The following is a 72089-nucleotide window of genomic DNA, read 5'->3' as shown; positions in this document are numbered from 1 at the left end:
CATGTCTTTCACTTTGGCAGCCAGGCTGCCCTCCACTTTTCCAGCTTATTTTTACTCCCTTTGACCAGCTGCAAAGCAGCTTTCACCCTAGCTTTTGACTGTCATCACACAGCTGCCCACGCAGCTATTTCTTTTTCGTCACAGACAGCCCACCTGTCTCTCCGCAAGTCTATCTTTATTTTCTGCCATTCTTTTTGTTCCACTATTATTCCCCCGTGTCTCATGCCTTGGATTCTCCTTTTTCTTCTTATTTTTCCACTGCCCAAAGGCAGCTTCCCTTATTTTATTCTTTCACGTTTTGCTGTCTCTTGGATCCCTTTTTTTCCATTTGTTCCAGCTGCAAAGGCAGCTTCTTTATGTTTCTTTTCTTTACTCACCAACTGCAAAACACTTCAATTTTAGATATATCATATAATTTCTAATGCCATATAATTTCTAATGCATACCTAATAAATTTAGCCTAACTTCCATGACCTATAATCCGTGACATAATTCTACCAATAACCCATGACAAAATGAGAACGACTAAAGCAATTTTCGATGAATTTATTATTTAAAACTCATTTGTGCCATTTTTATTTTCTTTGCATAAACAAATCCTATAAACACAAAAATAACGTAAATAGCTCAAAATATAAGGAACTAACTAAGAAAAGACGAGTGAATTTGAAGTAAAAATATATATAAATATGATCCGATCAACAACTTAAGTTAATGGGCTTTGACGTTCGAAGCCCATTGGGCCTAAACGTCCAAAACTATCCCGAGGTCTTTAACGAACTTATTCGTTTGATTAATTAACATATTAATTAATCCTTGCCATAAATAATTAAACCATTTAATTATTCTTACTCATCTCCATTGTTTCTTCAATCTCCACCTTACACGGTGTACGATCCATTAGGTTCCTTTTAGCGAGGCAGTGGGCGATTCAAACTCTTTCAAATCGATTGTGAATTGAAACTTACTTTCAATTCTCCCTTTAGTGATTATACACGTTTAGGGCTTCCACAAACCAAGAGTGACACCTAGCAGCATATCATGGTTACCCAAGCTAATCAGAAGAGGTGGAGAACCTATTCAGTTTAGGATTACAAATGCAATACGGTCTTTCTCTAATACAATACTCTTGACCACATTGTTTGGTTTGATAGTTTATTTATTCATGTCTACTATCCAATGTGATTCGTGTGCTTATATGATTACCTTGAATGTGATTTAGAACGACTTTTCTAAATCTCATTCATACTCTGGCCAGAGGTTCTAAATCATATCATAGAGTATTCTCCCTCAAACAGTTTGAAGGTTAGAGATCCCTTGTTGCGCATTCACTTGCCTCCATGGCTAAGTGGCTTAACCCCAACGATGCCGTGGACACTCCAATGGAATGACGTTTGACATAATCAAAGATCAAGGACTTAACCACAAGACAACGACGATGCCTCAGGTCAAAGGACTACTTTGCATTATCCCAACCATGAGTTCTCATGTGACATGAATATGAGAACTCATCGTTGATCGTGTTCAGTGAACTCATTCTCTATTGAGCACCTACGTACTTGTCTTGATGTCACACACACCAATGACTCGAGACTAGTCACTCTCCCTGAGAGAAGATACAGCACGTACTGATCTTAACGGACTGTCAATGCCCAATTGGCAATCCTATGATCAGGAACGTTTAGGATGTGTCTACGAAAGAATGGTCTCATGAATCTAACTTCTTTAGATCGCATTCTCCCAATCACATATTCCTTGGACTTTATCGTTTAAGCATATAACATTTATATGAGACGGCTCAAACAATACTCTTTGCCCTTTATAGTTAAACTAGATTAGTTTAACATGCGAAATGTCCGTAAAGTATCATCATATGATTGGTTTTAGGGCACATTTCCAACAATCTCCCACTTGCACTAGAGCCAATCAACTTGGTCATCAGTGATGATACCTCTTCTGTAGTCATTTCATAAATGGCTGAATAGTAGGCCTAGACAATGGATATCTATATGTTATCCATAGAAGCAACCTTGAGAATAACGACGTCACCATTATACATGATTCTCAATCATGTGGTTCAGTCTCTCATTTGTTTTCGGACCTTGATGAGACCTTGATTCCCTGGCTTGAGCTATCGCCCCATTAGTGTCATACACTTTCGGTTGGAACCGAATAGAGAGTTCATAAATGAACTTTCCCATCCAAACAACATTGTTGTAAACTTCTATATGGCAATATATTTTGCATTCATAATGGAACACACTAAGTCATTACTTTAATGTTTCCATCCAAATATCTCTTTAGTCATAATAAAGAGATATTTGTTTATCTCTTCATTCATAATGAAGAAACATCCAATGATGGATTAGATTCATAATCTAATACATTTACGCTTCCATTACGTTACTCTAATTCTTCCTCGATCTTTGAGGAATTTATCCTTTAGTATTTCTTAAATACTTAAGGACTCATTTGACAGTTGTCATGGTTCTGATCCTGGGCTTGCACTGATATCGTCTTGCACCTTTCTAGGTACAACTTATATCAATGTTTTTCATACAATATGAAATACCTAAATCAGCTTTCTGCGTATGCATAAAGGGTTCTATTTACGCATTATTTCTTTGGGAGTCAAAGAGTACGTTCTCTTTGAGAAGAGCAACTCCTTAGTCTTACTAGAGTTGTCCATTTGATTGAAGTTCATCATCATATGAGAAACTTCCTATCATCTTTTGTCTATTATTAGAGATTGATATAATCAAATTATATCCTAAAATCTATCAATATAGATTTCCATCCCATGTATATAGACTATGTCTCCCATATACATTTTATCTTCATATAATGTTTTAAAGTCATAACTTTAACGAAGAAGTATTCTTTTTATTTCCAAAATTAATATATCATATATATTTAAATTTTAGGAACATGATTAACTCCCATATACATTCTATCTTCATATAATGTATTAAAGTCATAACTTTAATGAAGAAGTATTCATTTCATTTCCAAAAATTAATATATCATATATATTTAAATTTTAGGAACATGATTAACTCCCACTAATCTTTTGTAAACCTAGTAAACAAAAGATTCATTTACATCTTTATGAGAAATCAAACGATTTGATCCTTTTTCTCATAAGATGCTTATAGCTCCCACTAGCTTGCTAAGATTCATGATGGTTGGATCTCTACAACTTATATGTCTTGTGATTCATAGTTTTAGACATATATATTATCAAGACTACCTTAATAATGGTTTCGAAAACCCATATAATGTCCAAACATTGAATCAAAATTTAGTTGTAGCTAGCAATCTTCGAATTAATTGAAACCTAGACTATCTCAAAGATGGTTTCTTCTAAAGTCAACCATTCTCTTTGATTGTAGTCACCTTAAGCTACCAATTAGCTTATGAAGGTTTCATTATTTCGGGTCAAATGGTACTTTACCATTTCCTTGAGTATATATCATATATACACTCAATGTAGTCATAAGGATTTTCATTCTTATTTCTTTCGAATTAAGAGGTGTAACTCTATGACATAGTCATAAAGTTCAAACCATTCAACTGAGACGGTTTATAAACCCTTCTCGACTACCTTGGAGCTTTTGGTATAGGAACTAGGTTGTTTATATTTGTTGATTACTTTCTTGTCTCTCAAAGAACCCATTCTTTGAGTTCTATCTCTCGTTCATTTGCTTTTAGGCAAATCACTTTGTAGGATTACAATGAACTACCCAACAAAACAACATTTGTTAATTGGTTTATAGAAGCGATATCCAAAAGTTAATTTAAGGATATCCCACAAGATTGTTATCAAACAAATATTGCTTATTAGCTCACAACCCCAAATCTTAACATGCTTGAGATTTGTCTTTCTTTCCAACTACATCTTATGGAGTCATGTAAAATTTGGAAGATCTTCTAATTGACAATCATATTGTTTTAGAAGTATATATCCTATATATGGGTAATAGATAACATCTAACGAACTAAATCTTATTCGAGTTCGTTCTTCTCCTTAATGGAGAAATTTATTATCTTATGATGCTTCTTTCCTTGATATCTTTCAAGGAGACTCATCTAAAGTGTTTCTTTTCCTTGGATCAAATCTAAGGAGGTAAATACTTTAGACGTCTTACTCATCAACTTACATTTCTTGAATTCTTTGAAAACTTTTGCAAAGTATTCGGACTTGTGTTTATTCAAAATAAACTATAGTCCAACCGAGAGTGATCTTCGGTGAATGTCATACAACATGAGTAGTATTATGTTTGTGGACAAGTGCCACTAACATCTAAGTGAATTAACCTCAACAACTTTGTGATTCTTTCTTCTTTCCAAAAGAATAAAGATTCGAATATTTCGCCTCTATACAATTTTAATAAGAAGGTATTGGATCCGGATCTAACAATCCAAAGCATCCATCTTTCACCAACTCGTAACTTATGTTTTAGAGATATCACAACTTAGTTGGGATTAGTCACTACCTTGCAACCTTTTGGGTTTTAAGCATCATTATATTCTAAACAGTTAACACCACCATATTATCTCTACTATAGAGACAATCAATTAGATTACCATAATCCAATCATTGATTAATAAAGAACAATGTTTTGTCAAACAAAACATTTATCCATTTCTACTATAGTGACGGAATTAAATTCCTTAAAATTGGAATGTAAAGACAATCTTTGGTTTTTCCAATTTCTTTGGTAGTTCATATGAGGAAGTAAGTACTATCTGCTTTCACAAAGATCTATATTTTATTCACGTTCCGAATGTGAAGCACCTTTTCCTTCTCTCATATATCTTCTACTTCTTATTAGTCACACTTTTACAACGATTGTAAAACATAGTTGCTAATACAGAATCAAGCATTCAAGTAGAAGAACCAACTGTTTTGAACTATTCAAGAACAATTTACAACACCTTCGAAAGGTGTGTTCTTGACACTTGCAAGACATTTCTTGCAAATACCCCTTCCAATGTACATCCTTTCATAAAGAAAGTTTGTTCCCTTGGAGTTAATTCTTATCTTCTTCATTTGACTTTCACCTTTGACTACATTAGTCATGGTCCCTAAACTCCCACTATCTCTCTTGAAACTTATTTCAATTGTGTTATACACATCAAACAATTTGGAGAGCATGTGGTTTATTGTTCACTACATAGTTTACAATAAACTTATTGAACTATAAGGATAGGGAAACAAAGGTGAAGTCCTTGCCTAGTTTCCGTCTCGTTAAGTGGTTTATCACTTCAACACTCAATGATTCAAAATCATCATAAGTCCATGTTGATGGACTATTTTTGTCAACCAACCATTATGTTCTAAACATAATTACAAACTTTCAAGAGTTGTTCAAGGCAACTCTCATTTCTTCATACAACAATTTGTAAGTGAAGAATCATGGCACATAAAGTGTCCATGCCTTTGTGCTTTCTTCTAAAGTTCCTTGTTCATGTAACAAAGAAACAAGCACTAATGTTTGCATTGATTAAGGGTTGTTCAAAACAACTCTTATTTCTTTATACAACATTTTGTAATTGAAGAATTATGACATTAAAAGTGTTGTCCTCTTTATGATAGACTTTATCTAACATATTCTTCTAATGATACTTTATCAATAGGAAGATTGTGAGGATGAGACTACTTAGGTACATTTACAAGCCATTAAAGACAATCTATGGTTTTGTAGTACCAAGTCCGGAAACTAAAGCTTTCGGCTTTTATTTGTCAAGTGTTGGATAGCGTTTGCAAATATATTGGTAAACAAATACATAACGAATTTAAATTGATTGATTTTAAGCTATTGGATTCGGGTCTTTAAATCAAATAGCACCACCCACTATTTTTGGCAAATTCCATATCCCTCATTGGAATCCGAGAGTTTTTGGATGAAACTCTTAGTACGGTATGGGAGACTCACTACTACCAAGCCCACCTCACAATGATATGATATTGGCTAGCATTAATAATAATGAGAGAATACACTTACTCATTTGCATCTCTTGCAAGTACCCATCTTATTTGGCCTCTAGAGAATGTAACCTCACAATGATATGATATTGGCTCCATTGCACTTAGTTAAGTCATTCCCACCATGCTTAGTTCATGAAGGGGTTCAAGAATAGCCTCACAATGATATGATATTGGCCATCCTCGTTGCCTACACTCACCTCATCAAGTATGTATATAGACTCCTCCTGAGTATAAGCATGCACTTTGCACTCCCCCATGATAGGGTGAAGGCGGTGTACAAGTCATAAACGATTGGAGCCTACCACGGTGGAAGGCCACGAAAAAGTGTTCAAAGCACTCTCACACTTATCAACTTAATAATGGTTTGGTTGAGGGTTTTAGGTCTCATCACAAATAAACATACATTTTAATCTCTATTAAAACAATTTTGGTCCTATTACAACTATTGGTCCATATGATTGTTTTTAGTTGTATATAATACTCCCACTATGCTTATAAAACGTTTTTAAAGCAAGAGTATATGATACTACTAACATAAACTTTGCATTCATTTGATGGACTATATAGTTGCCTTAGGGCCTTAGGATGACTATGAACCTTTGTTTAGATTCAACACGAGCCTTGTGTTGAATCTCGGTCTAGGGATGGTGATTGATTTTAGTTACGCGTTTAATCACATTAAGGCGTGTTGTCTTAGGGGCGTTGGACCCAACTACTTCATTTTCATGCATATCAAATAAAGCAAGAAAGAAGTACTTCAAAGTAAAGGTGAGCTTATGCTCATTACAACATTTGCATAAAACAAATTACCTTAAAGTAAAGAAGGGCTTATGCCCTTTTACAACATTTGATCAAATCAAATTACAACCAAAATCTAATCTACACATTCCCATGGTTCAAACAAATTTGAAACGGCCTTTCACATAGCTCAATTATATTAGGCTTAGGTTCATAATCATCCTTTAATTAATTAACACTTTAACTAATTAAATTGAATGCAACATTTTCATTTGGTTTTTGTATCCATAAAATTGATTTAAATGGAGCTAAACAAAATGAAAATCCAATTCTCATTTAAAGAGACAAAACAATTTTGTTCTCTACCTAATTTGGGCCAATATGCAATAACCACAACTTTTGGGCCATAAAGCAATTAACCTCAACTTTTGGGCTATATTGCAAAACTTTTGGGGTCACTTTGTAAAGACACAAAAGTCCACTACTTCATGTAATTACACTAGAACCCAAAATTTAATCAATGCAAAAACTTCATTAAAGGAGCAAAACAATTTGTCCTTTAGCGTTTTTGGACCTAAACGTAAAAACGTAAACTTTTGGGCCAAAGTGCAAATACACAAAAGTATCAAAACTTTATGTAATTGCATAAAAGGCCCCAAAAGTACCCCCACTAGGGGGTGGCCGGTTTTGGAAGAAGAAATGGAGTGATGTGTGTGTTGATTTGTGAGTTTTGACATAAAGCATGCAAGTGATGCAAGTGGTGTGTGTGAAAGGGAATTAATCCTTTCACACCCACCATAATATCTCTTACACCATTTAAACAAATATCTAAAACATTTAAACATTTGAAAATCATAAAACATAAACTTTATGAAATAAATCAAAACTTTGAATCAAAACACAAACCTTTTTGTTCTTGGCAAAAATGTCAAGAACAATGAAGAACACTCATGAAAAAACTCAAAATTTTAAATGAACATTTTTCACCCAAAAACATTAAAAAAACATTCAAACTTTAGGGAAATAACATCTAACCAAACTAGGGTACATAGGGGTTCCAAAAGTCACTTGAAAACACTTTTAACAAGTCAAACAAGAACCCAAAAATCCACCCTTTGGATTTGGCCGAAAATCCCCAAAGTCATGGCACCAAATTTTAGCTCCAATATTCATGCTCATATGAACTACATCTACAACATTTGAGATGGCAAATTTTCAAACAAAATTTACATTCGAAGGAGCAAGAATAAAGCTTGTAACAATTACAACTTTTAAATCACAAACTATGAACTACAAAACACAAAAGGATTCACCAACTACTAGACCTAGGCTCTGATACCACTTGAAGGAAGATTTTGTGAAAACATGTTCATTTAAGCAACATCTATAAGCATGCAATTAACAATTAAAGGCGGAATCATGCTTGCATGCACTTAAAAACAAAACATCAACCAAGAAATTCAAAGCCTAGTAGATTGGTGAACCAAGACTCAACTCAAATCAAAGTGAGTATACCTTTGTAGATTCCTCTTTGCATAAGCAAAGGCTAATCACCCAAAGAGAGGGCCTTCATTCCTTGCATATTAAATCCATGGATTTGGATGGAAGAATAGGATTCTCCAAGTTCCCAAAATAGAGAACCTCTAAGTATCTTCACCAAGGTTAGATTGGAGAAGAAATGAGTGACCTTGGAGTAGTGGGATTGCTAGATGCACCCTCCAAGGGGCCGGCCTCTTTAGAGAGAAATGGAGAGACATGTTCTCTCCAATTTTCTCCAAAACAAAACCCTTTTTTGAATTTTGGCCCTAAAGTCATATTTATACCTTTATTCATTTTAGTGGCAAACTTGTAAATAAGTCCAAGTTCACTACCCTTAACCATATGGCCGGCCTTAGGGTGTTGTTTGGGCTTTTGGGCTTTTGTGAATTAAGTTTTCATACAACTTAAGTCAATGGGCTTTGACGTTCGAAGCCCATTGGGCCTAAACGTCCAAAACTATCCCGAGGTCTTTAACGAACTTATTCGTTTGATTAATTAACATATTAATTAATCCTTGCCATAAATAATTAAACCATTTAATTATTCTTTTCCTCCCTGGAATCCAAAATTGAATAGTCCTTATTCCTTGATGATTTGGAGTCCTAATTCTCCTTCTACTCACCCTAGCCGTGCCTTACACTCTCCCTATAAATATAAAGTGCCGCAGCATTCAGAAACCACCCACCATTCACCATAATTTCGCACCATACACACTCATATACATACATCCCTTTAGTGCTGCATCTGTGCAAGGAAGGAGAAGAAGGAGCCACCTGGAGCCGTGCTTGCCATACAAGATGTTGGATTGTTGGAGCATTTCTAGGTGTATTCTATCTTTGTTTTCAATGTTTAAATTTAATTGTCTTTGTTTAATTGCGAACATGAGGAACTAATTTCTTTATAGTTGGAGGTGAATTGGAAGCCCTGATTATAAGTTTTATATGAATTGATTACATCTAGTTATTGTTTCTTAAGTCTTGAATGTGATTTCCTTATCTGAGTTATTAAAACTTATTTATGTATGTAGATTGAGGATCGACACTTAATTCGCATGTATGAATTTGATGCTAGAGTATAAGGGAGTTTCACCTAATCGTTATAAACTTATATTCACAAGTAGTGGAAGTCACTAGTCATGATTGTGCTAAGTAAATCCTTGGCAGGATATCATGCTTTTCATAGTTACGAATGCTTCGTCAATGCTTATGGTTTTCAAAGAACTTAATGACCTTTGATATGTCTTTCTATCATCCTTTTCATAGTTAGGGAACTTGATAAGAATAATTTGGTTGCGATGCGTATTCCATCCAATTCAATGAATTAAGGAAAATCTGATGGTTAATTTGTGCTATCACGGTTAACTTGGGGTGTTGTCATTCATAATCTAAAAGAATAATAACTAGAAATTGGTTTGTATGCATATGTCATGTGTGGAGAAGGACCCTCTAACTAGGCTTCCACCCTTTTCAATTCACCAAATTCGTTTTTTATAAAGTGTTTTATGCAAAGTTTCTGTTTTAAGTTTTAAATTCGTCAAAAACAATCCCCCTTTCATTAAGTCTTGTTAGTTGAGTCATAATCTGTTTTCTTTTAATCTTTTGAGGCAAGTTAAGTTTATTTTCGTCAAAATCACTTGTTAGGTCTAGAATTGAGTCTTTTTTATTGTTTGTTGCTGTTTTGAGTCATTTAAGTCAGTTTTAAGTTTATACAGTCTAGTTTAGTGTTTTTGAATCTTATTTGTGTTGATTAGCATCCCTAGTTAATCCCTGGTCTAGAACAATCCCTACTTGATTAATACTTCAATTACATGTTTAATAGGGTTTAATTTGTGTGTCAAGTGATGGGAAATTGAACTAGCACTCAAATTAAACCCTCTTATTGACAATTGTAGTAAAGATATAAGTAGGGATCGTTCTAGGCCGAGGATTAGGAGGGATCACTAATCTACTTAAATTGACTCAAAAACACTAAACTAGGCTTGAAAACACTTAACTAGACTCAAAGAACTCAAAACAAACTAAAAAGACTAAAAATAGCACAAAACAATCAAATAGACTCAAACTAGACACTGGAGGGTGAATTGGACGAAAATTGATTTTAACTTGACTCAAAACACTTAAAAACACAAATTGGACATATTCTAACTAACTTGACACAACAAAGTAAAAGGGATTTGGTTTTTGACGAATTTAAAGTAAAGACAAGTAAATTAAAAAATTAAGCAAATTTAGCACGAATTTGGGGGAAAATATGGGTGATTAGCTAGCTAGAGGGTTCTTCTCCACACATGACACACTTGCAATTTTCTAGTAAACCATGAACCTCAACACCCCAGATTAACTGTGAACAGCACTAATTAACCCTTAGATTTTCCTTAGGTCATTGAATTGGATGGACAACGCATCGACAACCAAATTATTCTTCAATAGTTCCCTACATGAACAACATAATAGAGATACAATCAAAGATCATTAAGCTTTGTGAAAATCATAAGCATTGACAAGGCATTCGTAACTATGACAGCATGATACTCTTGCCAAGAATTCACTTAACACGATTGTGAATAGCAACCTCCATCACTTGTGAATATAAGTTCATAACTATTAGGTGAAATTCCCTGAGATTCTAGCATTAAATCCCTGCATGCAAACTGAAGGGAAATCTATGAGATTCATGAATGGGATTTCTAAATGACTATCATGCATATACAAATCAAATTTAATATACGAAAGCAGCGGAAGCATTTATAACAAATTAACAAAGCTATAGTCATGCAAATCCCCTTCAAGGTTCATAGGTTTATATATAATGCATCAAATAAAATTTTAGAGAAAAGAACAAAGTGAAGGTTTAGTCTTATACCTCTTGATCTAGACTTGAGACCAAGGATGGACCACCTCCAAGCCCTTTGTTCCTTGAACTCCTTGAGCCTAGCTTCCCTCCTTGCCTCCTCCACTTTGATAGAATGAGTGCTCCTAGGTTCTCTTCAAGTTTCCAAAGTAGGAAACCTCTAAAGATCCTCACCCACTAGAGTAGTGAGAAGGATGAAGGAATAACCAAAGGGTGAAAGATATGTTAGTAAAATCACCCCAAGGTGGCCGGCCTTTGTGTAGTTATTGGAGAGATATTCTTTTGCCTCTTTGTTGTTTTTAACCACACAAAAACCCTAATGAACAATATCACTATAAAGTTCCTTATATAGACATAAGAAACCTAGCCAACAACTTGACTAAATATCTCACCCTTTCCACACCTAAAATGGCCGGCCCTCTTTGTGTTGTTTGGGCTTTGGGCTTTCATTTATTTCAAGTCATCCAATGCTTGAATAAAAGCCCAATGGGCCCAATTAAACCCGAACGTTTCTTTAAGCCCAAAACGATCTTTATTGCTTTTATGATTTCTTTAGACTTTTTAAATTAATCACAACACTTAATTAATCCAATTAATTATTTCCATCATCCATTAGTTACTCACTACAATAGTGTATTGGTGAACAATCTTTTAGGTTCTAATTAGCAAGGCAGTGAGGTGATTGGCATCAATCCAATTGATTATATTTAATTCAATCACTTAGTGAATTAAAACTTCATTTTAATTCACCTTTCTTCTTTGACGACTACATTTAATCATCTAGAAGAACTCACAAGCTATGAGTGACATCTAACCATATGTCATAGCTACCCAAGCTAATGTAAAAGTTTATTCGGAGAACCTATTCAGTTGGAATTACAATGTAATTTAATCCTTCTCTAAAACAATACTCTCAATCACATTACTAGGGTATGGATATATTATGTCAAACCCCTAATGTGATTATTCCTTCTTATACGATTCAATTGAGTCGTATAGGAACGCTTTCCTTTATTACGCTCGATACTTCGGCCGAAGATTCCCGAATCATATCTTAGAGTATTCTTCCTCTCTTATCGAGGATTAGAGATTCCTTGTTGCGCATACACTTGCCTTCATGACTAAGTGGCTTAACCCCAACTATGCCGTTGACATTCTGATCAAAGATCAAGTACTTAACCACAAGACAACGACGATGCCTCAGGTCAAAGGACTACTTACATTATTCCAACCATTAGAGTTACTTGCTTGACATGTGAGTAGACCTCCATGCAAGTACTCTCGTTCGATTGTGTTCAGTGAACTCATTCCCTTAATGAGCACCTACATACTTGCCTTAGTGTCACAACATGAATGGGATGAGACTTTCCATCCTTCCAATTGAAGCGGACACAGTATGTACCGGTCTTCGCATTGTCAGTATCCCTCCGACAATCCAATGACCAGGAACCTTTTTGGACATTTGGTTATGTGAAGAAGGTCTCTGTAGTCTAACATCATTAGATTACTTCTTCAATCGATCCATTGTCCATGGATACACTATTTAGGACATATATCGTTTATAGAGATAGTCCTAATTAGTATCTTTGCCATTTGATGTATAAGAGTCATCCATACATCGATTCAATTGTCTTGAATGGTTTCTTCCAAAGATTGACTTTCAGGGCATATTTCCAACACAAACTAAGTGTGCAACCTTAATCAACAGAAAAGAATAAGTTATGAATCAAATAGTTAAGTAAATTGCATTCATGATTCATGAAATCATTATGGAAGTAATCAATTCATATTACAAATATGTTCATGGCTTTGAATTTCTACTAGCTAAAACTGAAGGAAATTTTGTGAAAAACATGTTCATTTGAGCAACATCTATAGCATGCAATTAACAAATTAAAGGTGGAATCATGCTTGCATGCACTCAAAACAAAACATTACCCATTAAATTCAAAGCCTAGTAGTTAGGTGAACCAAGACTCAACTCAAAACAAAGTGAGTTGACAAATTATACCTTTGTTGATTCCTCTTTGCATAAGCAAAGGATAATCACCCAAGAGATAGGGCCTTCATTCCTTGCTTCTAAGTCTCCACACCAAGGTAAGATGTGAAGAAGAGATGAGTAACCTTGGAGGAGAAAGATTACTAGCTAATCCCTCCAAGGGTGGGCGGCCTCTTTAGAGAGAAATGAGAGCTTTGTGTTCTCTCTAATTTCCTCAAAAACCCTAAATGAATTTTGGCTATAAAGTCATATTTATACCTTTATTCATTGGAGTGGCAAACTTGTAATTAAAGCAAGTTCACTACCCTTCCTCTAAATGGCTGGCCATAGGGTTTTATTGGGCTTATTGGGCCTTTGTGAATTAAGTTGTCGTACAACTTAAGTCAATGGGCTTGACGTTCGAAGCCCGTTGGGCCTTGAGGCCCAAAACTAACCCGTGGTCATTTAACGAACTTTATTCGTTTGATTAATTAACATATTAATTAATACTTGCCATAAATAATTAAACCATTTAATTATTCTTACTCATCTCCTTTGTTTCTTCAATCTCTACCTTACATGGTGTACGATCCATTAGGTTCCTTTTAGCAAGGCAGTGGGCGATTAGAACTCTTTCAAATCGATTGTGAATTGAAACTTACTTTCAATTCTCCCTTTAGTGTTTATACACGTTTAGGGCTTCCACAAATCATGAGTGACACCTAGCAGTATGTCATGGTTACCCAAGCTAATCAGAAGAGGTGGAGAACCTATTCAGTTTAGGATTACAATGCAATACGGTTTTTCTCTAATACAATACTCTTGATCACATTGTTTGGTTTGATACTTTATTCATGTCTACTATCCAATGTGATTCATTTACTTATATGATTACTTTGAATCTGATTTGGAACGACTTCCTAAATCACATTCATACTCTGGCCAGAGATTTTTAATCATATCATAGAGTATTCTCCCTCAAACGGTTTGAAGGTTAGAGATCCCTTGTTGCGCATTCACTTGCCTCCATGGCTAAGTGGCTTAACCCCAACTATGCCGTGGACACCCGCGAATGGAGTGACTTTGATATAATCAAAGATCCAGGACCTAACCATAAGACAACTATGATGCCTCAGGTCAAAGGACTACTTTGCATTATCCCAACCATGAGTTCTCATGTGACATGAGTATGAGAACTCTTCGTTGATCGTGTTCAGTGAACTCATTCCTTATTGAGCACCTACATACTTGTCTTGGTGTCAGTCACACCAATGACTCGAGACCAGTCACTCTCAGTAAGAGAAGACATAGCACATACTGTTCTTAATGGACTGTCAATGCCCAATTGGCAATCCTATGATCAGGAACGTTTAGGATATGTATATGAAAGAGAATGGTCTCATGAATCTAACTTCTTTAGATCGCATTCTCCCAATCACATATTCCTTGGACTTATCGTTTAAGCGTATAACATTTATATGAGACGGCTCAAACAATAATCTTTGCCCTTTATATTTAAACTACATTAGTTTAACATGTGAAATGTCCGTAAAGTATCATCATATGATTGGTTTTAGGGAAAATTTCCAACAAAAACGAGTTTAGCTCCTCATGTTTGCAACTAAACAAAGACAATTAAATATAAACATTGAAACAACGGATAAAATACACCTAGAAACGCTCAAACAATCCAATGTCTTGAATAGCAAGCACGGATCCAGGGGTTTCCTCTCCTATCTCCTTGCAAAGCTGCGGCACAATGGGATGAATGTGTATGAGGGATGTATGGGACGAATTTGCGATGGAAGGTGGGTCGTTTCTGAGGGCTGAGGCACTTATTGTTGGAAATGTGCCCTAAAACCAATCATATGATGATACTTTACGGACATTTCGCATGTTAAACTAATCTAGTTTAACTATAAAGGGCAAAGATTATTGTTTGAGCCGTCTCATATAAATGTTATATGCTTAAACGATAAAGTCGAAGGAATATATGATTGGGAGAATGCGATCTAAAGAAGTTAGATTCATTAGACCATTCTTTCGTAGACACATCCTAAACGTTCCTGATCATAGGATTGCCAATTGGGCATTGACAGTCCGTTAAGATCAGTACGTGCTGTATCTTCTCTCAGGGAGAGTGACTAGTCTCGAGTCATCGGTGTGTGTGACATCAAGACAAGTACGTAGGTGCTCAATAGAGAATGAGTTCACTGAACACGATCAATGATGAGTTCTCATATTCATGTCACATGAGAACTCATGGTTGGGATAATGCAAAGTAGTCCTTTGACCTGAGGCATCGTCGTTGTCTTGTGGTTAAGTCCTTGATCTTTGATTATGTCAAACGTCATTCCATTGGAGTGTCCACGGCATCGTTGGGGTTAAGCCACTTAGCCATAGAGGCAAGTGAATGCGCAACAAGGGATCTCTAACCTTCAAACTGTTTGAGGGAGAATACTCTATGATATGATTTAGAACCTCTGGCCAGAGTATGAATGAGATTTAGAAAAGTTGTTCTAAATCACATTCAAGGTAATCATATAAGCACACGAATCACATTGGATAGTAGACATGAATAAATAAACTATCAAACCAAACAATGTGGTCAAGAGTATTGTATTAGAGAAAGACCGTATTGCATTTGTAATCCTAAACTGAATAGGTTCTCCACCTCTTCTGATTAGCTTGGGTAACCATGATATGCTGCTAGGTGTCACTCTTGGTTTGTGGAAGCCCTAAACGTGTATAATCACTAAAGGGAGAATTGAAAGTAAGTTTCAATTCACAATCGATTTGAAAGAGTTTGAATCGCCCACTGCCTCGCTAAAAGGAACCTAATGGATCGTACACCGTGTAAGGTGGAGATTGAAGAAACAATGGAGATGAGTAAACATTGTTCTTTATAGCTGGAAATATGATTTCTAGAAGGCTGGTGCGGCACATTCTTAGGATGAGTGATAAGGCTTCTAGAACCATGTTTTTAGGTGATCTAATATGAAATTAAGTCCTCCTTGCAGTTAGAATTAAGGTAGGATTGGATTAGGATAGGATAGGATAAGATAAGATAAGATAAGGTTAGTTTGGATAAGATAAGGTCATATAAGGTTTTGGATAATGTTCATTCTTTTTAGCTGATTCCTTATCTTCTTTTGTCTTGAATTTATTTTCTTCATCTCTTCAACATATTCCTAGCATCTTGAAATTCAAAAACGTTCATCCACCGTGCTCCATTCATATGTTATCCATTCTTGGCTCAAAACTGCTCCAAAATGCTCCAAAATGCACTTTCTTGCCCACTTTGTCATTTGGACCTACAAACACACTATAATAAGTAAGAACTAACAACATAAATGCAAGAAAATAAGCTAACTAAGTCGCATAAATATGCTCTTATCAAATTCCCCCACACTTAGCTTTTGCTAGTCCTCGAGCAAAACGAAACAAACAAAACATAAACTAGACCTTCCAACATTCACCTCAGGGATTTCCAATGAAACATGACATGTTAAAAATAACTACTCCGACATATTTTAGTTATCCTTACCCTCAAGCGCATACTTAATCACAGTCACCACTCATTAGATCGCATGTAATCAATTTAAAACATCATTTTGATGTAGTAACACGCCTTAGAGAATTCCCTCAATTCCTCAGCGGAATACTCTCTATTTTCACACAGATTTTCTGACTACACTCCCTATACTAGGTATATGTGAGAAGATTGATGTAAACATGTAAAGTAGCCACTTGAGAGGAGCATATTTATGCGACTTAGTTAGCTTGTTCTTGTTCATTTATGTTGTTATTTCTTAGTCAATTTTGTATTTGAAGCTATTTTCGTGTGTTTGTAGGTCCTAATAACAAAGTTGGCAAGAAAGTGCATTTTGGAGCAATTTTAGGTTGAAGTGGATTGCATGCATATGGAGCAAGTTGGATGGACGTTTTTGGTGTTTTAAAAAGGGTTTCAACATATGCAAAAATCTGAATAATGAAGTTGAAGTGTGGAAGTGTGCAGATACATACTCTTAAGGAACAATTTGAAAGGAAAAGAAGTGAAATATGCCATTTGTTGGATTGCTTTACAAGTTGTGTTCACATTTCCAGCAACTACAAACATAATTGCAAGCTGAAATGATGCATAGCATGTGTGTGAAAGTATCTAACAGCAGGTGCATGTGTGAAGAGGTGTAAAGTGGCTAAAAGTTGGTGTTTGCAAGATGAAATGATGCAAAACATGTGTGTGAAAGTTGTCTAACGGCTAGGACATGTGGAAGTGAGCTAGAACACAAGGCAAAGAGTGCAGAAATCCACCCATGCCGTGCACATTCATTGTCCCCTCCATCATTTCAGATTTCATGCACCATTTCATCACTTTAACCTCCACTCCATGCACTCATTGCTGCACCATTCCTTGTCCCCTCCATCATATCAGATTTCATGCACCATTTCATCACTTTAACCTCCACTCCATGCACTCATTGCTGCACCATTCATTGTCCCCTCCATCATTTCAGATTTCATGCACCATTTCATCACTTTAACCTCCACTCCATGCACTCATTGCTGCACCATTCCATGTCCCCTTCAATGAATCATTTCAGCACCACTCCATTGAATCATTGCTGCACACACCACTCCATTTACCTCCCATGCCGTGCATCATTACTTCACTTTCACCTTTGAATCATTTCAGAACCACTTCATTGAATCATTGCTGCACATACCACTCCATTTTCTCCTACAAATGCCATGCACTTCCTCTATAAAATGAGTGGTGTGTAACAACCATATGGCAGATTTTGTTAGAGCATTCACCACCATTTCAACACAACCTTCATCCAAACACATCCATTCATCTTCACATCCATTCCTCCATACAAACAAACCTTCAAACACTCACCAACACCTTGTGTTGTAGCAAAGGAAGGGAAGGAAAGTGCTTGGAAGTGCTTGCTGTCCAACTTGGATCGTTGGAGCGTTTAGGTGTTTTCTTTCTTTTGTTTCCAATGTTTAAATTCATTTTCTTCCATTTTGTTGTGAACATGAGTGGCTAAACCCCTCTTGGCTAGGAGTGATTTCAAAGCCATAATTACGTGTGCAATATGATTTGGTAAATTCCAGTTATGAGTTCTTGAATCGTGAATGCAATTGGCTTAACTATTTAATTGATAACTTATTTGTATTTGTTGATTAAGGGCCGACACTTAATTGGCATGCATAAATCCGTTGCTAGAATATAAGAAAGTTTCACATAATTGTTACAAACTTATATTTACAAGTAGTGGAGGTCGCTTATAAACGATCGCATTAAGTTTAATTCCTAGTATGAGTGACATGATGTCATAGTTGCAAGTGCTTTGTCAATGCTTATGATTTTCATTCAATGTAATGATCTTTGATCGTATCTCTATTATGATGTCATGTAGGGAACTTTTGAAGAATACTTTGGGTTGTCGAATGATGTCATCCAATCCAATAAAACAAGGAAAATCTGAGGGTTAACTAGTGATGTCACGGTTAATTTGGGGCATTGTCGTTCATAATTCAATGAAGTAGTAACTGGAAATCGAGTCGTTTGTATACATGTCATGTGTGGAGGAAAAGCCTCTAGCTATTCGTTGAGATTTATACCTTTGTAGATTCCTCTTTGCATAAGCAAAGGCTAATCACCCAAAGAGAGGGCCTTCATTCCTTGCTTCTTAAATCTATGGATTTGGATGGAAGAATAGGATTCTCCAAGTTCCCAAAATAGAGAACCTCTAAGTTTCTACACCAAGGTTAGATTGGAGAAGAAATGAGTGACCCTGGAGGAGTTGGATTGCTAGCTAATCCCTCCAAGGGGGCCGGCCTCTTTAGAGAGAAAGGGAGAGACATGTTCTCTCCAATTTTCTCCAAAAGAAACCCTGAATGAATTTTGGCTATAAAGTCACATTTATACCTTAATTCATTGGAGTGGCAAACTTGTAAATAAGTCCAAAACTCACTCCATCTCTAAATGGCCGGCCATTGGGTTTCATTGGGCTTTTAGGGCCTTTGTGAATTATTAGTCATTAAGTTGTCATACAACTTAAGTCAATGGGCTTGACGTTCAAAGCCCATTGGGCCTTGAGGCCCAAAACTAACCCGTGGTCTTTTAACGAACTTATTCGTTTGATTAATTAACATATTAATTAATCATTGCCATAAATAATTAAACCATTTAATTATTCTTACTCATCTCCGTTGTTTCTTCAATCTTTACCTTACACGGTGTACGATCCATTAGGTTCCTTTTAGCGAGGCAGTGGACGATTAGAACTCTTTCAAACCGATTGTGAATTGAAACTTACTTTCAATTCTCCCTTTAGTGATTATACACATTTAGGGCTTCCATAAATCATGAGTGACACCTAGCAGCATATCATGGTTACCCAAGCTAATCAGAAGAGGTGGAGAACCTATTCAGGTTAGGATTACAAATGCAATACGGTCTTTCTCTAATACAATACTCTTGACCACATTGTTTGGTTTGATAGTTTATTCATGTCTACTATCCAATGTGATTCGTTTACTTATATGATTACCTTGAATGTGATTTGGAACGCCTTCCTAAATCTCATTCATACTCTGATCAGAGATTTTCAATCATATCATAGAGTATTCTCCCCCAAACGGTTTGAAGGTTAGAGATCCCTTGTTGCGCATTCAATTGCCTCCATGGCTAAGTGGCTTAACCCCAACGATGCCGTGGACACCCGCGGATGGGGTGACTTTGACATAATCAAAGATCAAGGACTTAACCATAAGACAACTGTGATGCCTCAGGTCAAAGGACTACTTTGCATTATCCCAACCATGAGTTCTCATGTGACATGAATATGAGAACTCTTCGTTGATCGTGTTCAGTGAACTCATTCTCTATTGAGCACCTACGTACTTGTCTTGATGTCACACACACCAATGACTCGAGACTAGTCACTCTCCCTAAGAGAAGACATAACACGTACTGATCTTAACGGACTGTCAATGCCCAATTGGCAATCCTATGATCAGGAACGTTTAGGATGTGTCTACGAAAGAATGGTCTCATGAATTTAACTTCTTTAGATTGCATTCTCCCAATCACATATTCCTTGGACTTATCGTTTAAGCATATAACATTTATATGAGACGGCTCAAACAATAATCTTTGCCCTTTATATTTAAACTACATTAGTTTAACTTTGTGAAATGTCCGTAAAGTATCATCAGATGATTGGTTTTAGGGCACATTTCCAACAGACATCGTATCATCGTGAGGTGGGCTTGGTAATAGTGAGCCTCCCATAACCCGCTAGGAGCTTTCATTGAAATCTCCCGGATTCCATCTTGAGGGATATGGAATTTGCCAAAAATGGTGGGTGGTGTCATTCGGTTTAAAGACCCGAATTGTTTGACTTAATCAACAATCAAACTAATTATATTTTTGTTTATGTATTTAGATATGGTTGGAAGCACACTCACGAAAATACTCGACAAACATTGCCTAGAGGGGCACAATTTCCCATCATGGTATCATAATGTCAAGATTCTCCTAACATTGGAGAAGATTGTTTACGTGCTAGACAAGGCCCCACCTCACATACCTCTCGGCCCTGTGGCCACTGAGGATGAACGTGCTAAGTATGACAAGCACGTTGAGGATGATACACAAGCCAAGTGCTATCTGTTGGCTTCCATGAATGAGGAGCTACAGAGACAGCACGAGGGCATGGACAGTGCATCTTCCATCATACTCCATCTTACGGAGTTATATGGTGAAGGGACGCGCAACGGTCGCTTTAGCACTGTTAGTGAACTTGTGAAGACCAAAATGGTCAAGAGGGCTCCAGTGCATCAACATGTACTGAAGATGATAGGACTCATTGAACAATTGGAGAACCTAGGTACTCCACTTGACGGGGAATTGGCCCAGGACTTCATATTGGCTTCTCTTTCTGATTCATTCTCGCAGTTCGTAATGAACTACAATATGAATAAGATGGATAGTACTCTCTCTGAGTTACTAAACATGTTAGTAACTGCCGAGAAGACTATGAAGAAAGAGAACGTTGTAGGGACTGCTGCAGTAGCCTACAACAAGCCATCCTCTTCCAAGGCCAAGCCGCAAGGCAAAGGCAAAGGGAAGGAGAAGAAGTCTCCCACTCCTAAGCCGCAAGGAGGAGTGAGGAAAAAGAAGGCAAATGAACCCAAGGGGACTTGCCATCACTGTGGAAAGGAGGGGCATTGGAAGAGGAATTGCAGGTTATACCTTGCAACTCTTAAGGACAAGCCACAAGGTATGGTTTATGTTCTTATTGTCAATTCTAATTGTTAGATCTTCTAAAATTTATATTTGATATAAAGGGCTAATCACTTGTATAATTGTATATAGGTGGAGGAGCCAAGTAGAAGAGGAACAAGCAAAGAAAAGCGTGGAGAAGGGTTCGGCCACCATGTTTTTGCTTACTACTTAGGAAGTTTGTTAGGCATTTAAAGATAGTCTTTAAACTTTCTTATTTTGTTAAGAACTTATAATGTGGCTTCATATGATGGAAGACCACTATTAGTGACTACATGAAGGTATATAATTAGTCTCTAAATGTATAGAGCTAATTCTTTTTGTATTAAACGTTATGAATGTTTGAATTATCATATCAATGTAATGTGATGAATGCCTTCTAATATATTATTTCCTTAAAGTAGTGTTATGAATTGAATATTGTCTTGTTGTATCCTAGTTGAGATACAAGATTTATATCACCTATTGTAATGTGATGACCAAACTTTAGACTTATCAATTATGGATAGATCTCACATGTAGGACATAAAAGGATACAATGAATCTTTAGATTTGGTTCCAATTGTCTACCTATGAGTTCTATAAGAATTGACAAAGATCTAGAGATTCCTTTCTTGAAGAAAAGGAAGATCACATTATAATGATATAAGTAATAAGAAAAACGTTTCTTATATGGTTATCACTTAAACCACAATAATCAAGATCACTCTTGATTCAATTAGTAGTTTTGAACAACTAATTGGGCATTCTTTAAATTGTTTTAAAATGTCAATTGTGTTAGTGATTAAACCAAGAAAGAAGTGTCTACATCTATAAAATGTTTAAAGACTTTAGTCACTTAATAACAAGACATTAACTTAGTGAAGATTGAAACAAACGAGCTTGAAAGGTTTTAAGGCTACTACACAATGTCCTCTACCCGTATACTCCACATTTATACATTTTGAATGTATGAAGTGATTTCTCATTAAAGTCATGAAAAATAGTGGGAGGTGTGAAAATGGATATAAACTTAAATATGATTGGTTTATAGTTGTCTAAAGAATAATAGTACTTGACTATTATTAAGAGTTTGTAATTTTAATTGTTAAAGGACTCAAGCTCTTCAAACGTTAAAATTCTATGTTGTTTAACATTCTAAAGAATAGTCTTTGAATGTTGGTTTCGTCAACCTAACATAAAATGGTTATATGTTGGGAGTTGTCCATCATTCTCTTTTATGAGAACAAGCTAATAACAAAGCCCATGGACAAATTTGATGAAACAAAAGGGAATAGTTTCAAAATGAGTCACAACATATAGTTTAACAACAAGACAATCCAAAATCAACATCTTTTGTAACTACAACTCTCTATGTAGTTTTGATAAAGAATTATATCAACCACCTAGAAGGAATGGTTGAGTTTCTATATCCTTAGTAGGAGCCATGCTTCCACTAAAGACTTGGATAATTCTTATATGACTACATTAAAGGTCTTAGTATGACTAAAACTTGGAGTATGGTGTATGACACCGTATAATTAAATGAATAGACTTGACAAAGCAAGTCACACATTTCAAAAGGAATTACTTGAGAAGGAATTCTTTTGTATATGATTCGTTTAAATAACTTGTGTTAGCTAGAGTTGTTGATAGTCTCAAAATAGTTGAGACATCATCAATAAGCTAATGGATCTTAATGATTGTCAATAGATCCAAGACAAGTTAGTGGGAGCAATATGCATTCAAATCAAGAAAATATAATTGTTAAGTTTTTGAATGAATGCTAAGTTACAACAAGGCCAGTGGGAGTGATGTCATAATTTGAGCAACAAGATATGAATAAAGTCTATTTGATAGACTTGATAGAACATAGATGTTACTCGAAAATTGACAAAACATGACACGGTCAATTTTAAAGTATAGACTTGAAATTGGACTTATTGATATAGCAAGGCTATCTCAAGGATGTTATTTGGGGAAATTAAATCTCAAATGTTGAAGATTTAAGAAAGCATTTTCTTATATGATAGAAAAATCACTTTCGTAACCCTTATAATGAATGTGTCACAAAATCACAAAAGGGACACATGTATGGACTTGTGAGTAGATATCCAAAAGTGAAGAACCACAGGGGTTGCCACTTTAAGATATTACTATATCCCAGGATCAGAACCAAAGCAACTGATAGAGTATTATTGCCTTTAAGAAAGGAACATCAGAGTAGGACTCTGGAAGCGTGCATTCACTTAGGTTATTAACCAAAGTGAAAATAACCCATTTTAACAAATGGAACTTCATAATGGATGAAGTACTAATCATATGAATGTATTGTAAGTATTGTACTACAATGGTCTCAAGGTTGGAGCAAAGTTTGTATAAAGTATACAAACGAAATATATGACGATATATTGTTTTAGAAACTGCTTCAAAATGTGTTTTGGATGGAAGGGGTTCTTTTAGAACCAATGATTGAATCCAAACCATAAGGTCGTTAGTAGGACACTACGACGTAATGGGGCGATAGCTCAAGCCATGGAATCAAGGTCTCATCAAAGTATTCGAACACAAGAAAGAGACATCATCAAATGTTTTGGAAACATTTGATAAGTGAATCCCTTTTAAATAAAAAGGATTAATACATAACCAAGTTAACCTACGAGCATAAGCTCTCTCAACTAGCATGTATAAGATACACTAGTGACTGACTTTAGTGCAAGTGGGAGATTGTTGGAAATATGCCCTGAAAGTCAATGTTTGGAAGAAACCTTTCAGGACAATAAATGGATGTATAGATGACTCTTGTACATCAAATGGCAAAGATACTATTTAGGACTATCTATATAAACGATATATGTCCTAAATGATGAATCCATGGACAATGGATCGATTGAAGAAGTAATCTAATGATGTTAGACTACAGAGACCTTCTTCACATAACCATCATGTCCAAAAGGTTCCTGGTCATAGGATTGTCGGAGGGATACTGACAATGCATAGACCGGTACGTACTATGTCCGCTTCAATTAGAAGGATGGAAAGTCTCATCCCATTCGTGTAGTGACACTAAGACAAGTATGTAGGTGCTCATTAAGGGAATGAGTTCACTGAACACAATCGAACGAGCGTACTTGCATGGAGGTCTACTCACATGTCAAGCAAGTAACTCTAATAGTTGGAATAATGTAAGTAGTCCTTTGACCTGAGGCATCATCGTTGTCTTGTGGTTAAGTACTTGATCTTTGATTATATCAAAGTCACTCCATCTGCGGGTGTCCACGGCATAGTCGAGGTTAAGCCACTTAGTCATGAAGGCCAGTGAATGCATAACAAGGAATCTCTAATCTTCGTTAAGAGATGATGAATACTCTAAGATATGATTCTGGAATCTTCGGCCGAAGTATCGAGCGTAATAAAGGAAAGCGTTCCTATACGACTCAATTGAATCATATAAGAAGGAATAATCACATTAGGGGTTCGACATAATATATCCATACCCTAGTGATGTGATTGAGAGTATTGTTTTAGAGAATGATCGAATTACATTGTAATTCCAACTAAATAGGTTCTCCGAACAACTTCTACATTAGCTTGGGTAGCCATGATATATGGTTAGATGTCACTCATGGCTTGTGAGTTCTTCTAGATGATTAAATGTAGTCGTCAAAGAAGAAGGTGAATTAAAAGTAAGTTTTAATTCACTAAGTGATTGGATTAAATATAATCAATTGGATTAGTGTCAATCACCTCACTGCCTTGCTAATTAGAACCTAAAACGATTGTTCACCAATACACTCTTGTAATGAGTAACTAATGGATGATGGAAATAATTAATTGGATTAATTAAGTGTTGTGATTAATTAGAATGTCTAAAGAAATCATAAAAGCGATATAAGATCGTTTTGGGCTTAAAGAAACGTTCGGGGTTTAATTGGGCCCATTGGGCCTAAACCCATTGGGCTTTTATTCAAGCATTGGATGACTTGAAATAAATAAAAGCCCAAAGCCCAAACAACACAAAGGGGGCCGGCCAAAGGAGGGAGAGAAAGGTCAAATGTTGACTTGTTTCTTTTTGGCTATAAAAGGAACTTTATAGCAAATGTTTCATTAGGGTTTTTTGAAGTGTCAAAAGAACAAAAGAGAAAAAGAAAAATATCTCTCTAACACTCAAAGGGCCGGCCACCATAGGGGGATTTTAGCTAATCATCTTTTCACCCCTTTGGTTATTCCTTCATCCTTCTCACTACACTAGTGGGTGAGGATCTTTAGAGGTTTTCAATTTTTGAAACTTGAAGAGAACCTAGGAGCACTCATACTAAACAAAGTGGAGGAGGCAAGGAAGGAGGCTAGGCTCAAGGAGTTCAAGGAGCAAAGGGCTTGGAGGTGGTCCATCCTTGGTCTAAGATCTAGATCAAGAGGTATAAAACTACTCCTAAACTTTGTTCTTAAATAAATTTGTTTTTGATGCATCTTACATAAACCTATGCATCTTGAAGGGGATTTACATGACTAGAGCTTTGATATTATTTGATAACATGCTTCCGTTGCTTTCGTATATAAATTTTGAATTGTATATGCATGTTAGTCACTAGAAATCCCACATGAAATCTCATAATTTCCCTTCACTTTCACCCTCTTCATTCACCCTAATTTCATATCAATTAGTTTGTTTTCTGCAAGTTACTTAGTTTTAGTTTTAAATTCGTCAAAACAACCCCCCGTTAATATTTTGAGTCAAGTTAAGTTTAGAATTCGTCTAAATCACTCTTTAGTTCCTGTTTTGAGTCAATTTGTTTGTTTTGTGATGTTTGGAGTCATTCTGGTTAGTTTTGTGTTTTTGAGTTAAATTTGTGTAGATTAGCATTCTTCATAATTCCCGGCCTAGAACGATCCCTACTTACACATACTAAAACTATCAAAAAGAGGGTTTAAGTTTGTGTGCTATTTTATATCACATCAAGGAGTGTGCACTCTCGACTAGGCTCACAGACAATCATACATTCACGGTTGAGACCACACTTCGATAGTCAACATGAACAACCTTCCAAGCGAAATGTTCATTTCGTCCACCTCACATCGGAGTAGGCAGCACGAAGGATAGAGAGAAGCAGTCACTCAATCCAGCTCAAGCTTAACCAACAGCCTGCAAAGAATTCCCTCGCCTGCTAAGAATGAACTACATGCACCGCAGTCGTGGTATAAACCAGCCGAGCACGTAAAAGAGTAGCCTAGTGATAGGAGCATATTTATGCGCCTTAGTTAGTTAGTTCTTATGCATTTATGTTGTGTTTTCTTAGTTAAGTTAGTCTTTTAAGCTATTTTCATGTGTTTTCAGGTTTTAGAGACAAAGTGAGCAAAAGGATGCAATTTGGAGCATTTTGGAGCAAAATTGGGCTAAAATGGAGTTCATGCACATAAAGCACAAGGGATGGACGAATTTGAGGAATTGGTGAAGCTAGGAAGGCGTTTCAAAGTTGAAGAATTGAAGATACAAAGTTTCTTAGTTGAAGAAGGAAATGACTTGAATGAAGGATTCCTAAATGAATTGGGATTCCTAATCACTAAAGGAGTCCTAATTGAAGATGGATTCCTAGATATATGAAGTTTCCTACTCAAGCAAGGTTTCCTACATGAAGAAGAAGAATTAAAGCCAAAGAATCAGCTCAAGATAAGGAGTATTATCCAAAACCTCATCCATAACCTTATCTTAGCTTATCTTATCCAATCAAACCTTATCCTATCCTATCTTATCCTTATCCTAAACTATCCACATTCCAGCCACTTAGGAGGGTTTCTAATTAGATTAGGATGCTTAAAATGGGATTTCTAGATGACCTTATCTTATCCTATCAAGATGACACCTAAGAACCTTTCTAGAAGCCTAAAAATCTGCCTTGCATTATCCTTCTAGAACCCTAGATCATTGCCGCACCTAATTCCTATTTCCCTTGGGATTTTTGGTTTCTAGAAGCCTTATCTTTTCACACTCTTTCTGCTGCACATTATCTCCCAATCCCTTTGGGTTTTTGGCTTGTTTTCCTTATAGGATTGGATGTTATTATCCTATGCAATTTAGGCCTTTAAAACCTTGTCCTTTGCTACCAAGGAATGTGAATTTTCAGCCTATAAATACAAGGCCTTGCCGCACCTATTCATTCACCACCCTCTACCAGATTTTCACTACACCATTCACCATTCATACCTCTTGTGCCGTGAGTTTGCAAGGAGAAGAAGGAAGACAACTTGGAGCCGTGCATGCCATTCAAGGAGCTTGGATTGTGGAGCGTTTCTAGGTGTTTTCTATCTTTATGTCAATGTTTAAATTTATTTGTCTTTGTGTATTTGCGAACATGAGGAACTAATTTCTTTATAGTTAGAGGGGAATTCAAAGCCATGATCATATGTTTTATATGACTTGATTTCTTCCAATTATGATTTCATGAATCGTGAATGTGGTTTACTTATCTATTTGATTGATAACATGTTTATGTATGTTGATTGAGGGTCGACACTTAGTTTGCATGCATGAATTTGATGCTAGAGTATAAGGGAATTTCACCTAATCGTTATTAACTTATATTCATAAGTAGTAAAAGTCGCTAGTCACGATTGTGTTAAGTGAATCCTAGGCAAGAGTAACATGCGTATCCCATAGTTATGAATGCCTCGTCAATGCTTATGATTTCCATTGAACTTAATGATCTTTGATATGTGTCTCTATCATGCGTATTCCATAGTTAGGGTCCTTGATAAGAATAATTTGGTTGTAATGCGTATCCCATTCAATTCAATGAATCTAGGGAAATCTGAGAGTTAATTGGTCAATCTAGTTAATTTGGGGCATTGTCATTCATGGTTCGTTGAAAGAGTAATTGGAGATCGAGTCGTATGCATATGTTTCATGTGTGGAGAAGGAACCTTCTAACTAGCCTTTCCCCATTCTATTTCATCAAAATCGTTTTCATTAAAGTTTGTTTTTAAAGTTTTTGTTTTAAAAGTTAAATTCGTCCAAAATCAATCCCCATTTACTTAGTTGAGTCATAGTAGTTAGAAATCACTTTAGTTTATGTTTTTAAGTGTCTTAGGTCAAGATAAAACCAATTTTCGTCCAAGATTGAGTCTAGTGTTCAAAACTGCCCAGATTGTGGTTTTAAGGCAGTTTTGAGTGTTTTTGGGCTGTTTTGAGTCTTTTGGTTTGTTTTGGTGTTTTAAAGTTTAGTTTTGCATTCTTTGAGTTTAGTTTAGTGTTTTAAACTTGTTTTTACGTATTTGAGTCTGTTTTCAAGTGATTTTGCAATCCCTCCTAATCCCCGGTTTAGAACGATCACTACTTACATACTTTGCTACAATTGATAAAAAGAGGGTTAATTTGAGTGTCAACATAATTTTCACATCACCTAGACCAGTTAGTCACGACGGGGGGCAGCCAAGAGCTCCGTTACCCCCAACAAAGGTAAATTCAAGAAGAAGTAGAAAGGCTTCTGACTGAGCGATTGAGCGATTTCCAACGCAACAAGGTCGTTAACGAGGCACTACGATGGGACATGACCAACATAAACAGGTCACCCTTGACGGATGAGATCGAGCAGGTAGAGCCTCCATGCAAGTTCAGCATGCCACAGTTTACATCTTTCAAAGGGGATGGAAACTTGGAGAGACACTTACAGCACTACTGAAGTGCAATGATCCTCTATCGAAACAACGACGATCTCATGTGCAAGATAGTCACCACTACTCTAGAAGGCGAGGCGCAAGATTGGTTCTACATCCTATTGCCACAATCCATCCGGAGTTTCGAAGAATTTTCTTTGGTTTTTATCAAAGAATATTCGTCCTATCGCTCGATCAAGAAAAAATCCGAACACTTGTTCAACGTAAAAAAGAACCCAAGGGAGTCGTTTCACGACTAAGTGAAGAGGTTTAAAGCAGAGAAGGTAAAGATAATCAGAGGCAACGACTCGATAGCTAAAGCAGCCTTCCAAAAAGTACTTCCAGAAGACCACCCGCTGTTCGGAAAATTGATCATGAAAGAAGATTTAACTCTGGCAGACTCTTTTGCTCTGACAGATAAGCATGCATTTGGGATGAGGATTGCTGATCCAGATGTAAAGACATGAAAGAGAACCTGACATCACCTTCCTACTATCCAAATCGGAAATAGCGGATGACCTATTCGCATGTTTGATGGTATTTGAAGCACCAATAAGCTCTAGCATTATACGAGAAGAATTGGGGGCCCGACTACTTGTATTCCAAATTCAAAAGCTAAACTTTGGTGACAATTGTTGCAATCCGGAAGCTCATGTTTTACCTTCAAACATACGCAATCATTCTCATGACGCACTATTCCCCCCAATCTAGACACGTGACAATAAAGGCGTAGATATTGACGGATGCAAAGTTTCCTGAGAAACACAACAACTCGGCCCAAAGGGTGCGCCAAGGGCAGATGAACATTAGAATGACACACTTGGAAGCAAGTTTTGTCCTCATCACCCCAAAAGATTCTACATAGGAGCAATAGGTACCAACAGTTGAACACCACCTCTTACTACATAACACATGGCCCTAGCCGACCCTTGCTTCATAATTCAACTCTAAAGTGGCCTAATACCAGCAATTAAGCATCTCCTGCTGCGTGTAACATGGCCCCAACTCCACAGCTCCCTGCCATGCATTCATAACGCAACAGGGTAAATCAATGACGGCTCCACGGCTCCCTGCTGCGCCTTTATACCTAAACTAGGCAACGTAACAGAGCAAACCAACGACCTCCCAGAGGTAGTTGAGCAGGCCCTAGCCTTGTCTGCTCCACCCGATGGAGATTTCCGGCATTTGCATGTCGACGGCACATCCAACTACAAAGGTTTGGGAGCAGGCATGGTCCTTGTCACCCCAGATGGTTCGATGCCTAAGTAGGCGATCACTCTAAGCTTCAAAGCATCCAACAACGAAGCAGAGTACGATGCCCTACTAGTAGGCCTACGAATGACAAAAGACTTGGCGGTGAAAAAGCTCGCAATTCATTTTGATTCCCTAGTAATTACTAGCCAGACTGCTTGAGGCATTTCAAACTTACACCCTCACTCAAGTTCCATGGGTAATACGCTCATATGGACGCATTTGGCACCTAGGCTCTGCCATTGACCACCAACTCAAAGGCTTTATTCTGGTGAAGTATATAAACAAAATAAGCATATAGGCGGAGCCATCAATCGAGGTGTCATAGGTTAGTACAACTCCAAACTAGCAAGATTCCATTATAGACTACCTGGTTAATGGCACACTTGATGTGAAAATTATGTTGACACTCAAATTAACCCTCTTTTTATCAATTGTAGCAAAGTATGTAAATAGGGATCGTTATAAACCGGGGATTAGGAGGGATTGCAAAATCACTTGAAAACTGACTCAAATACGTAAAAACAAGTTTAAAACACTAAACTAGACTCAAAGAATGCAAAACTAAACTTTAAAACACCAAAACAAACCAAAAAACTCAAAACAGCCCAGAAACACTCAAAACTGCCTTAAAACCACAATCTGGGCAGTTTTGAACACTAGACACAAACTTGGACGAAAATTGGTTTTAACTTGACCTAAGACACTTAAAAACACAAACTAAAGTGATTTCTAACTACTATGACTCAACCAAGTAAAGGGGGATTGATTTTGGACGAATTTAACTTTGAAAACAGAAACTTTGAAAACAAACTTTGACAAAAATGGTTTGATGAAACTTAAGATGGTGAAAGGCTAGTTAGAGGGCTTCTTCTCCACACATGAAACATATGCATACGACTCGATTTCCAGTTACTCTTTCAACAAACCATGAATGACAATGCCCCAAATTAACTAGAGTGCACCAATTAATTCTCAGATTTCCTTAGATTCATTGAATTGAATGGAATACACATTACAACCAAATTATTCTTATCAAGGACCCTAACTATGGAATACGCATGACAGAGACACATATCAAAGATCATTAAGTTCAATGGAAATCATAAGCATTGACGAGGCATTCATAACTATGGGATACGCATGTTACTCTTGCCAAGGATTTACTTAACACAATCGTGACTAGCGACTTTTACTACTTATGAATATAAGTTAATAACGATTAGGTGAAATTCCCTTATACTCTAGCATCAAATTCATGCATGCGACTTAAGTATGCATCCTTAATTAACATACATAAACATGTTATCAATCAAATAGATAAGTAAACCACATTCACGATTCATGAAATCATAACTGGAGGTAATCAAGTCATATTAAACATATGATCATGGCTTTGAATTCCCCTCTAACTATAAAGAAATTAGTTCCTCATGTTCGCAAATAAACAAAGATAAATAAATTTAAACATTGACATAAAGATAGAAAACACCTAGAATCGCTCCGACAATCCAACGTCTTGAATGGCATGCACGGCTCCAAGAGTTCTTCCTTCTTCTCCTTGCAAATTCATGGCACAATGAGGGATGATTGGGTGAATGGTGTCGTGAAAATCTGGTAGAGGGTGGTGAATGAAAGGGTGCGGCATTATGTGGTATTTATAGGCTGAAAATCCCACTGCTAGATAGCCAAGGACAAGGTTTTAAAAGCCTAATCTGCATAGGATAATAACATACAATCCTATAAGGAAAACAAGTCAAAAACCCAAAGGGATTGGGAGATAAGGTGCGGCACAAAGACAGGAGATGATATGGCTTCTAGAAATCTGAAATTCCAAGGGAAATAAGGTATAGGGTGCGGCACTTATCTAGGAATGGATAAGGCTTCTAGAAATCCCATTTTAAGCATCCTAATCTAATTAGAAACCCTCCTAAGTGGCTGAAATGTGGATAGTTTAGGATAAGGATAAGATAGGATAGGATAAGGTTTGATTGGATAAGATAAGATAAGATAAGGTTATGGATGAGGTTTTGGATAAAATCCTCTCTTGAGCTGATTCTTTGACTTTACTCTTCTTCTTCACATAGGAAACCTTGCTTGAGTAGGAAACTTCATACATCTAGGAATCCATCTTCAATTAGGACTCTTTCAGTGATTAGGAATCCCAATTCATTTAGGAATCCTTCATTCAAGCCATTTCCTTCTTCAACTAGGAAACTTTGTATCTTCAATTCTTCAACTTTGAAACGCCTTTCTAGCTTCATCAATCCCTCAAATTCGTCCATCCCTTGTGCTTCATGTGCATGAACTCCATTTTAGCCCAATTTTGCTCCAAAATGCTCCAAATTGCATCCTTTTGCTCACTTTGTCGCTAAAACCTGAAAACACATGAAAATAGCTTAAAAGACTAACTTAACTAAGAAAACATAACATAAATGCATAAGAACTAGCTAACTAAGGCACATAAATATGCTCCTATCAACACTCCACATGGAAAGATTGGAGTCTAGAAAGCTCCAAATAAAGACAGCACGCTACTACATGTGGAACGACATTCTCGTCCGAAGATCCTACATTGGACCATATTTTCGCTGCCTATCGTCTCCCGACAACCTAAAGGTTCTAATCTCAATCCATGAAGGCGTTTATGGAAGTCATTCCGGAGGCTAATCCTTAGCACAGAAGGCTCTAAATGTAGGCTACTACTGGCTTACCATGCAAAAAGAAGCTAAGGAGTTAGTATAAAAATATGACCGCTGCCAACGCTACAAGCCGGTACCAGTACTGCTTGCCAACAAATTACACTCCCAGACGAGTCCTTGGCCGTTCATACAGTGGGCAATCGACCTGGTAGGGCCAATGTCGCCTCTACTAGGCCAAAGACATCATCGTGACAACCAATTACTTCACCAAATGGGAAGAAGTAGAGCTCATAACTATCATAACACAGACAGATATAGAGCGCTTCATATGGAGGAACATCATTTGTCGATTTGGCATCCCTTAATCCATCATCACAAACAATGCCCCGCAATTTGTAAGCAAAGATTTGGCGAAGTTCTTCCAATAGTATGACATCAAGCAGCATATGTCCACGCCAAGATATCCTCAAGACAATGGGCGGGCCAAAGCATCCCATAAGACGATCCTTGACTGCCTCAAAAAATCCCTCTCCAACGAAAAGGGAAAATGACCAAATAAACCTCCCGGATGTCTATGGGAGTATCATACCACTAAACAAAGAGCCACCGGTAAGACTCATTTCTCTTTGGCATTTGGTTAAGAAGCAATCATTTCCCCCAATGTCATCGTGCCAAGTATCAGCATTCAATTGCCAAGCATTGAGCAGAACAGTAAGAAGATGGCTACAAGCCTAGATCTGGCAGAGGAGAAACGCGAGCAGACCATCACCCACATCGCAGCCTACCAGCAACAATTCCTCTCCAGCTATAACAAAATGGCCAAGATCCAGCAGTTCCAACCTGAAGATTTAAACCTAAGGAAAACCTTCATCACTGTCTACAGAGAAAGCTCCAAAAAGATGAATCCCATCTGGAAAGGTACGTACAAGATCAGCAGAGTAGGCGGCAAAGGAAATTACACCCTCGCCACCATGAACGACAAAGAGATCGAAAAGCAATGGAATAGCTACAATCTGAGGAAGTACCATGTGTGACCTTCTGCTATATCAAAGCCCGAAGACTCAAGTAACTTGATGAGCAACACCTTACAAGCTGAGGACTATTTAGTTGTTATGCAATTCCTACCTTACAACTAAGTTCTTGTTCGTTTCACTCGTTTTTCAACGAGGAATTCAGAAGTAATTTACAACTTGGCTCGGCTGCATGCTTACAACAACTGATCACTCCTGCACTTCAAAAGAATACCGCACCCTTTTTAGGGACTCATTGCAGGAATTGCGCCCCCAAGGGACCAATCATGCTCTACAGTACAAGTAGGTAAACCAATTCCCTAACACCCAACTAGGTCTACTTTCTAGTGTGAGAGGATAAACTAATTGCTCATTAGTGCGAGAGGGTAAACCAATTCCTCGACACCCACATGGGTTTGCTCTCCAAGGCGGGAGGATAAACTTTACACTCCGAATATCCAGACGTAGATGAGCAAGGCTACCTTAGTATAACTAGGTGCACGATGGCTTGTACCAAGATTCCTAAAAGTTGGCCCAATGGCCTTTTTCAAGGCTTAGCTAATTGAAGGATTTTAGGTCTTTTGGCCTAATCGGTGAGGCACCGGGCCCTAGAGACGGGAGGGGCACATTACACAGTACGCCCTACAAACTGCTGCCTTAGAACCCTAAAGCTGCTACTGAGTAAACTAAGGTAGCCTAAGATTTCCAAAAGACTGCATACAACTTGCTCTTCAATCAGTAAAGCTATGTTAAACTTATACAACCACACATTCTTGTGAAAGGTTAAGCAAACTAGTGCGCATATACGAAGCTTTATTCACTGCCACTACGTAGTCGATACCTCTGCCAAGAGCTGAATAACCTACACCAGGTCCTAAAGTGTTGTGATACTTGCTACACAACCTACGTAATTAGAGAATGCCAAGGTTAACAGCCTAGTGGTTACGCGGACTTGTCTACTTCTGTAAGTAAGACGTATGGTGTCGACCCTATGGCTAACAAATTTGCAAAGTTCTCATCAACACCTACGGCTGCATCAGCTACGCGGGCTTGTCTACTTATAGAAAAGTAGCACGCTTGCCACTGGTCTATAAAGTCTAAAGGTTAGGGCATGAACAAAAAAAGCAAAGATGGAGAAAAGTGAAGGAAGCAAGTTTATTAGATTTTCTAGCAAAATTGATAAACAACTAGCAAAGACTGAATGAGTTCAAGCAAAGAAAAAAGCAACGATGGAAACAAAGAAAATCCTAAAGACTACCTAGAAGACTACTCTTCAGCAGCTTGGACACTCCATGATTACTCGGTTGCCACATCTTCAGCAACGGCACCATCTGGCGCTTCATCCCCAACTGCTCTAGCTTGGGCACCAATATTTCTGACTATTTCACCAGTGGAGGCCTCAAAAGTACATGCAAGTTTTCTGGAGGAATATAGAAGGTTTCGAAGTGTCTCCCAGTAAACTCAAAGTTAGACGCCTTATCAAAGAGATGATCAACAAAACCCAGCTTGTAGAAATCGGCCTGATTCTGAACAAGTGGAGCCTCCAGCTCAGCCTTCTCACCTTTCAGCTGTCTGATCTCCTCGAGCAGACCAACACGGACGTGTTGCAGCTCATCCACTTCTTTCTTTAAACTTTCGTGGATCTTCAGTGCACCTTGGAGTTCCAACACTTAGGGTTCAAGCCTATCAATGACATTTTCAAAGTGGATGACTTGGTTATAAGTAGCAATCAACTCTTCATCTTTTGCATAAGCAGTGGAGCGAAACTCAGAAACGGCATGCTCAAGATCTTGAATCTAAGGTATGTGACATCTAATCTCCTTCTCTGCACTTTCATACTTAAGTTGGATCGCGTCAAGCCTAGTCTTTAAGTCAACAATCTCTTGGCGAGTGGTTTCAAGCTGCAGAGAAGTGGGGGCAGAGATATTGTACCCATTCAAAGCGATAAGCTTATATTCCAACCTTTTGATCTTTTCAGCAAAAGAATAAGCTTCAGCTGCCGCAGCATTTGGCACCTCCTCGGCAGCCTTGGTATGTTCTTGCTCATGAAGTGTAGACTCTGCTACCATAATAGCCATCTTCTGCATCATTGCAAGTAGAGTAGTCTTACTATACTTGGCCGTATGCTTCGCAAAGGAACTTGGGCAAACAACATTTCTAATGCCATCAACAAACTTGGCACAAACATATATGTCTTCAAGAAAATCTGGTTTCAAAAGCACACAAATCTCAGCAGCTTCCCCAGAAGCAAGCTTAGTGGATTCCTCACAGCTATTTACACAAGTAGTTTCCTCTTTCCCAGCAGGCGAATCAATCTCAGCAGCAGGGGAGTAGGCCTTAGCGCCATTTTAGCAGCAGTGTCCACCTTATCGGTCTTCATATTAGCAAGTTTCTTCAAATGTGAAGCAGACCTAGCTCCCAACAAACGCCTTGGCATTGGTTTCGGCATTGGGGGCATGATGGAGCCTCTACGCTAAGCAATCCTTTCGGCAATTAAACTAGCCATCTTTGGCATAGCAGGCGTCAATGGCTCAAATCTAGCAGCCCCATCTTTCATGCCCTTGGAAGAAATCTTTGATTTTTTCTCAACCGGCACCTCTTGAGCAGGAGAGGAAGATCTTTTTTTCCCACCTTCATCTGTAGAAAGCTCCACTACAGCGATCGGACGAGCCACAGGAGGCCTGCATGCCTAGAATTCTAGTAGCACATAAGGCCAATGACCTTCTCATTTCTATTAATCACCGGCCTAGCCCGCGTCAGGTCCAAGAGCCCAAAAGGACACGAGTTATGTAACTCGCCTAACACTGCCCTTGGCTTTAGCCAAACCGAGCAACCTAAGCAATGGTCCTTACCACAACATTTCCTCGACCTATGCCGAGCCAACTCCTAGCCCCTGCCAGCCGATGTGCCGCACCACCCCGACGGCAACCCCATGATAGCACCATCCAAAAAGAAAACAAGGAAAATTAATTTTTTCTTACCTTGGTGCAGCATAGAGAAGATGAAGAAAGCAACGAAAGACGGTCCTTTACACGAGCAAGTGTAGAAGATTCCTAGGGGAGAGGGAACAAATATCCTCTAGCTTTCTCTCTCTTATAGGGTAGAATAGATTGCTCTCTAAAGTTGATTTAATCATCTAATTAAGGTAGACTTAAATAGATTTTAGAAGTGATTTATTTCCCTTTCCTAGAAGGATCTAATTTCCAATTAAAGAGGGAATCTACATCAAAATAGGAAACAATCTTATGTTTCCTAATGCAAGAAGATCTCTACATCTGCTGCCCTTTCGTACGAGCAGCCCAACAGGTGTGGGGACATTTGTGGAGCCAAAAATAATCAAGAAGAATATTAAGGTGACACGTGGATTCTAGGGTAAAAAGGACAAAACTACCCTCGAGGAACACCGGAACTCCTACGTGCAAGCAATGGACAACCATCCCTCAATCAAGTCAAAAGTGCCCAAAATATGTATTTATTTAAAACCTATTTCATCTATCCTCATCAAATATTCTCCACAAGGTAACCCCCGAATCTTTCCTTCCAAATTATATTAATTAGCTAATTAATTAATTTATTATTCAATTAATCTATTAATTAGCTACAAATCATGAATCTCACCCAAAAAACCATCCAAGTGGCCGGTCCATCTCCTCCCAAAGGGGCTGGCCACACCCCTATATAAACACCATCATTTTCTCCAAACCTAAGTTCTACACTCTTGCAAAATTCTCCAAATTCTCTAAACACTTTTCCCTCAAATTCTAACTTTGGCATCAGAGGTTCTTTGGCCAAAGCCCCACCATTCATTGTGGGCGCGTGAGGGTCTTAGCCTTGACCAAAGGTGTTAATTGTTTTGTAGGTGCAATTTTGTCCAAGAACAAGAAGGCAGAAATTTGCATCCACAATTATGATTTAGCAGCAACCCAATTCTATCAACAACCTCAATTGCAAAGAAAAATGATCATAGTATCGATAATGCCCAATTTCTTATGCCATCCATGAATCTTTCTCAAGTACCGACTGATGCGATGAAAGTTAAGCACTCAAATTAATCCCTCTTTTGACAATTGTAGTATATGTATAAGTAAGGATCGTTCTGGACCGGGGATTAGGAGGGATTGCTAATCTAAACTAAACTGACTTACAAAAAGAAACTTAAAAACACTTAACTAGACTTTATAGACTCAAAACACTTAAAAACACAAACTAAAACAGATTCTAACTAATTAGACACACTAAAGTAAAGGGGGATTGGGTTTTGGACGAAAATAAAGTAAAACAAAACAGAAACTAGAACTAAATAGATTTGCACGAAATTGGTTGTTTTGGATGGATGATGGGCTAGCTAGAAGGTCTTTCTCCACACATGACACACTTGCATACAAATCAATCTCCAATTGCTTTTCAATAAACTATGATGCTCAACACCCCAGATTAACCGTGATGCACAAATTAACCCTCAGATTTTCCCTTACTCATTGAATTGGATGAATGCATGCGACAACTCAAATCATTCTCTAAAAGTCCCCTATATGAATGCATAATAGAGATACAATTAAAGATCACTAAGTTCCATGAAAATCATAAGCGTTGACGAGGCAATTGTAACTATGAATGCATGATATGTTTGCCAAGAATTCAATTAATGCGATTGTGACAAGCAACCTTCACTACTCATGAATATAAACTTGTAACGATTAGGTGAAACTTATTTATATCCTAGCATCAAATTCATGCATGAAAACTAAGTCTGCATCCTTAATAAACATACACAAATCCGTTATGAATAAAATAGATAATTGAATTGCAATCACAACTTATCAAATCATAATTGGAAGAAATCAATTCATATTGCAAATATATTCATGGTTTCAAATTCTCCTCTAGCCAAAAGAGGTTTAGTTCCTCATACTTGCAATTAAACAGAAACAATTGAAATTAAACATTGAAAACCAAAGTAGAATACACCTAGAATGCTCCAGCAATCCAAATTGAATGACTAGCACAACTCCAAGCAATCCTCCTTCCTTGCAAATATGCGGCACCAAGGTGTTAGTGGTGAATGGATGGTTTCTTGTGGTGGTGGATGGATATAGGTGAGTTATGGTGAAGGGTGGAGAGTTGTGTAGATGATGTGGTGTCTTTGGATGATGGCCCCCAAATTATGGTGAAGGGTGGATGTATTTATAGGCTAGGGAGAGGAGTGTATGGAGTTGTAATGAGTGGATGTAATGGGTGTAGTGGGTGAGTATTGTGGTAATGAGTGGATGTAATGGGTGTAGTGGGTGAGTATTGTGGTAATGAGTGGATGTGATGGGTGTAATGGGTGAATGTTTGGTAATGAGTGGATGTAATGGGTGTAGTGGGTGAGTGTTTGGTAATGAGTGGATGTAATGAGTGCAGTGGGTGAGTGTTTGGTAATGAGTGGATGTAATGGGTGTAGTGGGTGGATGTTTGGTAATGAGTTGATGTAATGGGTGTAGTGGATGAGTGTTTGGTAATGAGTGGATGTAATAGGTGTAGTGGATGGATGTTTGGAGTTGTAGGTCAACACACTTGCACACACACATGCTGATTTCTAGCCTTCAAATCTTAAAAAATGTCCATCCTCATGTCTCCAAAATGCACACACACATGCTTGCACTATCCAATATTGGCTCAAAAATGCTCAAAAATGCTCCAAAATGCACTTTCTTGCCAACTTTGTTATTATGACCTACAAACACACGAAAATAGTTTAAAATACATAATTAACTAAGAAATAAAAACACAAATGCACAAGAACAAGCTAACTAAGTCGCATAAATATGCTCCTATCAAATTCCCCCACACTTAGCTTTTGCTAGTCCTCGAGCAAAACAAAAGAAACAAAACGGAACAAAACAAACAAAACACAACCTAACCTTCCAACATTTGCCTTAGGGATTTTCAATGAAACATGACATGCCAAAGATCATTATTCCCACATATTTTAGTTATCTTCACACTTGAGCACATACTTAATCACAGTCACCACTTACTAGTTCACATTTAACCAAATAAAACGATGTTTTGAATGTAGTAACATGCCTTAGAGAATTTGCTCAATTCCTTACAAGATACTCTCTATTTTCACACATTTTCTGACTACACACCTTACACTAGTTATATGTGAGAAGATTGATGTAAACATGAAAACGAACACTCACATATATATATAACAAAGAGGGCAATTTTCTGGAGTTATTGAGCATGTTTAAATATGATCTCATGAATGGAATGCTACTACTTAGATGCAAGAACCAGTGACACCATATGCTCAAACCAATTCCAAACTCCACATATTGAAACGCATAACACTCAAGATAAAGTTAAGGGTTGTAACGGGGTTTAAGGGTAATGGCTAACAAAGAAAGGATAAGGATAACAAACGTTCTGAAAGCAATTGCAAGCAAAGTAATGAAATAGACACTTGGAATTCACTTAATAATGCAAAAATTAACTTTTAAACACAAAGGGAAGATTCAAGCAACACTTAGGGCCGAATTCAATGTTTTGGACCATTTTTTCAACAAACAACACTTTAGAGTTTTTTTTCACATATTTTTCAACTCTTTTTCACTCTTTTCACAACTTTTCTTCTTTTCATTCTATTTTCCACGAATGTTTCTTTTTTTTCTTTTTCTTTTCTACCCGTGCCTTATTAAGGACTTTGGCACACACACACACACACACAAGAATCACTTCCCCCACACTTGTTTTTCTACAAAAGTTCAACAAAAGGAATTCCTTCTAAATTATGTTTTACTATGCTTCAAGAACAAGGGTATGGATGGTCCTAATCTAGGCTAGGTGAGGATAGTGTGGGTTAACAAAGAACATAGGCTACAAAAGGCTCAATGGGGTTAAACTTAAACACATAATGAAATAGGGCACGGCAATTTGGCTGTGGTGGTCACTACACAACTTCATCTTGAATATGTGTTATGCAAATCAATAGCATGCTTTGAATGAAATAGGCATGAGTTCTAGCATTTGGAACTAAATGATGAAACGCCTTCTAAGTAGCAACCAAGCAAAGAATAATGAGATCATGCAACGACTTTAGAAAACAATAGTGCACAGATTATTAACTCTCCAAATAAACGTTTAGGCTCAAGTCTCACAAGATTGTAGCGTACATTTGAGTTCCTTCTTTCAAGCATGTTACAAAACTGATTTTTCCTTTATGATTGCATGTGAATTCATAAATTATAACCACAACTAAGCATACACCAAAGAGTAAATCAAATTTTCATACATGTTTATAACTCTCTTTAACAGTCATGCAATTAAAAACCAAATCTTCATCATTGTGTTGGAAGGTACCCTAAGACACAAATAAACATACAAAAACAACTATTTTTTGGTTTTTCAAAACAATTTTTCAAATTTTTATGAGATTTTAGGATTTTTATGTCAAAACACACTGAAACACTCCAAAATAGCTTTAAAACATTTAAAACAGCAAGGAACAATGCTAGAAGTAATCGGTGATAAACTCCTACGAATTTCATGCAAAGAATTTCATGCAAAACAATGGTTACCCCCCCCACACTTAAATCAAACATTGTCCTCAATGTTTCAAGCATAAACTCACACAAACAAACAACGAATAAACATGACAAGTATGGCAAAGTAAAAATTAGACAAAGTAGAGTTTAAGAATGCAAATCTGGTTTTGGAGATAGATGATCTTGTTATCTTTCCACAGCTTTGATCTCGAACTGGTTTGGAATTCTGAGCGAGAAATATGAGAGTTCCTTGGTTTCAAATCAGACTCCTTCTGCTGGGTTGATTTGATTATGCAGTCTGCATTCTTCTCTGCTTGTTTCTTCTGCACGGCGGGTAGGCATGAGGTAGAGGTGTTGGTCTGTTTCTTTCTTCAATCTTTCCAAGTGCCCACCTATTGCTTTCTTTCTCCTTGTCCGTAGCTGAGGATGAATTGGCAAATTGTCTCCACATGCTTCGAGGTATCATTTTCACTTCCCTTATCTGTTCCCCAGGCAGATGTGGTAGACGAAGAGGAAGCATAAAATGATGAAGATGAGTACTCGAGAGCAAGGCTAGGTAAGCAATCAGGAAGGGGTTCCAGGCAGTCGGTTCCAGATCGGAAGATTGATACCAAGTGCTGGCTGATTGCTCTCTTTCTCCTTATCCCAAAACAACGACAAGGAGAAGGACAGGGAGAAAGCATGATATGAGATACTCTTGCCTTCAACCTTCATGATATGAAATACTTTTGCTTTGGATGAGTTGTTTGCAGAGGTACCCCAAGGAATAAGGAACACTGAGTGACTCAAGAGGGTTTGTTGGAAAGGCATTTTCGGAGAAGAAGAAGGGTTATGTATGTCTGCCTTGAAATGGAGGGTGAAGGGTGCCATTTATAGGAATTAATAACCGGTACTATTCTTTCACTCTTGTTAGCAACCGTTAGATGATTTAATAGTAAACTTCACGTGCTTTCTACTTCACAAGAGATCTTCAACAGATTGCCCGTAATTTTCGTAAGGCTGAGTGTGCATGTGACAAGCGTTGACACGTCTGGAAAAACAAGTACCTCTTCAATATCTGGAATCGGCATTTTGACAAACTGCCTGTGATTTCCGCAAAGCTGACTCTGCATGTGACAGATGCTGACACGTCTGGAAAAGTAGATGCTTCTCTAATTTCTAAGCTTGCCTCTTCGATCTCTGAAATCCCATCGAGTGCAGGGGTTGCATGTGACAAGTGCGGACAAATCTGGAAAAGAAGATTGGCCGTGGTTTCTGAGCAAGCCCAGCTTTTGAGAAAGCTAGCGCCTCTTTGATTTTTGAGTTGGCCTCTTCAATTTTTGAGCTCGCCTCTTCGATCTCTGAAATACCATCGCGTGTTAATTTTTATAGAGGTACGCAGGACGTTCAAAGCACACTTGAATTTCTGCCTATAAAAACTCCCTTCTTGCACTTCTACGATCTTGACTTGTCTAACCTCTTCTTTCTTTACCACCTCTGAAAATGTCTGGCCCCTCCGACCGTCGTTTTGACTTGAACTTTAGTGAAGAGGCAGCCCCGCCTTCTCCAGACAACATATGGCGCCCATCCTTCATATCCCTTACTGGTCCCTTTACCGTTAGGGATTCGGTGATGAAGAATGATATGACAACTGCAATGGTGGCCAGAAACCTTGTCACTCCCAAAGATAACAGACTACTTGCCAAACGGTCTGATGAGTTGGCTGTTAAGGATTCTTTGGCTCTCAGTGTGCAGTGTGCAGGTTCCGTGTCCAATATGGCCTAACGCCTTTGCCCGAACCTGTCAAGTTGAATCATTGGCGGCTGAAGTGATAAGTCTCAAGTAGGAGATTAGAGGGCTTAAGCATAAGAATAAACAGTTGCACAGGCTCGCACATAACTATGCTACAAACATGAAGAGGAAGATTGACCAGATGCAGGAATCTGATGGTCAGATTTTACTTTATCATCAGAGGTTTGTGGGTTTGTTCCAACAGCATTTGCCTTCGTCTTCTAGGGCTGTACCGCGTAATGAAACTCCAAATGATCAACCTCTGAGGCCTCCTCCATCTGGGCCTCCGCTGACTACTGAGGCTCCGCCGACTACTGAGACTTCTCCTAAGGAGCCTTTGTGAAGGCTCCCTCTTGTATTTATTTGCTTAATGTTCCTTTCTTTTTTATGAATGTAAAAATACCTTGCATAACTGTCAGTGTTTCAAAAATAAACCCACACCAAAAATAATTAAACAAGCAACAAATAAAAATGATAATCATGGCAAAATAAAACTGCAGAAAAGGGAAGGTTTTTAGAAACGCAAAACTGATTGTGGAGCGATTAAAAAATCTTCCTTATTTGAATACATGGGTTGCCTCCCAAGAAGCGCTTGCTTTAACGTCTTCCAGCCGGACGAAACTTCCTTTTAAACTTGGATTGGGCTCATAACATGGAATTGATCCTTGAATGGACGGTGATACTTGACGTGATCCGGCAATGGTTTAAATTCTAGTGTAGGTGCCTGAATCATCAAAATCAGCAAGTTAGTATATAATAAAATCAAAGTTGGAGAAGATGGCTTACTTGCTTGCTCCAACACAAACTCAATTACGAACACCACATCTTTTAAGGTTGCAGGGATATGGAACTTGGCCAGATCTGGTGTGTTGAGAGTTATGACTTGTCCCGTGTCATAAAATCCAACTTCTTTAGGAATTTTCGTCTCAAGTGTATCTTCTTTGATGAATTCTAGACATTCCCCATCCACTTCTTGCTTTTGATTCTTTGGAAAGGTTTCGAAGATGCCTTTCTCACCCTCTTCTTCCTTGGATTGCATGATCCTGCAAGGAATAAGGACATTTGGTGAAACGGGGTCAGGACAAATTGAATTTAGGCTTACCTTGGTTGTAGTGGACGACATAGAGGGCATATGGGTGAAGGAAAAATTTTGTCCTAGCTAAGAACAAGTGAGAAATATTTTGGGCCTTAACGTAAAAACGTAAACTTTTGGGCCAAAATACAAAAACACAAAAGTATCAAAACTTTATGTAATTGCATAAAAGGCCCAAAATCACCCCCACTTGGGGTTGGCCGGTTTTAGAGTGAAAAAGGAGTGTGAAAGGGTTTTATGCAAGTGGTGCATGCAAGTGGAATATGCAAGTGGAATAGGTGGGTGAGGATAAAGGTGAATGGGATGGGTTGTAAGAAAAATGTTTTGTGAAACATTAATAGCATTTATCATCCTCACCAATAATCCATCACCCATCAAAATTAAGCCAAAACTTTATGAAAAACACCAAACACTTTGAATCAAAATTCCAAACCTTTTTGTTCTTGGTAAGAAACTCAAGAACATTGAAGAACACACATGAAAACTCATAAGAGCTCCATGAATGTTTTCACTCATTAAAACTCAAATTTTCACAACACAAAAGAGGGTTAATATCCTAGGGTACTTAGGGGTTCCAAAAGTCACTTTAAAACCTTTTTAACAAGACAAACATGAACCCAAAAAATCAACCTTTGGATTTGGCCAAATTTCCCCACATATATGGCACCAAATTTTAGTTCCAATATTCATGCTTCAATGAACTACATCTACAACATTTGAGATGCAAAATTTTCAAACAAAATTTATTCAAAAGCAAGAACAAAGCTTGTAACATTTACAACACTTAAATCATAAACCATGAAAAATCACAAAACCCAAAAGGATTCACCATAAACTAGGCCTAGGCTCTGATACCACTTGAAGGAAAAATTTTGTCCTCGCTAAGAACAAGTGAGAATACTTGAATACATATGCAAACTATTAACACATTAAAGCATGCATTCAAAAACAATTCATAAAACCCATGACTTTCAAAGCCTAGTGAATGGTGAACCAATAAACTCTTTAACAACATTAAAGAGAATAAAGGATTTAGAGATTCATTACCCTTGAAGCTCATCCTTGATTACATAAGGGATTCACCCAAGTGGAGGGCCTTCAAGTCACCTCCTTGCTCCTTGGATCTTCCTTGTGATTTTCTTACTTTTAGTGCTCCTTTGCTTCTTTGAGGATTTTAGGATATGTTCTCCAAAACACCAAAAGCTTGATGTCTCTAAATCTCTTCACCAAGGATATATTGTGAAGAAGAAATGGATGACTTAGAGAAGAATAGATTGCTAGCTAAAACTTCTCTACGTGGCCGGCCTCTATAGAGAAAAAGAGAGAAAATGTTTCACCTCTTTTCAAAGAAAACCCTAAATGAAAATAAAGCTATAAAGTTGAATTTATACTTCATCACATGTGAGTGGCAAACTTGTAATTAATCCAAGTTTGCATCCACTCACCCTATGGCCAGCCATGTTGATGTTATTGGGCTAATTGCCCATTTTGTTTTAGTTGTCATACAACTTAAACATAATGGGCCTTGTGGACCAAAACGCTTTTGGGCCCCGAAGCCCAAAACCAACTTAAAAGCCCAATACGAACATTTCGTATAATTAATTAACTTTGACCATTCTTCAATTAAACCATTTAATTGCATATCCATTTCATTTAATTTCTTCACTTTCATCCTTACTCGGTGTACGATCCATTAGGTTCCATTTAGCGAGGTAGTGGGCAATTGTTACTCTTAACGATCGATTGTGAATTGAAACCACATTTCAATTCTCACTTAAAATTAGTGTTTGCTAATCATTAGGGCTTCCACAAACCATGAGTGACACCTAGCAGCATGTCATGGTTACCCAAGCTAAGTAGAATTGGTTGGAGAACCTATCCAGTTACAACTACAATGCAATACGATCCTTCTCTAATACAATACTCTTAATCACATTGTTTTAAGTGATAGTTTGTTTCATGTCTACTATCCAATGTGATACTTCTCCATATGATTCTATTGAATAAGATTTGGAACAAACTTCCTAAGTCATATTCATATGCTTTGGCCAAAGACTCTTGAATCATATCTTAGAGTATTCCCCTTCCACCATGGAAGGTTGGTGATCCCTTGTTGTGCATTCATATGCCTACATGACTAGATAGCTTGACCCCAACAATGTCGTGGACACTCCAATGGAATGCCTTTGACATGATCAAAGGTCAAGGACCTAACCATTAGACATCTATGATGCCTCAGGTCAAAGGACTACTTTGCATATTGCAACTATCGAGTTCTTACATGACATGTATGTTCGAACTCTCTTTTGATCGTAGTTCAGTGTACTCGATTACTTTTTCGAGCACCTATGTGTTTGTCTTAGTGTCCAACACCAAATGACTTAAGACTAGTCATACTCACGCTTGAGTCGACATAACACATACTAACCTTAGCGGATTATCAATGCCCAATTGGCAATCCTATGGCTAGGAACGTTTTAGGAATGAACATAAGAGAAAGGTCTCGTTAATCTAACTTACTTAAATCACTTGTATCTTAGATCAAATACATTCCTTGGATTCCCTTATTGCTTAAACACATGATACAATAAATAGTGATTAACAATAAGCTTTGCCCTTCATTAAACATATAAAAGTTTAATACAATAAGCATTCCAAAAGCTATTACATCAAATGATTGGCTTTGTGGGCATACTTCCAACAATGGGGCTGCGGCAAGGGTGGTTCTTCCCTTGCCGTAGCCTTGTTATTCTCCTATTCTTCGAACAGCAGTTGTTCATCCATGTTTTGGCTTGGTTTGGATGTCTTGGGTTCACCTCCAACCTCCATAGCACTTCCTAAAGTGATAGCATCATGGATTTCAAAATCATCCTTCAAATTTTCAATAGTTGAGTTGGAGAGTTCACTTTGCTCTTGAATTTGTGCCATGAACTCCATAATCTGCCCAATTTGCTTCTCCGATTCACCCGTCTTCTCGGCTTGATTTTGCATCTCTTTGTTTCCATTTTCTTTAGACAAATTTTATTTCTCAATTTCTTTAGACATTGTATCCTTACCACATACTAGACTAGCCAAGTAATCATGCGTCACGCTTCAAATCCAAAATCGGTAATAAAAACTTGAACATGAATCTGAATAAGTGAGAATGAACTCACAAGTATTGGTTGCTGAAGGAAGGGTCCAAAAGTTTGAATATGGCCCTAAGTATTGTGTGAATCTTTCCCTTGTGTTTAAAGTTAGTTGCTGCATTCAAAAGTTGAATTCTAAGTGTTGATTTCATTACTTTGCTTACTATCACTTTAAGAATCTTTGTTTATCCTTAACCTTTCTCTGTTAGCCAATACCTTAGCCCCATTACAACACTTCGACTTGTATCTTGGTTGTTATGGGTTTCAATCTGTGGAGTTTGAAATTGGTATGAGCATATGGAATCCCTGGTTCTTGTAGTGGCATTCCGTTCATGAGATCATATATACTTGCATTAATAATTCCACAAAGTGCTTTCTTTAATTATAACATATGTGAGTGTTAGTCTACTTGTTTACATCAATCTTCTCACATATACCTAGTATTGGGAGTGTAGTCAGAAAATCTGTGTGAAAATAGAGAGTATATCTGGTGAGGAATTGAGGGAATTCTCTAAGCCATGTTACTACATTCAAAACATTAATTTAATTGATTAAATGCGAGCTAGTGAATGGTGACTGTGATTAAGTATGAGCTCGAGGGTAAGGATGGCTAAAACCTATGGGAGTACTGATTTTTAATATGTCATGTTTCATTGGAAATCCCTGATGCAATTGTTGGAAGGTCTAGGTTATGTTTTGTTTTGCTCGAGGACTAGCAAAAGCTAAGTGTGGGGGAATTTGATAGGAGCATATTTATGTGACTTAGTTAGCTTGTTTTCTTGCATTTACATAGCTAGTTTCTGCTTATTAGAGTGTTTTAAGCTATTATTTTCGTGTGTTTTCAGGTTCAAATGACAAAGTTGGCAAGAAAGTGCAATTTGGAGCATTTTAGAGCAATTTTGGGCCAATAATGGATAACACATGAATGGAGCAAGGTGGATGGACGTTTTTGAAGTTCAAGAGACTAGGAATATGCTGAAGAGATGAAGAAAATAAAGTTAAGACAAAGAAGATAAGGAATCAGCTAAAAGGAAGGAACATTATCCAAAACCTTATCTTATCCAACATTATCCAAACTAACCTTATCTTATCTTATCCTATCCTAATCTTGTCCTACCTTAATTCCAGCTGCAAGGGGGAATCAATTTCACATTAAATTACCTAAATATCTGGTTCTAGAAGCCCTATCCTCTACCCTACATTGGTGCCGCACCTAGCCCTTCTAGAAGTTACGGTTCCTGCCACAAGGACCAATCATTTTCCTCCCTGGAATCTGAATGAGAAGAGTCATTTTTCTTTGTTGATTTGGAGTTCTGATTCCCCTCTTTCTCAGCCTTTGCAGTGCCTTAGCCCTATATATATATATACACATACCTTTGCTGCATAACTCGACACCACCACCACAATTTCGCACCTTACACAAGAAAGAATTTAGAGATAAAAATACAAGAGTGCCCCTTGCAAGGAGAAGAATGAGCTTTGTGCCGTGACCCTGCAGCCAAGGATTGTGCCAAATCTGCCATTGGAGTGCTGGAGTGTTTCTGGGTTCTTTCTATCCTTAGTTTTAGTCCAATGTTTATTTTAGTTTGGTTTTCAATTATGATGAACATGTGGAACTGATTTCGTTTTAGTTAAAGGTGAATTCAAAGCCATGAATGTATATGTGATATGAATTGATTACTTCCTGTTATGATTTCGTAAATCGTGAATGCAATTTACTTATCTGTTTGATTGATAACTTGTTCTTATGTGTTGATTAAGGATGCATACTTAGTTTGCATGCATGAATTTGATGCTAGAATATAAGGTAATTTCACCTAATCGTTATGAACTTATATTCACAAGTAGTAAAAGTCACTAGTCATGATTGTGTTAAGTGAATTCTTGGTAAGAGTATCATGCAGTTCATAGTTACGAATGCCTTGTCAATGCTTATGATTTTCATATAACTTAATGATCTTTGATATGTATCTCTATCATGATGTTCATATAAAGAACTTGATAAGAATAATTTGGTTGCGTCTATAAGTCCAATTCAATGAATGTAGGAAAATCTGAAAGTTAATTTGTGCTTCTCACGATTAATTTGGGGCATTGTCATTCATGGTTTATAGGAAGAATAACTGGAAATCGATTTGTATGAATATGTGTCATGTGTGAAGAAGGACCCTCTAGCTAGCCTTACACCCCTAAAAACATCCAATTTCGTATTACCTTTAGTTTGTTTTCTGCAAGTTACTTAGTTTTAATCTTAAATTTGTCAAAATCAGCCCCCATTAGTTTTTGAGTCTTTTTAGTTCAATTTTCGTCCAATCACTCTCTAGTTCTTGTTTTGAGTCAATTTAACTTAGTTTTGTGTTATTTGAGTCAATTTAGCTTGTTTTGAGTTGCTTGAGTCTAGTTTTCAATTTTTAAGTCTAATTTGTGTTGATTAGCATCTCTAACTAATCCCTGGCCTTGAACGATCCCTACTTACGCGTACTACAACTATCTTAATAGGGTATAATTTGTGTGTTCGTTTCTTGTTGGAAATATGCCCTGAAAGTCAATCTTTGGAAGAAATCTTTCAGGACAAATGAATGGATGTATGGATGAATCTTATACATCAAAGGCAAAAACACGAATTAGGACTATCTCAATGAACGATATATGTCCTAAATAGTGTATCCATGGACAATAGATTGATTGAAGAAGTAATCTAATGATGTTAGATTACAGAGACCTTCTTCATATAACCAAATGTCCAAAAGGTTCCTAGTCATTGGATTGTCGGAGGGATACTGACAATGCGTAGACTGGTACATACTGTGTCTGCTTCAAATGGAAGGATGGAAAGTCTCATCCCATTCGTGTTGTGACACTAAGACAAGTATGTAGGTGCTCATTAGGGGAATGAGTTCACTGAACACAATCGAACGAGAGTACTTGCATGGAGGTCTACTCACATGTCAAGCAAGTAACTCTAATGGTTGGAATAATGTAAGTAGTCCTTAGACCTGAGGCATCGTCGTTGTCTTGTGGCTAAGTACTTAATCTTTGATTATGTCAAAGTCTCCCTATTCGAGGGTGTCCACGGCATGATTGGGGTTAAGCCACTTAGTCATGAAGGCAAGTGTATGCGCAACAAGGAATCTCTAATCCTCGGTAAGAGAGGAAGAATGCTCTAAGATATGATTCGAGAATCTTCGGCCGAAGTATCTAGCGTATTAAAAGGAATGCGTTCCTATACGACTCAAATGAATCATATAAGAAGGAATAATCACATTAGGGGTTTGACATAATATATCCATACCCTAATGATGTGATTGAGAGTATTGTATTAGAGAAGGATCGAATTACATTGTAATTCTAACTGAATAGGTTCTCTGAATAAACTTCTACATTAGCTTGGGTAGCTATGACATATGGTTAGATGTCACTCATAGCTTGTGAGTTCTTCTAGATGATTAAATGTAGTCATCAAAGAAGAATGGTGAATTGAAATGAAGTTTCAATTCACTAAGTGATTGAATTAATTGGATTAGTGCCAATTACCTCACTGCCTTGCTAATTAGAACCTAAAAGATTGTTCACCAATACACTATTGTAGTGAGTAATTAATGGATGATGGAAACAATTAATTGGATTAATTATGTGTTGTGATTAATTTAGAAAAGTCTAAAGAAATCATAAAAGCGATAAAGATCGTTTTGGGCTTAAAGAAACGTTCGGGTTTAATCGGGCCCATTGGGCCTAAACCCATTAGGCTTTCATTCAAAGCATTGGATGACTTGAAATAATAAAAGCCCAAAGCCCAAACAACACTACAAGGGCCGGCCACTTTAGGTGTTTTGGAGAGAAGAATAGTCAAGTTGTTGACTAGGTTTCTTTTGTCTATAAAAGGAACTTTATAGCAAATGTTTCAAGAGGGTTTTTTGTGTGTTTAGAACTACAAAGAGGCTAAAGAAAAACTCTCTCAAATACTCACAAGGGCCGGCCACCTTAAGGGAAAAATAGCTAACAATCTTTCACCCTTTTGGTTATTCCTTCATCCTTCTCATTACACTAGTGGGTGAGGATCTTTAGAGGTTTCCTACTTTGGAAACTTGAAGAGAACCTAGGAGCACTCATTCTTTCAAAGTGGAGGAGGCAAGGAGGGAAGCTAGGCTCAAGGATTTCAAGGAGCAAAGAGCTTGGAGGTGGTCCATCCTTGGTCTAAAATCAAGATCAAGAGGTATAGATCTATTCCTTGACTTTGTTCTTGATTCTTTAAAATGTTTTGATGCATTATATATAAACGTATGAACCTTGAAGGGGATTTGCATGACTATAGCTTTGATTTTATTTGATAACATGCTTCCGTTGCTCATGTATATAAATTTTGAATTGTATATGCATGCTAGTCATCTAGAAATCCCACATGAAACTCATAAATTTCCCTTCATTTCTACCATACCACTGGAAAATAAATTCCTCTTATAAAAATAACTCATGATTCATAAACAAATCAAGAACTCTTTACAATCCTACAATAAATAGATGAATAAACTTCATATTCTCACATATAATTTGATCTCATCCTGCGTACCCTTTTGAATGTTTAGTTCATAAACCTGCATAACAGTAGATAGGTGAGCTTTAACAGCTTAATAGGGTCATAAACTTATCACACTAAATTGACAATATTAAATTAAGTGTCATGAAAATCATATAGCCAAATATCAAATCATAAATGATAACAATGCATGAATGCAATCCAACCTTTTCAACTATTCCCGTTAACTCATATAATAAAAACACACGGACCTGCACGTCCCATACCGTGCATTTTACCACTATAGTGGTGGTTTGAATAATCTATAATACAAATTAACCCCCCGTAAGTTATCCCAAGTTCAAAAACCCTTTTTGTTAGTCAACTTATCTAATTCATTGGTCTCTAGCCTAAATCGCCCACATTGACAATTTACCCCACCGATATCCTATTCTAATGTGCACACTGGGCTCGCCTAGGACCTCATTCACAATGAATAGATTCAACTACACAAAAGAGCATTTCAAATTACCCTATTTCCAGGCTAATCTAAACAATGAAGTTCCAACCACATCAACATGAATGATGCACAAATAATGTCATTTCATTTTTACATGTATCACAGTATATTCTCAACGAATAACATTTCAACAATAATGCCATAACCAATAACAAGTAAACACTTAAATGAAGCAATTAGCCAATTAATATCCAACCACATTAATCAACCAAAAAGATCAAGAATATTATGACACTTCACGAAATTTAATAGTCCTCTACCTGGATTCCAAAACAAGCAAGCAATATTCCTTACTAACACCTCGATTAAACACAAGTGCCGCACTAATGAAGTCCCTTGTCCAACAATTAAAATATGTCACTATATAACCCATGTGTATATCAACCAAGATATAATTCTTTATTTTGGGATTTAACATCACCTTATCTCAGTTGGACCCTTAAGCATTTTTCTTTCTTATTTGGGTCCTCAAACATTTCTCAATTATATACATGCTGCCTTGCCGTGGAAAAGCAGCAAGTTTCTACCCCCAAAACAACTTCTAAAACCACGATTTTGTCCAAAACTTTTGGATAATAACAAAACTACCCCAAACTTTCAGAGAACTGTAAAATGGCCCCAAATCTGAAACTTATATTTCAGTTTGGTCCCTGCAGCTTGAACAGTAATATTGGGGGCCTATTTTCCAAATTGGTTCCTCCCGTCTTTGAATCCAAAACAAGTACCAAATCCATTTATCATGTCCAAATCCCTTATTTGTATTCATAAACATAGGAATTTAGAATTTCCGCGTGAAAAAAAAAAACTTGGAATTTGGAACCTCCAATTCCCAAGTTTAAACTCCATGTAAATATGTGTCATTTCCTCATTTCAATGATTAAGCTTAAAAATAACAAATTGTTGCAGTCATATTTAGAATAAGAATGTGATTATGTAAATCCTATGGAATCTAGGAAAGTATCTTATATTCCTTTGGGATTAGATTACCTATTAAATATTGTAATCCTAAAGGGAAAGGTTTTACCCTTCCTACTACTATAAATAAAGGCACAATGGGGTGAATTGATGCGAAATATATAAGCACACAAATTAAACCCTCTTTTTATCAATTGTAGCAAAGTATGTAAGTAGGGATCGTTCTAGGCCGGGGATTAGGAGGGATTACTAAATCACTTGAAAACTGACTCGAAACGTAAAAACAAAGTTTAAAACACTAAACTAGACTCAAAAAATGCAAAACTACACTATAAAACACCAAAACAAAGCAAAAGACTTAAAACAGCAAATAAACACTCAAAACTGCCTTAAAAACACTTTCTGGGCAGTTTTGGACACAAAACACAATTTGGACGAAAATAGGTTATAACTTGACTCAAGACACTTAAAAACACAAACTAAATTGATTTCTAACTAATATAACACTTTAAAATAAATGGGGATTGAGTTTTGACGAATTTAAAAACAAAACAGAAACTTTGTAAATTGAACAGATTTTAAAACGAATTTGGCTAAAGATAATGGATGGAAAGCTAGCTAAGGGGTTCTTCTCCACGCATGTCACACTTGCATACAAAAAGATTCCCAATTGCTTCTCAATAAACCATGAATTCCCAACACCTCAAGTTAATTAGGTACGCTTAAATTAACTTTCAGATTTCCCTTTAATCATTGAATTGAATGGAAATAGCGCATCACAATCAAATTATTCCTTAAAAGTTACCTACATGAAAGCGCATAATAGATAAACAATCAAAGATCATTAAGTTCTATGGAAATCATAAGCATTGGCGAGGCACTTGTTACTATGAAAGCGCATGAAACTTATGCCAAGAATTTACTTAACACAATTGTGATCAACAACCTTTACTACTTGTGAATATAAGTTCATAACGATTAGGTGAAACTCCCTTATATCCTAGCATCAAACTTATGCATGAAAATCAAGCGTGCACTCTCAACCAACATACACAAATCAGTTTTAATTCTTGTAGATAAGTAAATTGAATTCACAACTTATGAAACGCAATTAGAAGTAATCAAATCATATAGCAAGCATAAACATGGTTTCGAATCCCCCCTAGCCAAGAGGGGTTTAGTTCCTCATACTCGCAAAGCAAAGATACATAAATTTAAACATTGAAATCCAAGGAAAGAGAACACCTAAAACGCTCAAACTTCGCAACAGGTGCATCCACGATTCCTCCTTCCTCCTTGCTGCGGCACAGAGACTTTGGACAAGTTTTTGGGTTATTAAATGGTGTAGAATGGATGGGGGATGTATGGTGGTGTTTAGGATGGATGGGTGGTGCGGCAAGGGGTGATTTTTGGCAGAAATTTGGGAGAATGGTGGTGGAAGGCTGTGGCAAAGTTAGGGGATGAATTTCTGGCGTGAATTGTTGTGTATGAGAGGTGGTAATTCAGCCAAGGGGTGAATGAGAGTATATATAGGCACTTAAAACCCTAGGGTAATCAGATATGGACTTGGATAACCCAAATCCACAAGGAAAAAGGCTTAGAAAATCAGAATCCACAAGGGAATAGGCTAAAGGGTGCGGCAAGTTTGGATAAGGCAGGATAAGGCTTCTAGAAAGCCTTGCAAGGCAAGGAAATAGGTTCTAGAAAGGGATAGGTGCGGCATGGATTAAGGGGATAAGGATAGGGCTTCTAGAAACCCAAAACCAAGAGGAAATAAGCCCTAACCCACGGCAAGGATAAGGAAATGCTCTCCAACTTTTCTTTGTGTCTTCCAACGCTTAGGAACCTTCTAATTTTGCTGAAACTTAAGGCCAACTAAGTTTAGGAAAGATCAACCCAAAGTAAAAACTTCTAGGCTTAACTTTCCTACTTCAAGTAGGAAACCTTGTTTGAGTAGGAATCTTCATTCTTCTAGGAATCCATCTTCAACTAGGAATCCCTCGTTGATTAGGAATCCTTCTTGGACTAGGAATCCTCAAATCTTCAAATCTTCAATTTCGTCCAAACCTTTCGTTCCAAGCATGTGCTATTCACTCCAAGCTCATTTTTCTCCAAAAGACTCCACAATGCATCTTTTTATGTAATATGCCCTTAAAACCTGAAAACACATAAAACTAGGTTAAAAGACTACACTAACTAAGAAAACATAATGAAAATGCATAAGAACTAGCTAACTAAGGCGCATAAATATGCTCCTATCAAATTCCCCCACACTTAGCTTTTGCTAGTCCTCGAGCAAAACAAAGAAACAAGAGAAAAACGAAACGAAAAATAATGAAAACATAACCTAAACCTTCCAACGTTTGCCTCAGGGATTTCCAATGCACATGACATATTAAAAATCATCATTCCCACATATTTTAGTCATCTTCATGCTTAAGCACATACTTAATCATAGTCACCACGTACTAGTTCACATTTAACCAATTAAAACATGATTTTGAATGTAGTAACATGCCTTAGAGTGACACACCCCGATCCGGAGGATCCAGGTGTGCTGGCCGTCACATGGGCGTGACGTAACCATAAGCACGACACGGAAGCGTAACAACAACATAAATCAACAGAAATTCAAACCAAACTCAAACATAACCACATACGGACATAACCGGACGAGTTTACAAGTAAACACATAAGTTCAGAGCATAGGTTATCTGCAGTCAAGTAGGACTAAAATAAGAATACATCACCCTCAGGTGAGTCCTACATGTCCAAAATCTGTCAGAAAGCCGGAAAGGACCTCGTGAGCCAACCACCGCTAAACTAGAACCTGGAGGGGCGCAAAACAAAATGAGTGGGTCAGTAAAACAAATTAGTTTTCCAAAACAGTTCATTAAAACAATTATATCCCCTCGCCGTAAAAACCTGTATACTTTCCCAGAAATATATATATAACCATATAAAATCTCAAAACTTAAATCCCAAATCTTTAACATTTTCAAGAAAACATGCCATGACATAAATTAAAATATAAATCAGGTGAAATAAGGAATCAATCGGAGACCCTGCAGTTGGTCCTATACGATTAATTCAATAGCTCAAATCCCACTAAGCCGGAGTCACCCCAGTGACCTGTACGGCCCTACTCTGCACATCACTCGGAACTACGTAAGGTAGTCTATACGATGAAAGGTGTAAAAATACACTCTAGTGCTTCTCTCATCATATCATCAGCGCGCATACTAATGTCACCCACTAGTCGGAATCACGCCTAGTGATTTGTACGACTAGCATGTCGGAACCCTCACACGGTCTGTACGACATCCACCTACTTGGATCCAAGGCGAGCGTGCGGTGTGGTGAATAATATAAGCACTAACACCTAGGGTGCAGATTACGAGCTCAAATTATATCGATGTCAACTAATTCAATGCATAATGAACTCACCTGACTTACCTTTGCCTCCACAGCACCATGCAATATGTATGCATCATATATCAATCATATAATTCATAAACCAATTCATGATTTTCAAATAGTTCTAGGCATGGCATGTTCAAAACATATTTTCATATAAAACATTTTTCTGGGAAAAACAGTAGTATATAGGTAATACGAAAACAAAACTGCCCACTCACTGATAAGTCGACGGGTCGTAACCCCCGTGGCGTCCCTGGATGCGGTCGTCCTCGGGATACGTCTCACCTATATGCGAAACAACTATAAAAACGTTAATTTTAAGCATATCACCAATATTTCAAAATAACTTCTCATACGATGCTCAATTTTTGTATATGAATATACCACATCGACCTACTCGACGTCACGAGCGTCGAGAAATTTTCAGAAAAATTTTTGGAAGCCCCACGCGCCCCCACGCGCCACACGTGGCACGGGTCCACGCGCTGGCCACGCGCAGCATGTGCAGCGCACGTGTCATCCCTTCCAAAGGCTCGCCGGACTGGTTTTCCGACGGCCGGACTCCGGCCAACCTCCGGCCGATTTTCAAACCCAATGTTCTCCTTCGTTTTTCACCCATTTTCTTCGTATTTTATACCAAATTGAAGCCCTAAGAGTGTACTATCACGTTGGACTAGTTTTAGGGCCTAAAAACTACGAAATCTCACCTTGCAAAAACCAAGGATTTCGGCCAAACTTGAAACCTACGATCCCGACGTCCAAATCTCTCCAACGAACGTCTCCGAGCTTCCTTAGGACCTCCTAAAGCTCACCACAAGCTTGAAATCTCCTGAAACACAACATTTTACGTTCGCATGAACAGTACCTCAAAAATGGAGGTTCGGGATCTACGTGAAATCGAAGGTTTCACTTCCTAAAACTAGCACCAATGAACTCAGGACGTCAAAACGATGAAGATACATACCTTATTTGCCTCGATCCGTTGAGTTTTGGAGGATTTTGGGTGTGTGCCGTACAATGGGTGTGTGTGCGTGAGTTCGTGAGGGAGAGGGAGAGACAGGGAAGGCACGGGGGAAGGAGAGGGAAGGAGAGGGAAGGAGAGGTCTTGTGTGGTCCAGATTAACCCACACCCTCCAATTCATCCTAGCCATACATAACAAAAATCCATCTTTCAAAATATTTTCTAATACCCTTGCACAAAATTTGAACTAATAAAGTCTCACACACAAGTACCTTAGTAACGTCAAGGGCAATCTCGTCATTACATATTCCCGTCAAAAGCACTACTGGGACGGGCTGTGACAATCTCCCCTCCTTATAGAATTTCGTCCCCGAAATTCCCATAACCAAATAAATCAATTAATACTCGTAAAATAACCTTGGGTACATCTCTCTCATCCGGTCTTCCGTCTCCCAAGTAGCTTCCTCCACAGAATGATTTCTCCACAACACCTTCACCAAACTCACCGTCTTGTTCCTTAGAACCTTGTCCTTCCAATCCAATATTGTGATTGGTTCCTCATCATAAGTCAAATCCGGATTAATCTCTAACGGTTGAGGAGGGATCACATGAGAAGGATCAGAAATATAATGCCGAAGCATAAAGACATGGAACACATTATGGACCTTAGATAACTCCGGAGGCAGTTCCAACCGGTAGGCAACTTCACCAACTCTTTCAATGATCACATAAGGTCCAATGTATCTCGGACTTAGCTTTCCTCTTTTCCCAAATCGTACCACACCTCTCCAAGGCGACAATTTCAAGAATACCCAATCACCCACATCATACACTCGATCAGTAGTATGCCGATCCGCTAAACTCTTATGTCGATCCTGGGCTGCTTTCAGGTTTGACTTAATTACCTGAACATTTTGAGTCGTCTCATCCACGATCTCAGGGCCTTCTAATATCCGTTCACCAACCTCAGACCAACATAATGGCGTTCGACACGCCCTACCATAAAGTGCCTCAAATGGTGACATACCGATGCTCGAGTGAAAACTGTTATTATAAGCAAACTCCATCAAGTCCAGACGATCGTGCCAAGAATCACCAAATTGTAATACCGAAGATCTCAACATATCCTCCAACGTCTGAATGGTCCTCTCTGATTGCCCATCAGTTTGAGGATGATAAGCTGTGCTATACAGTAATTGAGTACCCAGAGCTTCCTGAAAAGCCACCCAAAATTTAGAAGTAAACCTCGGGTCTCGATCGGAGATAATATTTACTGGGACTCCATGATACTTGACAATCTTCGAAATAAACAACTTAGCCAATTTATTCAGAGGGTATTTCTCCCTCACTGGAATGAAATGCGCCGACTTGGTGAGTCGATCCACAATCACCCAAATACCATCAAATCCATTTCGCGTACGAGGAAGTTTATACACGAAATCCATGGTTATATTTTCCCATTTCCACTGGGGAACGGGAAGTGGTTGCATTCGCCCAAATGGCTTCTTCCTTTCTGCTTTCACTTGCTGGCAAATAATACACCTGCTCACATATTCTGCAATTTCTCTTTTCATACCCGGCCAATAATAAAATGGTCGAATGGTATGATACATTTTTGTTCCTCCCGGATGCATCGCATAAGCTGAACAATGTGCTTCATCCAGAATTTCCTTCTTCAATTCCTCATTATTCGGAACATACATTCTGTTTTCTTGCATGAGCATACCATCTGATTCCCGAATTCTGAGGTCTTTCTTTTTCCCTTCACTTCTTAACTGAACCAACTCCTGGATTTCTTCATCCACCATCTGAGCTGCAAGTATACGCTCCACCAAAACTGGCCTGACTTGAAAACTAGCAAGAAATGCTCCACTTTGATTCTCCCACTCCAATCTTACTCCAATTGCCCTCAGTTCAGCAAGAAGAGGAACACGACTAGCATATAGGGCATTAAGTCTACCTTGAGGTTTCCTACTCAGTGCATCCGCTACTACATTAGCACGACCTGGATGGTATTCAATGGTACAATCATAATCACTTAGCAATTCCATCCACCTTCGCTGACGAAGATTAAGATCATGCTGAGTAAACAAATACTGAAGACTCTTGTGATCAGTGAAGATCTTACACTTCTCACCATACAAATAATGCCTCCAAATCTTTAAGGCAAAAACAATTGCTGCCAATTCAAGATCGTGAGTAGGATAATTTCTTTCATGATTTTTCAACTGCCTAGAAGCATAGGCAATCACCTTACTATGCTGCATCAAAACACATCCCAAACCATTTAATGAAGCATCACTATATATCTCAAAATTACCGCTATCGTCAGGAAGTACCAACACCGGTGCATGAGTGAGGCAATACTTCAATTGCTGAAAACTCCGATCACAATTCTCATCCCACTCAAATTTAACATCCTTCCTGGTCAACTTTGTCAACGGTAAAGCAATCATAGAGAAATCCTGAACGAACCGTCGATAATAACCTGCTAAGCCAAGAAAACTTCGTACCTCCGTGACAGTTCGAGGTTGCTCCCAATTCTCCACCGCTGCAATCTTTTGAGGATCAACTTGAATTCCTTGAGCCGATACCACATGCCCCAAAAATGCCACTTCAGTCAACCAAAACTGACATTTACTGAACTTGGCATACAACTGATGCTCCCTTAATTTCCTTAACACCAAATTAAGGTGTCGGATATGATCTGCTTGGGACTTAGAGTATACCAGAATATCATCAATAAAAACAATAACGAATTTATCAAGATATTTCTGGAATACCTCATTCATTAATCTCATAAAAGCTGCAGGTGCATTAGTCAACCCAAACGGCATAACCGAAAATTCATAATGTCCGTACCGAGTTCGGAAAGCCGTCTTAGGTACATCATCTTCTTTAATCTTCAATTGATAATATCCGGATCTCAAATCAATCTTAGAAAATACACACGCACCTTTCAGCTGATCGAACAAATCATCAATGCGAGGCAATGGATAACGGTTTTTAATCGTTACCCGGTTCAATTGTCTATAATCAATACACAATCGAAAAGTTCCATCCTTCTTCTTTACAAATAATACTGGGGCACCCCAAGGTGAAGAACTAGGTTGAATAAAACCTTTATCAAGTAATTCTTGCAACTGGATTTTTAATTCCCTCAACTCAGCAGGAGCCATTCTATAAGGAGTCAGAGATATAGGGTCCGTACCTGGAAACAAATCAATAGAGAATTCCACCTCCCTGTCTGGTGGTAATCCCGGAAAATCATCAGGGAATACATCCGGATAATGTCTGACCACACCAACTTCTTCTATACTAGTAAGAGTAGCATCATTTAACACCACATGTGCCAAATATCCCTGACAACCCTTCGATAACAATTTCCTCGCCCTTATGGCAGAAATAACTCCATGTCTCACCCCACTTCTCTCGCCCACAAAAGTAACCTCGGGTAATCCAGGACGATAAAAAGTAACTGACTTACCATAACAATCAATATGGGCACGATTATGGTGTAACCAATCAGCCCCTAAAATCACATCAAAATCCACAATATCTAATGGAATAAGATCAGCGGACATAATCACGCCCTCAACCATCACTGGACACCCCAGATACACACTATCCACATAACATTTATCTCCTCTAGGCATGGCAAACTCTAAATCAAATCCTAGAGGTGAAGGGTGAGGTTGGGTTATTTGAGCAAACGTATGAGAAATCACAGAGTGCGTAGCACCACAATCAATCAAAACCTTAGCAAAATGACCAAGAACATTCAACGTACCCATAATCAAGTCTGGATGGTTCTGAGCCTCCTGCAAAGAAATATGATTAATTCGCCCCTGAGCCTGCTGTCGTCCACCTCGGCCTCTATTGCCCTGATTACCTCGTCCCTGAGGATTACGCCCCTGAGCCTGCTGACTAAGCTGCCTGGATGATCCTGCACCACCCGTAGCAACTTCCCCCTGACGGGGCTGGCCTCCCTGATGCCACTGCGATCCACCAGCTGGCATAGAGGAATAAGATGAATAACCTCCAAAATCCTGAGAATATCCAGCCTGAGAATGAGGTTCCTGGGAATACTGATAAGGTCCGGAAGCATACGGAGCAGCATCCCCCTGATAGTGGTAAGCACCACCACGACTCGGCTGGCCATAACTACCCGGTCCAAAACTCTGCTGAACTGGTGCTGGAGGTGGCATATTAGTCTGCTGCGGTCTCTGCTGACCCTGGGGACACTGAGAAGCCCGATGTCCCATCTGCCCACACGTAAAGCAGGCACCAGTACCTCTCCTACACTCACCATGGTGACGGGAGTTACAACGGCGGCACCATGGAGCGCCAGATCCACCAGCATCCCTCTGACCCTGAAATCTGGGTCCACCAGAAAATCTTCCACCACCTCTCCTCGGGCCAGTAAAACTATATCCCCCACTAGAAGAACTCGAACTCGCTCCACTCTTCTTAAAACTCTGAGTCTGTCGAGGTCCAGGAATAGAAATACCCTTACCTTTGTCATTCTTCTTCTGACCCTCATTCTTGTCCTCGTCATCCTCACTGTCAGGAAGATTATCAGAGTCCTCCATCCTAACCAAAATCTCGAAATACTCATGATAGTCAGCGCAGGGAAGTGCATTGGCAAAGGTACGCCACTTCTTCTTAGATCCCAACTTGAAACGTCGAAGCATCTCTCCCTGATTACCAGCTGTATCAGTGTCATAACGAGACAAATCAGTAAACTTTCTATAATATTCATGTGCCGACATATTTCTCTGTTTCAACCCGGTGAATTCCTGTTTCTTACGATCAATATACTCAGGAGGGACAAATCTCTTCATAAAATGCTCTTTGAACACTTTCCAATCGGCTGCCGTCTCAGGTGACATATACCTAGCCTGATTTATCCACCATGCTGCTGGTTCACGACCCAGAAACCAAGTGGTGGTCTCCACCCACCTATTAGCAGGGAGATTCCCCTGACTCTGCATCACCTGGAAGGTTTTCTCAATATGATCAAGCCATTTCTCTGCCCCCTCATGACTTTCATTACCCATAAACCGATCTAACTTCAAGTTGTACATGGTCTCCAGAGGTGTCCTCGGAGGAGGGGGAGGACGAATCACATTCTGTAAAGCCTGGGCCATCGCTTCCCCTAATTGAGTAATATCCGGCAAATTAGGTTCAGAAGTACGGCGGGACTCTCTACGCTCTCTACGAGGCGGCATGATTCTGACAGAAAACATCAAAAGATCGTTAAGACATTAACAAATTTACAGGACTGCAACCTAAGCTCTGATACCAAACTGACACACCCCGATCCGGAGGATCCAGGTGTGCTGGCCGTCACATGGGCGTGACGTAACCATAAGCACGACACGGAAGCGTAACAACAACATAAATCAACAGAAATTCAAACCAAACTCAAACATAACCACATACGGACATAACCGGACGAGTTTACAAGTAAACACATAAGTTCAGAGCATAGGTTATCTGCAGTCAAGTAGGACTAAAATAAGAATACATCACCCTCAGGTGAGTCCTACATGTCCAAAATCTGTCAGAAAGCCGGAAAGGACCTCGTGAGCCAACCACCACTAAACTAAAACCTTGAGGGGCGCAAAACAAAATGAGTGGGTCAGTAAAACAAATTAGTTTTCCAAAACAGTTCATTAAAACAATTATATCCCCTCGCCGTAAAAACCTGTATACTTTCCCAAAAATATATATATAACCATATAAAATCTCAAAACTTAAATCCCAAATCTTTAACATTTTCAAGAAAACATGCCATGACATAAATTAAAATATAAATCAGGTGAAATAAGGAATCAATCGGAGACCCTGCAGTTGGTCCTATACGATTAATTCAATAGCTCAAATCCCACTAAGCCGGGGTCACCCCAGTGACCTGTACGGCCCTACTCTGCACATCACTCGGAACTACGTAAGGTAGTCTATACGATGAAAGGTGTAAAAATACGCTCTAGTGCTTCTCTCATCATATCATCAGCGCGCATACTAATGTCACCCACTAGTTGGAATCACGCCTAGTGATCTGTACGACTAGCATGTCGGAACCCTCACACGGTCTGTACGACATCCACCTACTTGGATCCAAGGCGAGCGTGCGGTGTGGTGAATAATATAAGCACTAACACCTAGGGTGCAGATTACGAGCTCAAATTATATCGATGTCAACCAATTCAATGCATAATGAACTCACCTGACTTACCTTTGCCTCCACAGCACCATGCAATATGTATGCATCATATATCAATCATATAATTCATAAACCAATTCATGATTTTCAAATAGTTCTAGGCATGGCATGTTCAAAACATATTTTCATATAAAACATTTTTCTGGGAAAAACAGTAGTATATAGGTAATACGAAAACAAAACTGCCCACTCACTGATAAGTCGACGGGTCGTAACCCCCGTGGCGTCCCTGGATGCGGTCGTCCTCGGGATACGTCTCACCTATATGCGAAACAACTATAAAAACGTTAATTTTAAGCATATCACCAATATTTCGAAATAACTTCTCATACGATGCTCAATTTTTGTATATGAATATACCACATCGACCTACTCGACGTCACGAGCGTCGAGAAATTTTCAGAAAAATTTTTGGAAGCCCCACGCGCCCCCACGCGCCACACGTGGCACGGGTCCACGCGCTGGCCACGCGCAGCATGTGCAGCGCACGTGTCATCCCTTCCAAAGGCTCGCCGGACTGGTTTTCCGACGGCCGGACTCCGGCCAACCTCCAGCCGATTTTCAAACCCACTGTTCTCCTTCGTTTTTCACCCATTTTCTTCGTATTTTATACCAAATTGAAGCCCTAAGAGTGTACTATCACGTTGGACTAGTTTTAGGGCCTAAAAACTACGAAATCTCACCTTGCAAAAACCAAGGATTTCGGCCAAACTTGAAACCTACGATCCCGACGTCCAAATCTCTCCAACGAACGTCTCCGAGCTTCCTTAGGACCTCCTAAAGCTCACCACAAGCTTGAAATCTCCTGAAACACAACATTTTACGTTCGCATGAACAGTACCTCAAAAATGGAGGTTCGGGATCTACGTGAAATCGAAGGTTTCACTTCCTAAAACTAGCACCAATGAACTCAGGACGTCAAAACGATGAAGATACATACCTTATTTGCCTCGATCCGTTGAGTTTTGGAGGATTTTGGGTGTGTGCCGTACAATGGGTGTGTGTGCGTGAGTTCGTGAGGGAGAGGGAGAGACAGGGAAGGCACGGGGGAAGGAGAGGGAAGGAGAGGGAAGGAGAGGTCTTGTGTGGTCCAGATTAACCCACACCCTCCAATTCATCCTAGCCATACATAACAAAAATCCATCTTTCAAAATATTTTCTAATACCCTTGCACAAAATTTGAACTAATAAAGTCTCACACACAAGTACCTTAGTAACGTCAAGGGCAATCTCGTCATTACATATTCCCGTCAAAAGCACTACTGGGACGGGCTGTGACATAGAGAATTTGCTCAATTCCTTACTAGTTATGCACTCAATTTTAACACAGATTTTTGATGTGAAAATTAACTTGACACACAAATTAAACCCTATGGATGACAATTGTAGTATATAAGCAAATAAGGATCGTTCTAGACCGGGGATTAACTAGGGATGCTAATCAATGTGAAACTGACTCAAAACGTAAAAACGTAATGTAGAACACTAAATTAGACTCAATTAATACAAAACTAGAGTTTAAAACACTTAAACCAACCAAAAACTCAAAACAGCAACTAAAAGACTCAAAACTGCCTTAAAACCACTTTCTGGGCAGTTTTGAGTACCTAACACTAATTTGGACGAAATTGGACTAAAACTTGACTCAAGACACTTAAAAACACAAACTAAATTGATTTCTAACTAATCTAACACTTTAAAATAAATGGGGGATTGATTTTGACGAAATTAAAACTTTAAAACTTAACTTTGAAAACAAATGTAAAGCAAAACAGATTGTGATGAAATAGAATGATGAGAAACTAGTTAGAGGGTTCCTTATCCACACATGAACATATACATACAACTCAATCTCCAATTACTCTTTCAACAAACCATGAATGACAATGCCCCAAATTAACTAGATCGCACCAATTAATTCTCAAATTTCCCTAGATTCATTGAATTGAATGGAATACGCATTACAACCAAATTATTCTTATCAAGGACCCTAACTATGGAATACGCATGATAGAGACACATATCAAAGATCATTAAGTTCAATGGAAATCATAAGCATTGACGAGGCATTCATAACTATGGGATACGCATGTTACTCTAGCCTAGGATTTACTTAACACAATCGTGACTAGCGACTTTCACTACTTATGAATATAAGTTAATAACGATTAGGTGAAATTCCCTTATACCCTAGCATCAAGTTTAAGCATGCAAATTAATTGTCGACCCTCAACCCACATACATAAACAAGTTATCAATCAAATAGATAAGTAAATCACATTCACAATTTCTGAAATCATAATTGGAAGAAATCAAATCATATAAAACATATGTCCATGGCTTCAAATTCACCTCTAACTAAAAAGAAATTAGTTCCACATGTCTAACATAATTGAACAACAATTTAAATTAAACGTGAAAACATAAACAAAGAAAGAAAGAACTCCAAACACTCCACTAATGGCAGATTACATGTGCAAGGTGTCTTCCTCCTTTGGACTGCACGGCACTCCTTCTTTCTCCTCCTTTGGTGGCTGCACAAGGTGGTGATGGTGGTGGGAAGGCACGGCTGTGGTGGATGGATGGTTATGGAAGAGGGTAGAAGGGTTAAAAGGATTAGGGAGGCACGGCAAGGACTTAGAACTAGGGAGAATGGGATTGGTGGTTGCGGCAAGGGTTTAGAATGATTTTCTGGAGTGAATGGATGATATGGGAGGTTGTGTTTCGGCCAAAAGGCTTAACAAGTATATATAGGCACCCAAAAACCCTAGTAAATCAGGTTAGGGTTTTTAGAAGCCCAAATCCATCCTAAATTAGGTTAAACAATCAGATTTTTAATGGGAATGAGGCCTAGGGTGCGGCTGGCTTGCTAGGGTTTAATATGAGCCTTCTAGAATGCCTTGCAAGGCAAGGCAATCAAAGATTCTAGAACCCTAGGTGTGGCAAAGGCTTAGAAGTCAGAAATATGCAATGGGCTAGGGTTTAGGTGCGGCATTAAGTGAGGATCCAAGATGAATTGGTCTAGGAAGGTGCGGCCTTGTCCAAGAGGTAAGGATGGGTCATCTAGAAGCCCAAAGCCAAGAATAGAAACTCTCACAAATGGAAACCTCCGAGAATAGAAACTTCCAACTTTTAGAAACTTTGGTTTCTAATTCTGAATTCTTTGTTCTTCACTTTCATTTCTTCATTTCTTAAGCTCCCTTGACCTTCAAACTCGTCCATTCCTTGTGCTCCAAGCATGTACTTTTCAATCCAAGCTCACTTTTGCTCTAAAATGCTCCATTTTGCCATCTTTTATGTATTATGCCCCTTTGAACCTGAAAACACATGAAAGTAGCTCAAAAGACTACTCTAACGAAGAAAACATAACGAAAATGCATAAGAACTAGCTAACTAAGGCGCATAAATATGCTCCTATCAATTTTCTAACTACACACCCTATACTAGTTATATGTGAGAAGATTGATGTAAATATGAAAACGAACGCTCACATATATGTATAACAAAGAAACCATTTTCTGGAGTTAATAAGCATTTAGATATGATCTCATGAATGGAATGCTACTACTTAGATGCGAGAACCAGTGACACCATATGCTCATACCAATTCTAAACTCCACAAATTGAAACACACAACACTCAAGATTAAAGTCAAGGGTTATAACGGGGCTTGGGGTATTGGCTAACAAAGAACGGATAAGGATAAACAAAGGTTCTTTAAGTAATAGCAAGCAAAGCAATGAAATCGAAACTTAGAGTTCACTTTAGAGGGCAGAAATCAACTTTTAAACACAAGGGAAGATTCATGCAATACTTAGGGTCAAATTCAACTTTTTGGACCCTTTCTTCAACAATCAACACTTAAGAGCTCATCTTCACATCTTTTCAACTCTTTTTCATACTTTTCACAACTTTTCTTTTTTTTTTCTTGCTATTTTCCACGAAATTTCTTTTTTTTTTCTTTTCTAACCCGTGCCACATGAAAGACTTAGGCACACACATACATCCCTTCCCCCACACTTGTTTTTCTGCAATATGTTTGATCAAAAGGAATTCCCTCTAAGTCATGCTTCACTATCCTTTAAGAACGGGGTTAAACCTACAAAAACAAATGCATGGAATGAAGGCTCTTTGGCTATGGTGGTAACTACTAAACAACTTCATCTTGAATATGTGTTATGCAAATCAATAGCATGCTTTGAATGAAATGGGCATGAGTTCCAGTGTTTGGAACTAAATGATGAAACGCCTTCTAAGTAGTAACCAAGCAAAGAATAATGAGATCATGCAACGACTTAAGAAAACAACAATGCACAGATTATGAACTCTCCAAATAAACGTTTAGGCTCAAGTCTCACAAGGTTGTAGCGTTAGTTTGAGTTCCTTCCTTCAAGCATGTTACAAAAACTAATTTTTTTCCTTTGTGATTACATGTGAATTCATAAGTTATAACCACAACCAAGCATAAACCAAAGAGTAAATCAAACTTTCATCCATGTTTACAACCCTCTTTAACAATCATGCAATTAAAAACAGAATCCTCATCATTGTGTTGGAAGGTACCCTAAGACACAAACAAACACACAAAACAACTTTAAAACAACTCTTTTTTGGTTTTTCAAAACAATTTTTCAAATTTTTTCTGGGATTTTCGGATTTTTATGTAAAACACACTAAAATGCATCAAAACAGCCTAAAAACACCTAAAAACAGCAAGGAACAACATTGGAAGTTATGGGTGATAAAACCCTACGAATTTGCATCAAAACACTTTGGTTACCCCCCCACACTTAAAACAAACATTGTCCTCAATGTTTCAAGCATAAACTAACACAAATAACAAATAAACAAACAAACAGCAATTAACATACTAAACATGGCAGAAACGAAATAAACAACAAAGAGAAGGGTTTAGGAACGCAAATATGGAATTGGAGTGCTTCCTTGGTCTTCCTTCGTTGCATGCATGGGTTGCCTCCCAAGAAGCGCTTTCTTTAACGTCGTGTAGCTGGACGAAGAACTCATTCACTCCTCATTGGAGCCCACGGCATGCAAAGAGATGTCATCCACGGCATGCTCCACAAAGTTGTCATAGTATGGCTTCAATCGGTGTCCGTTCACCTTGAATTCTTGTCCAGTTTTCATGCTTCGGATTTGGACTACACCATGCACAAAAACATTAGTAATAACAAATGGACCAACCCACTTGGAACGTAACTTACCAGGAAACAACCGAAGGCGGGAATTAAAGAGTAACATTTTCTGCCCGATTGAGAATGATTTGCCACAAATCATCTTGTCATGAAAAGCCTTGGTCTTCTCCTTGTAAATCCGAGCGTTCTTATATGCTTCATATCTAATCTCGTCAAGCTCATTTAATTGGAGCTTCCTATGTACTCCAGCGGCATCAATATCCATGTTAAAGGTCTTGACCGCCCAAAATGCCTTGTGCTCAAGTTCCACGGGCAGATGGCATGGCTTACCATAGATAAGCCGAAAGGGTGACATGCCAAGAGGAGTTTTATAGGCCGTTCGATAAGCCCACAGTGCATCGTCTAAGCGCATGCTCCAATCCTTTCTTGTTGGACCCACGGTATTCTCTAGGATTTGCTTGATCTCTCGGTTCGAAACCTCGGCTTGGCCATTTGTTTGAGGATGGTAAGGTGTAGAAACCTTATGGGTGACGTTGTACTTCCTCAACAATGCCTCAATGGTGCTGTTAAAAAAATGGGAACCGCCATCACTAATTAGAACTCGAGGCATCCCAAACCTAGCAAAAATGTTAGTTTTCACAAAATCTGCAACCACCTTAGAATCGTTAGTACGGGTGGCTTTTGCTTCCACCCATTTCGAGACATAATCCACAGCGAGTAATATGTAAAGGAAACCATGCGATGAAGGAAAATGACCCATAAAATCGATGCCCCAAACATCAAAAATTTCAACAGGAAGTATGACATTTTGCGGCATTTGATCCTTTGCCCCAATATTACCCATTCGTTGGCAACGATCACAAGACATTTAAAAGGTTCTAGCATCTTTAAATAGAGTTGGCCAATAAAAACCACATTCTAAAACCTTAAGGGCAGTGTGTTGTGTCCCAAAATGTCCCCCACATGCATAAGTGTGACAGAAAGTTAAAATTGAATTAAACTCCATATCATGCACACACTTACGTACAATCTGATCCGAACAATATTTCCACAAGTATGGATCATCCCAAACATAAAATTTAGCATCCTTTTTCAATTTATCACATTGGTTTCTGTTTAGGGTGTTTGGAACGTGTTTTGACACCAAAAAATTCACCAAGTCGGCATACCAAGGCTCACTTACCTTAATGGACAACAATTGTTCATCGGAGAATGTCTCGGCAATAGGTAGAGCCTCCTCATTATGCACCATTCTGCTTAGGTGGTCAGCCACCATGTTTTCACTTCCCTTCTTGTCACGAATCTCAATATCGAACTCTTGAAGTAACAACATCCAACTAATTAGCCGCGGCTTGGCTTCCTTTTTAGTGAGTAAGTACTTCAAAGCTGCATGGTCAGTGAAAACAATTACTTTAGTACCAATTAGATATGATCTAAACTTATCTAAAGCAAAAACAACGGCAAGAAGTTCTTTTTCCGTAGTGGAATAGTTCAACTACGCATCATTCAACGTCCGTGAGGTATAGTAAATGACATGCTGCCTCTTGTCCTTCCTTTGTCCCAAAACAGCTCCTAACGCATAATCGGACGCATCACACATAAGCTCGAAAGGTAGGCTCCAATCCGGTGGGACAATGATTGGTGCCGTGGTCAACAACTCCTTGAGTTGGTTGAATGATGCCGTGCATGCCTCATTAAACTCAAACGTCACATCTTTTTGTAGGAGTCGGCAAAGAGGTTGTGCCACCCTTGAGAAATCTTTGATGAACCTACGATAGAAACCTGCATGGCCAAGAAAAGAACAAACCTTTCTAACCGAAGTAGGAGAGGGTAAGTGACGCACAAGATCTATCTTTGACTTATCAACCTCAATACCATTTTCAGAGATAATATGACCCAAAACTATTTCTTGTTTAACCATGAAATGACATTTTTCCCAATTAAGAACAAGGTTAGTTTCAACGCAACGTTTTAAAATCAAGCTAAGATTATGCAAACAACCATCAAACGAATCACCAAAGACGCTAAAATCATCCATAAAAACCTCAATTATTTTTTCAACAAAATCAGAAAATATGCTCATCATGCATCTTTGAAATGTGGCAGGTGCATTACATAAACCAAAAGGCATGCGACGATAAGCAAATGTACCAAAAGGGCAAGTAAAAGTGATTTTTTCTTGGTCCTCGGGTGCTATGACAATTTGATTATAACCAGAATAACCATCAAGAAAACAATAAAAAGCATAACCGGCTAACCTCTCAAGCATTTGATCAATGAATAGCAAGGGAAAGTGATCCTTCCTTGTAGTGGCATTTAGCTTCCTATAGTCGATACACACTCTCCAACAGGTTTGAATGCGAGTAGGCACAAGTTCATTCTCTGCATTTTCTACCACCGTCACTCTGGATTTCTTCGGAACGCATTGAACGGGCGAAACCCACCTACTATCCGAGATTGGATAGATAACTCCACAGTCTAAAAGCTTGATGACTTCTTTCTTCACAACTTCCATTATAGGAGGGTTGAGTCGGCATTGAGCCTCTCGAGATGTTTTAAACCCCTCCTCCAAAAGTATGCGATGCATGCAAGTTGTAGGGCTAATTCTTTTGATGTCGGCCAACGTCCATCCAATCGCTGTTTTGTACTCCTTTAGCACCCTCATTAACTTACCTTCTTCTTGTGCCGTGAGTGAAGTGGAGATGATAACGGGCAACGTCTCATTCTCTCCCAAATAAACGTACTTCAAATGACTAGGCAATGGCTTAAGTTCAAGTGTAGGTGGCTGCACAACTGATGAAAGCATCTTATTAGTCGAAACTGAACTTAAAATTGGGTCCAAAAACTTACCAGTTTGTGATGGCAATGACTCAAGGGTAGCCACCATCTCAATGACCCAATCACTAGGGGGCATGACAATGGGA

General features: G+C 38.2%; 2 protein-coding genes across 2 annotated transcripts in view; both read right to left on the bottom strand.

The window, feature by feature from the left end:
• Positions 1-35310: 35310 nt before the first annotated feature.
• LOC139191160 (uncharacterized) lies at positions 35311-63014 on the bottom strand. Its single transcript, XM_070811722.1, has 5 exons — positions 61574-63014; positions 58689-61459; positions 36435-36620; positions 35742-36267; positions 35311-35585 (listed from the first exon to the last, which is right to left on the bottom strand). Exons 1-5 carry the CDS (start codon positions 63012-63014, stop codon positions 35311-35313), a joined length of 5199 nt encoding a protein of 1732 aa, XP_070667823.1.
• A 6023-nt stretch (positions 63015-69037) lies between these two features.
• The window catches only part of LOC114823690 (uncharacterized), a 3372-nt gene continuing 320 nt past the window's right edge, over positions 69038-72089 (bottom strand). Inside the window, exons 1-5 of the mRNA XM_029099108.2 lie at positions 71424-72089; positions 70948-71147; positions 70349-70551; positions 69235-69988; positions 69038-69171 (exon numbers count right to left, since the gene is read on the bottom strand). The exon at positions 71424-72089 is cut by the window's right edge and continues 320 nt beyond it. Of these exons, the coding sequence (XP_028954941.2) occupies positions 69038-69171; positions 69235-69988; positions 70349-70551; positions 70948-71147; positions 71424-72089 (1957 nt within the window). The remainder of the gene's footprint in view (positions 69172-69234; positions 69989-70348; positions 70552-70947; positions 71148-71423) is intronic.

The sequence above is a fragment of the Malus domestica genome, chromosome 14, assembly GCF_042453785.1.
Source record: "Malus domestica chromosome 14, GDT2T_hap1".
NCBI classification, from domain to species: Eukaryota; Viridiplantae; Streptophyta; class Magnoliopsida; order Rosales; family Rosaceae; genus Malus; species Malus domestica.
The sequence above is the reverse complement of the archived record's forward strand: the minus strand, read 5'-3'. Positions and strand labels throughout refer to the sequence as shown.

Bases quoted from the DNA above. Each gene is read 5' to 3' on its own strand.
- LOC139191160 (XM_070811722.1), bottom strand. From the start codon at position 63,014: ATGCCGCCTCGTAGAGAGCGTAGAGAGTCCCGCCGTACTTCTGAACCT. The intron at 61,460-61,573 runs GTACGTTGAATG...CTTCACCTCTAG, and splicing joins CCATCCAGACTTGATTATGG to GATTTGATTTAGAGTTTGCC. The intron at 36,621-58,688 runs GTAATTAAGTCA...CTAGAATTCTAG, and splicing joins AGACGACTCAAAATGTTCAG to GCATGCAGGCCTCCTGTGGC.